At 38.9% G+C, this 72,089-nt stretch overlaps 3 protein-coding genes across 3 annotated transcripts in view; 2 read left to right on the forward strand and 1 right to left on the reverse strand.

Annotated features, from left to right (window-relative positions):
* Window positions 1-12,559: 12,559 nt before the first annotated feature.
* Window positions 12,560-46,634, reverse strand: slc9a1a (solute carrier family 9 member A1a; the record flags this gene model as incomplete). The annotated part of the gene is made up of 13 exons (XM_083888757.1): window positions 12,560-12,858; window positions 14,696-14,752; window positions 15,000-15,081; window positions 15,825-15,926; window positions 16,194-16,320; window positions 17,748-17,924; window positions 18,807-18,877; window positions 21,863-21,952; window positions 25,364-25,566; window positions 28,103-28,320; window positions 30,326-30,576; window positions 32,415-32,887; window positions 46,352-46,634. 13 exons carry the CDS (start codon window positions 46,632-46,634, stop codon window positions 12,560-12,562), a joined length of 2,433 nt encoding a protein of 810 aa, XP_083744883.1.
* A 9,058-nt stretch (window positions 46,635-55,692) lies between these two features.
* Window positions 55,693-61,711, forward strand: m6pr (mannose-6-phosphate receptor (cation dependent)). The gene is made up of 7 exons (XM_083888792.1): window positions 55,693-56,024; window positions 56,795-56,967; window positions 57,109-57,278; window positions 59,292-59,401; window positions 59,893-60,023; window positions 60,110-60,236; window positions 60,329-61,711. The coding sequence occupies exons 1-7, from the start codon at window positions 56,019-56,021 to the stop codon at window positions 60,449-60,451; spliced, it is 840 nt and encodes a 279-aa protein (XP_083744918.1). The 5' UTR covers window positions 55,693-56,018; the 3' UTR covers window positions 60,452-61,711.
* Window positions 61,712-63,098: 1,387 nt separating this feature from the next.
* phc1 (polyhomeotic homolog 1) overlaps window positions 63,099-72,089 on the forward strand; it is a 10,710-nt gene continuing 1,719 nt past the window's right edge. The window contains exons 1-12 of the mRNA XM_083888745.1: window positions 63,099-63,209; window positions 65,304-65,431; window positions 65,544-65,654; window positions 65,750-65,815; window positions 65,915-66,058; window positions 66,143-66,301; window positions 68,082-68,828; window positions 70,327-70,462; window positions 70,558-70,736; window positions 70,856-70,919; window positions 71,014-71,101; window positions 71,928-72,089. The exon at window positions 71,928-72,089 is cut by the window's right edge and continues 10 nt beyond it. Coding sequence (XP_083744871.1) covers window positions 65,309-65,431; window positions 65,544-65,654; window positions 65,750-65,815; window positions 65,915-66,058; window positions 66,143-66,301; window positions 68,082-68,828; window positions 70,327-70,462; window positions 70,558-70,736; window positions 70,856-70,919; window positions 71,014-71,101; window positions 71,928-72,089 — 1,979 coding nt within the window. The 5' untranslated portion in view covers window positions 63,099-63,209; window positions 65,304-65,308. The remainder of the gene's footprint in view (window positions 63,210-65,303; window positions 65,432-65,543; window positions 65,655-65,749; window positions 65,816-65,914; window positions 66,059-66,142; window positions 66,302-68,081; window positions 68,829-70,326; window positions 70,463-70,557; window positions 70,737-70,855; window positions 70,920-71,013; window positions 71,102-71,927) is intronic.

The following is a 72,089-nucleotide window of genomic DNA, read 5'->3' on the forward strand; positions in this document are numbered from 1 at the left end:
GAAATGTCATTTGTGGTGTTTGCTGACTTTTCATAATGTAGTATCACCACACACACACACACACACACACACACACACACACACACACACACACACACACACACACACACACACACACACACACACACACACACACACACACACACACACACACACACGCGCGCGCGCGCGAGTAGCATCCTCGCCATTTTAGTCTTTAAAGGTGCATTATGTAATAAATGATAAAATCCTCCTAATATGTCACAGAGACTCAGGAATAATGTTCATATAACAAACTGAACTCACCAACAACAACAGTACAGACAAAATATTTGCATTAAAAAATATATTTTGCAGACTGCAAATCATGTTTATGTTTTGAAATCATGTTTTGACATCATGTGGCGCCACCTACCGCCGTCTACCAATCATTGCAGTCAGTAGAGTCTCAGCTGCCGAGCAACCACGGGTTGCCAGTTAGGTCAAAAAACAAAACCTAAAAGACCTCTGTATTTTGAATTTGAATGTAGTAACAGTTTTTGGCCACATTCTTACACATGGCACCTTTAACACACTGGTGTTCTTTCCATTCATGTATAAAGTGTATTTAGTAGATCTGCTTCATGTGAAACCATGTGGATGTGATTAATCAGGACACAACTCTCAGTCGGGCTTTGTTGTTATCAGAGTCACAGTTTAGAAGATGGTGAATGATTTCACAAACAGAATGCAACATAGAATAGAAGCAATGATCTGGTGCTTTGGTTTATCTTATTGTCGTTGATAATGATGAGGGGACAAATGTACTGTAAGAAAGTCACTCGCTCTCAAAGACACTGGCGTTTTAGGTTTGTCGTACAGTGACAGCAACCGTTCATTTTCTCTGAAGCGTGGAGTTGGAGATGCAGATAACAGTCTTTAGAAACATTTCCTCCTGCAGATGCTCACTGACTCTAATATACCCCGTGATCCATAACCCTCCTACTCCTGTATTCAAAGATTCAGTTCTGTCTCAACCTGCGCTGATGTTTTATTCATCAAACGAGATGCCGATGAGGAAAAAGTCCATCTCTGTGTTCTGCTCATTCCAATACATCAAACATTCAGCAGAGATGAATTGGCTCATGTCAACGTGTCCACATTCATAATGTCACCGTGCCTGTGTGTTGTTTCTTGAAGCGCTGCAGCAAAGCATTCCTTGACATTGGGAATCACAGGTGAGCTGCAGGATGTTGGGATGACGGGGTCGTAAATATCAGAATATACTGTAGCTTCATGTCACTCTGACCTCAGAACACGGTGTTAGAGTGACATGAACACAGACTCTTCTTGATGAAACATATTGTAAACATGGAGCTCACTGTCACTGTACATGTGTCACTTGACAGGATGTGACACCGGCACCTGAACAGAGATGAGTATTCTCATTTAAAATGGCTGCTGTATATGTTTTTGACAACACTACAATGTAAAAAAAAAGAAGGAATTACGGTGGCCTTCACACACCAAAAACTATGTTGTGTTTTTTGTGCCACTTCAAAATGTAGAAAACACACAGTGACTGGTTTGTGTGTTCAGGTTTGCTGTGGAATGGCAGCTTCTCTAAATCACTGTTTCCAAACCCTGGTCCTCAGGGAACGCAGCCATGCCATGTTTTAGATGTTACCCCCTGCTCCAAAAAAACACCTGATTGAGATGAAACATTCATTTTTATTTATTTTTTTTTATTTACAAAAGCTGAAACATTACGGAGCCCCTGAAGTGACATGAGAAAAAAAATGACGAAAAAAAAATGATTTAAAAAATTAAACTTCTCTTAAATCTCTCGAGGTTCCAAAGAATTATAAAAAAAAATGTCGTCAATTTTTATCATCAATTTTTTTTTTATCTCGACTTTGAAACTCGAGATTTCAAAAATAATGACAATTTTTTTTCCCGTAATTTTGTGGAAAATCGAGATTGAGATTTCGATTTTGAAACGTTTTTTTTCTCGTCATTTTTTGTCTTTTTCTTTTTTCTCATGTCACTTAGTAAAACAAAAAAAAAATATTTTCAATTTATTTATTTTTAAAGATAAAAATTGAAACATTATTATTATTATTATTATTATTTTTAAATTAATGAAATGAAAGTTGAGATATACATTTTTTTTTTAAATGACAAAACTTGATGAGCTGACGATTTATTTGAATCAGGTGTTTTTTGGAGCAGGGCAACATGTAAAACATGGCAGGGCAGAGTTCCCTAAAGACCAGGTTTGGAATACAGTCTAAATCAAGTATAAAACAAAAGGCTCATTCTATTCCAGCAAAATGATTTTAGTTTTTACTTTAAAGTGATTATACGTTGATACAAACATACCGATGGGTAATATATTCAATTTCTACCACTAAGCCCTCAGAACACAATGGAACGTCCTGAATTAAAACGGTGAATTAATTATGTGCTCGTTTTGCAGAATGACCTTTGTGTACATTTATTTTATTGCTGAATGCTAATAATGTTAGAGCAGATGATTTAATCGTATCACTGTAACTGTGTGCAACTGCAAAAACCTTCCCTGTAATAAATGCAGCAGAGAAGAAACATTTGTCTGTAAAATGGAGTGTAAACATGTGTAAACATGTGTAAACATGTGTAAACAAGTGTAAACATGTGCAACTGGACAAAGAGAATTGTACTTTCAGCATGAAAAACAAATGCACTCACACTTGGTCACATTGCAGAGCTGCTCCTTTGAAAAACTCTGCATCTTAACTGACTCAGTGCATCTATCATCTCTCTGTTCAATATAAACAGAACGGAGCTCAGATATTCACAGAGCAAATAGTAACAGTGGAACAAGACGCATTATTGCTGTGTGTGTGTGTGTGTGTGTGTGTGTAACACAATATTTCCAAAGTACAAGATGATGCTGAGAAATCAGTGTTGCAGTGGTGCAGAGTTTCTATTGCTTAAACACAACAATTACACATACATTAGAGACGAGTATATGGAGCATGTAAATGAGAGCGAATGCAACAGCAAACACATCATTAAACTGATGGAACGGAGAAAATCTGACTCTGTTCCTCAATACAGCAATTAAGAGTGTCAGTGTGTTTTCATTGTGCTAACAGATCATACTGTTACATTAAAGGTAGAAGGTTGTTCATGACAGGGCTTGTAAATGTGTGACGACACAGTGCCACCCATTGGCTACTTTGCGTATCACAAGCAGAAACCTGAATTTGAATACCTTTCATCCTGCTGCAATCATTAAAAAACGATTGTATTATATAAGATTCACCCTGAAGATGTTCTGCACTGTGCAACGCTAAAAAGCTAGAGCCTGTCACAGGCAGAGGCCATTCTAGAGTCTGTAGGGGCCCTGAGCAAAAATTCCCAGGGGGCCCTTCCTTCTGACCAGTGTTCATAATTAATATGTTATAAATAATCTGACACCAACAAAAAATGTATGAAGTCAAAAGTTCTTTTTTTATTCCAAATGAATTAAATAACATGGAAAAACCTTGTGATTTTGAAAATAAAGTATGTGAAGAATAAAATACTGTAAATATCTTAGCTAGTAAAGAAACAACACATAACACTGTAAAGATCAACTATTGTTGTTTAAGGGAGACGGGGATGCAGCTGCTCACTGCACATTTTTCATACATTTCAGTAAAAACAGCCCCCCCCCCCCATCGGCTTGGGGCCCCAAGCAGTTGCCCCTGCCTTGCCTGTTCACAAGCTGCGCCTCTGGTAACAAGAGATTGGCAAATAATAACCAAAACACTCTCTCTGTACCGTCATTTATCCAGAGGTGACAGAGGGTCAAGGAGAAGCTGCTTCACTATTCAAAGCTGCATCATTATGAGTAAAGAGCAAATATTCTGAACAATAATGATGAAGAATCCAGAGGGAAAATAAACAGAGACGTTTTTCCTCATGCAAACACAACCAGTTCATCCCATACCTGGTAAATCTGCAGCACAATGAAAGGTTAATAAATCATCTGCTTTTACTCCACAACAAAACCAATTCAAGCTGAGATAACAGAATACAACACAACATCAGCTCAGATTCAAAACATGGATTATTCAAGTCTTTCCTCATACACATCTATGTATGTGTTGAATGGACTGATATCAAAGACAGGAAACGGGTAAAACTTCAGATTTCTGACAACTTTTTAATTATTTCAACATCTCTCTGATCTTTTCATGCCCATAACAGTTTCCATGGTTAAAGGTGCATTATGTAATAAATCTAAAGCAACTGGACATAAAATCCTCCTAATACAGTGTTTCCAAACCCTGGTCCTCAGGGAACGCGGCCATGCCATGTTTTAGATGTTGCCCTGCTCCATAAAAACACCTGATTGGGATGAAACATTCATTTTATTTATTTATTTACAAAAACTGAAAAAATGATTTAAAAAAAATGAAAACTTCTCTTAAATCTCTTGAGGTTCCAAAGTATTATATATATATATATATATATATATATGTATAAAAAATCGTCTTTTTTTCCCCCCGTAATTTTGTGGAAAATCAAGATCTCGAAACTCAATATTTCAAGTTTTTTTTCTCCTCATTTTTTTTTCTTATGTCACTTTGGGGGCTCAGTAAAACATAAATTTTTTGAAAAAGATATAAATATTTATTTTCCCTGAGTTCCCTGAGGACCAGGGTTAGGAAAACTCTGCCCAAATAATGTTCATATAACAAACTGAACTCACCAACAACAACAGTACAGACAAAATATTTGCATTAAAAAAATATATTTTGCAGACTGCAAATCATGTTTATGTTTTGAAATCATGTTTTGGCATGTGGCGCCACCTACTGCCGTCTACCAATCATTGCAGTCAGTAGAGTCTCAGCTGCCGAGAAACCACGGGTTGCCAGTTACGTCAGAAAACGAAACCTAAAAGACCTCGGTATTTTGAATTTGAATGTAGTAACTGTTTTTGGCCACATTCTTACATATGGCACCTTTAACTTGATTCACAAGAAAGCAAATACTTTTTTTCTTCTCTCTGCTGAGCTGAACACCTCAAAGCTGTAAACTGGAGAGAGAGAGAGAGAGAGAGAGAGAGAGAGAGAGAGAGAGAGAGAGAGAGAGAGAGAGAGAGAGAGAGAGAGAGAGAGAGATCACTGGACTGTGTCACGACACAATGTGCAGCTTGAAAATACAATAACATCAGATCCTGTCAGTTAAACACAGGAATGTCTGTTTCACAGACTGTGTGATGTCACATTTGTATGAATGGGAGAAACTAAGCTGTTTGTCAGTGATGTGAGGTTTTTACTCTTCATTTCCCTTCATTCCTCTACATTAGTATCAACCACTAATACAAACATAAAGAGGATTTTCCAGGCGACAACCATTTCAGTAAGTTGACTCTCAAATGAGAAGTCAGTGAAGCTCACAGCAGATCTGCTGGAAAATGATGCAATTCAACAACAGCAAACAATTAAAAATATGTGAATTGTTTAAAGCGAGAGAATAATCATTGTGTGTACTGTTACTGAGTGAATGCAGCTTTCAGGACAAGCTGCTTAATTGTCATTTCCCATTAAAACAGAAAGAGAAGTGGAATAAATAAATGATCTCAGCTAAAGTGGCTGCAGCGTTCTCTCTCTCTCTGGGAATCTCACGTCCTACATGCAAACCTCTGCACTTTCAAGCTGAATAACATCATTACACGTTAACAAGGCCGACAGGTCACACTGACTTTATTACACTCCATTACCAAGTATGCAATTATTAAACAAATCCTCCTCTATGAAGAATACTTTAGGAATCACACTGCACTGTTTATTTTCTGAATAAACACTCTGGTGCATTATGTAATAAATGATAAAATCCTCCTAATATGTCACAGAGACTCAGGAATAATGTTCATATAACAAACTGAACTCACCAACAACAACAGTACAGACAAAATATTTGCATTAAAAAATATATTTTGCAGACTGCAAATCATGTTTATGTTTTGAAATCATGTTTTTGCATGTGGCGCCACCTACCGCCGTCTACCAGTCATTGCAGCCAGTAGAGTCTCAGCTGCCGAGCAACCACGGGTTGCCAGTTAGGTCACCTAACTGGCAACCCGTATTTTGAATTTGAATGTAGTAACTGTTTTTGAAGTTTCACAAGTCAATTCTACTGTTTCAAAAACCTAAAAACCCTTCAGCTGCTTGTCCCCGCCCGCCCCTGTGCTGCTGCTGTATACACAAAAACGCTCCCTCAGTCAGGTCTGATAGTCAGATGGACAAAGTATACAAATAATAATAATAATACAAAACAAACAAACCAATTAGAGACAGAATTCACAACACTTGTTTATTTCTGTGTTTTTTTTTCCAAATAAAACTCTGTAATTAGTGACAACACATGGAAACACCTGCATCGTAAAGTAAAACTTTAATTTTCATACACAGTTTCTGACTTTTGCAGTTTCACCTCGTGTTGTTAGTTTTCACTAGTCGTTACAGGAATGGAATGTTTACAGCAAAAGTTAGCGAGAGAGAGAGTGTGCACACATCGTACATCCTTATAATAAATGTCTAACATAGCTTTTTTCTTAATTTATATATTTATGTATGTATAGTATAGATATATAGATATTTCCATAGTCATGTGTATAGAAAATAAAACAATCTCATTATTGCAAAATTGAAACTGCAAACAAGTAAATCCAACAAACGCGTGAAGATCATCAAAACTAAAACGGGAGAAAAAGAGAAACTATGGTCGTTTGCGTCTGTTTTAGAAATAAAGACAGAAGAAAACATCCACTTTTTTTAATAATATAAAATAATAAGGCTCATCATGAAGTACATTCTCTTCCCCTGTGATGTGTGTGTACGTTACATTAAAGCCACTTATTGCTCTCTCTAACATCAGCGTGATGAGTTAAAGGTACTTTGTTAAAGTGCTCACTCACTCATGTGTGTGTGTGTGGGTTCTTGTACTTGCAGCATACTGAGGACCAGTGAGGGTTTTTAACCAACAAAGTGAGGTCATTTTTATGAAGTGAGGACATTTTGGCTGGTCCTCACTTTGTTTTTTCGTTGAAATCACTTCCTTAGGTTGATATAACATGTTATACTTAACAGAGATACTCAATTTGGTACAAAAGCCCGTTTTCCAGCCCTGGTGTTTGACATACTTTTGCTCTGGGGCTCCACCTGCAGACATTTTATGGAACTGCACCCAGTAGTTCTTTATAGATGTCATTCGTGAAGTAGATATTTGTAATTGTGTTGATTTATAAAGTGGAAATGCTGGTGCTAATCACATCATCATTGGTCTGATTGTGGTGTATATTGGTGTAGGTCTTCATTGTGCTGAATTTTTATTTTTACTCACGTAAACGATTTATAAAGTAACTAAGTACAATACTTGAGTCAATACGTACTCAAGTAAAATACAAAATCCTGATTTTAAATTGTACTTGAAGGTGTCATATGTAAGAATGTGGCCAAAAACAGTTACTACATTCAAATTCAAAATAGGTTTTTAGGTTTTGTTTTCTGACGTAACTGGCAACCCGTGGTTGCTCGGCAGCTGAGACTGACTGGTAGATGGTGGTAGGTGGCGCCACATGCCAAAACATGATTTCAAAACATAAACATGATTTGCATTTGATTTATAAAGTGGAAATGCTGGTCCTCACTTTGTCAGCAATCCGGTCCTCAGTATGCAGCAAGTACAATAGTGTGTGTGTGTGTGTGTGTGTGTGTGTGTGTGTGTGTGTGTGTGTGTCTGTGTGTGTGTGTGTACAGAGGAACACAACAGGAGCTGGAATAGAGATTGATGAGGTAAACAAGGGAGGAAAACAGTCTTTAGGTTGGTGGAGTAATGACAACACACTCATTACTGTATGCTGATGGAGTTTGTGTTTGAAAAAAAAAAAAAAAAAAAGTATACATCAACCAGCAAAATGAGTGCTCAACACTTTTCAAAGCAAACTGCAGTTCTCAATCATTTCTAGCTTTAACGCAGCCATTAGAAGGTGTTTATGTTGCTGCTGCACGACACTGCAGTTTGTCAGCTGATGACATGAATATGCATCACACGACAAAGACGTACCTGACTTAACCTGATGTTCATGGTGATGAATCTGAAGCAAAAGTCTCTGTAATACATTAGTCTTTCTCTGCATTTACACACATCGTCTACCAGAAACCTTCCTAGAATTAGGAGCATCAACCCTCTGGTTACAAGTCAAGTTCCCTTTCCTGTTATCCACAGGCTGACATTATGAAGACTCTGCTGCTATGTCCATGAACATGAAGGTAAATGAATGACTGCTTAACACAAATGTAAAAACATGAAAGTACACCAGAAAGGTCTTATTTAAGAGTTTGTTACCAGCTTGTTTCATTGATTGTAGTCGATGCCTTCATTTTTAAAGCGCTAAAGCTGCTGATTAGTTTGTCGTTTCACGCTCAGTGAGTTTTGGTTACAGGTAAACATGAAAAAATCAAAACAGAACAAATAAAAAAACAACAGAAAGTGTTTGCAGTTCACACAAATCCTGATAAAGTACTTGACAATAACAAAAGAGACTCAGACGTCCCTGGAAAACAAAAACATTTTGTGTTTCTTTTTAAAGCACTTGAAAGAGTCAAAGCACAGAGAATAAAATCATAAAGCTGAAGTGAATGAACAGTTTTAACGCTGAGATTCAGTCCAACACATTCAATGAAAACATCTGACACGACTTAACATATTTCACCAGTGACGGAAGAAAATATTCATTTGAATAATAAAAAAAGACACAAATGGTTAAAGCTAAACGATGTGTATGACATTCAGATGTTTGCCCCAAAAAAGAAGCGTTTGGTTTGAAGGAGAAAAACATGTAAACGATGATTCCCCTTTTTCTTTGGACTAAATTAAAGGATATGTGTCTCATTTCCATCTCATCTCAATCACAGCCCAAAACCATGTTATCCCTGTTTTGTTTGCACGGGAAAATACTGCTTTGTTTTCAGACATTTTATGTACAAGTGTTTACAAAGTTAATAAGCGACCGTGACCTGAAACCTGACGAAATGTCTCAGACTCAGTTACTGCGGCGCGAGGACGAGGAGTTGAATTGCGGCCAAATCATTAAGTCTGTGGCGAGACGACGACGACGACGGTGTAAAACATCCACACACAGATGGAGAGAAGCTTCTCTCAGACTCACTGTTTTAGAACCTCATAAAAGTAATGTTGCACATAAATGTCCTCGTGCTTTTTCACAACAATAAAAGACGCATGTGAGGATGAGGGAGGAGGAAGATTCTGTCTGTCCTTGAGTCCTTCAAGGGTTTTTTTAACAACCACGTCTGTCTTTTTGACCTTTTGGACATATTCACCTCAAACTGAGAATTGAGCTTCAATACTTTTGTGGTATCAAATATCAAAAAAAAAAAAAAAGCGTTGTCATTTGATATCAAAATACAATGATTTGAGAGTTAATCTCATCAGTGAGTCAATAACCATGAGAGCAGGACAGAGACAGACAGTGTGTGTGTGTGTGTCAGAGGTGGAAAAAGTACTAAAATATTGTACTCAAGTAAAAGTACCAATACTTTGATGAAATATTACTCAAGTAGAAGTAAAAAGTAGTTCATTTGAAATGTACTTTAAGTAAAAGTTACTTAGTTACTTTTGGGGTGTGAGGGTAGTAGAAATATGACAAGGGTCAGAAATCCAAAACTATTTTGGAGCTCACACAGGATATTACATCACTTTTGGTGTAGCGCCCTCTACGTTCACGCGCCAGTGCTGGTGATAATCACATCATCATTGTCTGGTTCTGGTGTATATTTTCCCCCTGTAGGTCTTCATTGTGCTGAATGTTTATTTTTACTCAGTAACGGATAGGATTTATAAAGTAACTAAGTACAATACTTGAGTCAATACGTACTCAAGTAAAATACAAAATCCTGATTTTAAATTGTACTTAAAGGTGCCATATGTAAGAATGTGGCCAAAAACAGTTACTTCATTCAAATTCAAAATACCGAGGTCTTTTAGGTTTAATTTTCTGACCTAACTGGCAACCCGTGGTTGCTCGGCAGCTGAGACTCTACTGACTGCAATGATTGGTAGATGGCGGTAGGTGGCGCCACATGCCAAAACATGATTTCAAAACATAAACAAGATTTGCAGTCTGCAAAAAATCTATTTTTTATGCAAATATTTTGTCTGTACTGCTGTTGTTGGTGAGTTCAGTTTGTTATATGAACATTATTCCTGAGTCTCTGTGACATATTAGGAGGATTTTATCATTTATTACATAATGCACCTTTAAAAAATACACCAAAAAAGTATTCAATACAGTAACTTGAGTAAATGTATTTTGTTACTTTCCACCTCTGGTGTGTGTATGTGTGTGTGTGTGTGTGTGTGTTGAGAGGCTGCTGCTTGTTTAATGAATGAAGCTATGTTGAGAAGATCTAATGTGACACGACAAAGGTTAATGTATGTAGTGATGTATAAAGGGATGTAATGTCTTTTTTGTTGTTGTGAAAAAACGGATTTGATAAAATTAGTATCGGGCAAAGTATCGTGGAGGAATTGGTATATAATCTATACCGTATCAATCAAAAATCAATACCCAGCCTTATTTTCAGCCCCGTCTCTCGTCTCATACATATGTAGAGGCTCCTCAGAAGGAAGTGAACATGACTCACACGGGAAACGAGATGCAAACACTATCATCACTCAGCTGCTATTCTCCTTTTAGAAAGTGGGACGAAGGAACGCTTTCCTGTCCGGGGTAAGAAAGGGACATAAACCCTCTTGACTAAGGATTTTTAATCCAAGCACAAACAAAATACCTCATTAATAATCTTGCTACATTAACCATAGAAAGGCTTTTTTCTCTGATTTCCCTAAGCTGTAATGTGAGTCATCTGGGTGTAAGAGGATGAGGAAGGATCAAATGATCTTCAACACCTCGAAAACAGCTGGAAAAGTAGAACACTGACTCACTGAAGCTTCTTCAGTCAAAAAACCATATTCTTCCTTTTCCTCACAGTGGGTACAACGGAACGTACCATCTAACTGTGATTGGCACTTGCATGGACAGTATGAGACATGAAAAACATGTGTGTTACATTGTGATTCACTGGGCAGTTGTGTTAAAAAACATGATGTGTTGTATTTTACGCTGACTATCAGATGTGCAAACATAGTTGTAAACTCTTTTAGTTTCAATGATTGCATTTTAATGCCCATATTTGACTTTAGCATTTTATCGTTTCTGTCAGTGTTTTTGCATGATTATACGTTTACAACACTTTAGTTTTAAAGGGTTTTCATAAATATAAGATACTATGGCATTTTTTTTCTTTTTACATATTTTACACACCTATACTGCATAGAGTTACATTTTTGTTTTGCAATGTCATGCCTGATGTGTGATATCTCTAAATGGTGAGGGGGGGGGGGCGTGGATGGATTCCTGTGCAAACCTTAACTTGTTGCAGTTATGCACAACACAAATGCTTCTTTAAAAAAAGAAAAGAATGGAAAAAGGCGTGTACTAACATGTTATATACTAAAGCATATTTTGTTGCATAAAAGCTTAAAAGAAGAGTGTTTAGTAGATACGCGTTTGTTCCAGGTGACAAAACTACTCTAACAACGCCAACGGCTGAGGTGTAAATTGCTATAAAATATTAAAATGTCGATGCAGAGAAATGTGGTTGTGGAGTTAAACAGCAGGTGGCGTTAGCCTTAATGCAGAAATGTGATGCGATGACTACAGAAGACGGTGGAATCAAGCATGAGACTGACATCAAAAACATCTGTGCTGCATCACTGTCTGTCAAACAGCGTCGCTGCACATCTGTCCTTCAAAAGTACTTAATACAATATTAAGGGATTTAGTATTTAAGTCCACATTAACTCCCTCTATAACCTCTGGACAAGGCCATGACCATAAAGAACAGCGGTTCTTTTGCACAGTGACTAGAACATTCAGCTCAAACAACTAGATGTACTGTAAGTACCCATAAACTTACATATATATATATATGTAAGTATATATATATATATATATATGTGTGTAGATATATATATATCTACACACACATATATATACAGTATATGGTAAAACTAGCTTCAACTGGCAAAATCCAGCAACATAATAAAAGAAAGAATGTAAAAACTGCATGTATGAGAGAATGTCGGTGTAAAGGTAAAACAAATATGTTAGAGTCATGGACAAAAATAAGATGGACGATGACATCGAGAAAGATAAAGTAAAAACAACATTGTCTGACAGTAAAACAGTCCTTTGGTAATGCATAGTTCTTTGCTGAATGTCTCAGACTATCGATCATAAACTCCACAGTCGCTCCGTTTATCAGCGACATCTGTTCACATCCCCGTCTAAAAAAATAAAGAGCAATGATAATAACAAACTAATGGCTCTCTTTGTTATTTTCAGTCTCTTTTCCGATTCTAATTTCTGTTTGTACAGCATTAGCAGTTTTGGCTTCTTTTGGTTTCTGAACCAAAGTGATAGACTTAGAGCAGTGAAGCAGCCTCCTGTCGCCCGACCCCTCTGCGTCTGCTCGTGTTAAGGCAGAAAGGGTTCGTCCTCGTCTTCGTCGTCTTCTGCACTTGGACCTGGGTCACTGAGACACCTCATCAGCTTCTGCTGATCTTTCCCTGTTTCCTCCTCCTCCTCGTTCTTCTTGTCATGTCCACCTGGTCTATGGCGAGGCCTCATGACCAGACCCTGGTCGTCCTCGTCCCTGTTGGCCCGTTTGAACTCGTCGATTACGTTGACGGACTCTGGAGACTGAGGAGAGGCCAGGTCCACCTGGATGCTTGGTACGTTCCCAGACGCTGGCTTCATGCTGTAGGCTTGAGGGTCTATTGACAGAACAGACGATGAATTTCGCTTAAATAAATAAACTATTGACATTCAGTCATTCCATCAGCGTGCAGGAGCGTATAATGTAAAAGGAAGATGTGACAACACAGACTAGACAAGAGCAGGGTTTGAGCTCTTTGTGAATATTTACAGAGCCCCAGACATGACATGGGGAAAAAAAAACCTGAAAACCAGCCTCACAACAAAAGAGTCACCTGATTAAATCTCTGCTGAAGTCTTAATCTTAAGAATGTGTTTGCTGTGAAAAAGCCTTTTCCACCTGGAAACTTCAGTTTGTCCACAGCCTACTTTCCCCACATCAAAGTCCATAAGGAAAATCAGCATTTTTAGCTGATAGTCACCAGGGAGCTGCTGGTCTACTTCTGCCTCATTTGGCAAGTTTTTTTCAATATGGAAAATCTGAATGAAGGATTTTTAACATCACAACACACGTTTGATCTTACTGATGGAGGAAGGAGGGAATCAACAACTCCTATGTGCCATGATGACGTAAAACTGTCTGTGTAGATTCTCATTCATCCAGGTCAGAGTTTTCCAAATGTTACTGAATCAATAGCAACTGGAGTCGAGGAGTTCAGCTGCTATTGATTCAATGACTTTAGGATCCCTGCATTTTCTCGATGGACTTTGGTTAGAGGAGGGAGCTGTTTAGGATGTGACACAACGTTTGCTTGAGCTATTCTCAAGATTCCTAAACAGTTGGTGATTTGAGACGAGTCTGTTTTGTTTCAGGCTGGTTTGTTTCAGGCGATAGCAGCATCTTGGCGGCATGCACAAAGTCAGCTTTGACACTTGACAATGACGCATTATGGGTGAATTCCAATTCCTTGTTAACCCTCAATCTTAATCCTCAATCTCAAAAATGCTCTCCCTCTAGTGCAAGTTCTGTCCTGATTCTCAGAAAAATTAAGTTGAGGGTCAAGTTTAAGGGCTGTATCGCCCTCAATACTGAGATTTTTTCAAGACCACCCTTGGAAGCAAGGGCTACCCAGAATGCATTGCGTGTTTTGATATGACAAAGATGGCGCTGAAAGCAGCGAAACGAGTACGCTACAAATGAAGTATTTTCTTTGTTAATAGATATAAAAAATATCTTAGTTTAGGCCCAGATTATGGATTACTGACGTCATTGTTGCGAAACATTAATTTTTTTAATTTTACGATCTTTTGTCAATAGTCGGCCGGTGTGGTTTACTTTTCAATAAGTCGTGGTGTGTGGTAACTGTCAGCTGAATATTTGTATGAGTATCATCTTATAACTAACTGACAACCTAATAACTTGACTGACAAACGGATCAGAATAAATAATCCTGACGTAAATGTGTTCTTCTTCTTCTTCTTTTTTGGAGTTGACAGACTGGACGCAGCTTTGGCGTTATTCTGCCCCCTACAGTCTGAAGACGTATCTGCATTTAAGGGGTGTCCCATTACTAAGTGACAAAATAACCCTCAACACTTGGTTTTGAGGGTCAGTTAAGATTAAGGGTTGAGCTTGAGGGTTAAGATAGGAATTGGAATTGGTCCTACCTCTTGAAAAAAACCCTCAACTATCGCTTAATGCAAAAAACTGAAACAAAAAACAACAATAAAACTGAGACTTTCCACGTGTAACATGCTTAACTATAATCTTTGTTTCTTGGCTGTAATTAATCCTTTGAAATGTGGCCTCTTCAATCATGTCATGACATCCCCTCATTATGAAACAAACAAACAAATATGAATGTTAATAAGGAGGAGGACTGGAGCATGCATGTTAGACTTGCTACTGCGTTATAACAACTTAAAAATAGATTTTTCTCTACACTCGCTACATACCTTCACAGACTCTGTTTCCTTTCTGCTGCTGAGCAGGTTTGAAATCAGTATCTCTCCCTAAAATGAAACCACACACTGGTTTACATGCCGGCTCACATGAGCAAACATATACCCATCAGTGGGGAAACAGCTGCGTAGAACAGCAGCGCCTCCTACAGCAGCGTTCACTGTGTGCCTCGCAAAATATACAGACCGATCCCTGCGGGTTCAATCAAGTTCTCCATTCACGTGATACCTGACAGTAATAATATGGTGGTGGAAATAGAGCGTTTTTCAGCATTTTGGCTGAGACAGATGCGTTTACCTGAGGCCAGTCTGGCTCTGCACATTGTCGGGGAATCGGGAGGAGCAGCAGGCACTGTCAGGTAGTTATTCATCTCCTTTATCTGAGAAAACACAAGGATATCGATCGTTTATGGCACAACTTAGCCTTCTGTGTGTGATCGAAATGCAACTGCCGTGCAAAAAAAACAAAAAAAAAACTTCTTTAGACATTTTTACAATCAATATATACAGAGCTCAGATGAAAGAAAAATGAGAAGAAATAAATGTTCTGTCTTATTCTCTCCTTTGGGAAGCAGAGCAGCAGCCAAACTTTAAACAGAACAGCAAAAACCCCATTAATCAATATCTGGAGACGCTTCATTAAAATGATGTGTTGCTTTTCTTGGTCTCTGTAGAAATCCTCTTCAGTCTGCAGAGGCCTGCAGCACATTCCATTAAAGCAAAATAAAAAGATTCTATTTGCATTATGTAATTACAGCCTGATTAACTCAAAGTTTGTGGGACGTCCAAATAAATCAGCACTTGTTTGTGTCGAGAAAATTAATTTAGGTGACTGACGGTGGACTCTAATTAGAACACACATCATCTTTGGAGCTGAATGACTTTGCCGCTGGTGACTCGTCAGGAAATTAGAAAAGTTGCTCTTTATCTCTTTAAGTATTTTTGACAACGTCTGTCATAAACCAAACTGCAAGACACTGTTTATGGCCCACTGCTAATGCATTATCCTGATATGAATTATTCTGTAACCTCTTTTAATCTGAACAATCAAGATATGTTTGATCATGCTGTGACCAAGCAGCTGGTAATTCATGATTTAAGTTAGACGAATATATAATCGTACCTTCTTCTCCAGATCGATCATCTTTTGTTTCTTTATAAGTAGGTCATTGAATCCATCCTCGTATGGATCGACCACCAGAGTGTGTCTGTTGTAGGAGCGCAGCTGAGACAGAAGAAGAAAAGACACGTGAAAGTTAAATGACATGAATATATCTAATCATTCTGCTTTGTTGCAAAACTTAAATAAAATGTTCTGTCCCTTGAAATTAAGTTCAGTGCAACTGATTTAATAATGAAAAAAAGAAGAATCAATACAATATAAAGTAATGTGGCAGCGGTACTTCATCATTGTAAACTGTTTTATACTCTAAGTTAATCATAATACAAGAGGATACATCTTTAGCTAATGATGCAGTGATCTCAGCTCTACCCTCTGTCGTGTCCTCTGAAGGTTGCTGCGCAGGATCTTCCTGATCTCCTCCTCGCGGCCTTTAGGCAGCTGTGGCAGAACTCTCTCTGCAGACTTAGCAATGGGAGGCTTCTTTGGCTGGATGTTCCTGAGAAACATGCGGGAAAAATATCACCGACTAATCTGAGTTTTTAAATCTTGGAGACGACAACAACAACTCAAGGCTGTCATGTTTAGTTCTGGGAAAGCATATGCATCTTTTATGAGAATCAGATGTTTAACAGTTTCATTTTATTAAGTTTTTATTATCTAGGTGGGGCGGGATTCGCCAGAGACAATACGATATTATCACGATAATTGCAGAACACTGACTATTTCCGAAATCATATATTGATGCGATATACTCACACAACAGCTCCAGTGAGAGTGAGCGTTTGGCATCATCTAGTGCAGTGTTTCACAACCCTGGTCCACAGGGAACACAGTCGTGCAATGTTTTACATGTTGCCCTGCTCCAAAAACACCTGATTCGAATAAATCGTCAGCTCATCATCAAGATCAACTTTCAACTTTTGTCAACTTACCCTTTTCAAATGTGATATTTCAACTTTTGTCATTCATTTTTCCCAAAAATTTTGTTAACTTTTGTCAATTTTTTTTCCAAAAAATTAGATTTATCAAATTTTGTCTTTAAAAAAGGAAAATAAATAAAATTAAAAAATACATTTTATTTATTTTTTTCAAAAATGTAATGTTTCAACTTTTGTTAAAAAAAGAAACATCAAAATGAATGTTTAATCTGAATCAGGTGTTTTTGGAGCAGGGCAACATCTAAAACATGGCATGGCCACGTCCAGGACCAGGGTTGGGAAAAACACTGAAAAGTTTTTTCAAAAGTTTTTTTAATGCTAATCCATAAACTGTCCGTTAAAAAATGATATGGTAAAAAAAATATCGCAATATTTCACTGTGTCGATCAAATGTCTCAGAGCGAGTTGCTCATATTGTGGCTTTAAGAGGGAGATTTGTTTGTTGATATGAAATGGTCGACAGACTGTGGAAAGTTAAAACAGACAAACACGTTGTGTTGCTGTGACACAAACTCACACAAATAGGGGCAGACTACACATATATTATGGATAAACTACACATGGCCTGAGTAAAAAGTTTTAATCAGAACAAAAGGAGAAGCGTTTTTAGTTTAGTTTTTTAGTAAGTAGGCGAATTACTTTAATTCAACTTATGAAATTAATTTAGACTTTTATTTTATTCCCTAAAAGTAAGCACTGTATATGCAAATTTTAAATGAGAAATAAATGGATTAATTTCTGTTTTAATCTTTCTGTACAAATATTTAAATTAGGCCTAGTAGTAAATTGATTAAAATATTAAATTGCAATTAATCGCATGATTGTCCTTCATTAACTTTATCAATTCTAAATGTGCCTTGAAGGGATATTTGTTATGTTTTTAGTACTCTTCTTAACTTACATAACTAATATTATGGAGTGGACAAATTGGTCTATTAAGATTCCAGCTGCACTGAATAGGGAGAAGCATCTATTCAATACTCACTGCATGGAAACGGTGGAAGGAATGGCAGACGGCAGCTTGACTCCGCCTCCACTCGTCACCAGCTCAATGGCCTGTTTCATCTCCATCTTGTGATAGAAGGCGATGAGCTGCGGCTCCTTGGAGCGCTCGCCTGCAATCAGACACTTCTTCACGTACTTCTTGTTGAAGCGGTTCAGTCTGAGAGCAGCAGAGCAGTGACAGATGAAAAACACGAGGCATTAGGGTTAAGAGCAGGACACAGAGTGAGAGAGAGATTGGACAAAGTGCACATGTACAAGACAATTTGGCTAAATTGGCTAATTAATCACTGAGAGCAATAACGGCACATTTATAATCACGCAGGGTTAGAATCATGAGCACATTCGGCCTGAAAATGTTTCTATAATGAATGAGTTTCTAGAGAACAATCTAAGCTAATTACTAAGTAGAAGTAAAATAATAATAATAATACAATCAATTTTCTTCCTCAAAGTTTCACTGAGTGTGAGTCTGCATGTTTAACCTCTTCTTCACTAACCCTCTTTTTGGAGTCCCTGCTCTAAAATGACATGCCCAAACTAAACAGAGTAAATCTCTGCAGTTACAAGCTCTATGTGGATTATCTTGGTATCAAACTACAGATAACACTTGTGAGATTCCACCAGAGGTGTAAGTTTCACTGTAGATGCCACTGTGTCAGAGTAAATGCACATGGAACACAAGGATTTTTTTCTCTCGCCTAAAAAAATATTGCATTTTGGGTTAGGGTTATCTGTGTTTTTACTGTGTTCCGTCAACATAAGAATGGTTTATAATAGCTTTTAGCTGAGTTTCTGACCTTTCTGTGGGTATGCAGCATGTCTGTGTTTGTTAAAGTTAGACATGGTTTTATGATGCTTTTGTCGCTGCGTCTGACGCTACTGGGGGCAACCATGAAGAGGTTAATCACGTTAAGCATTTATCAATATATTAGATGTTTTATAGCTGAAACAATTAATCAGTAATGAAAACACTGCAGCTTGGAAATTCTCTAGTGGATCGTCCGCAAGCTGTAAACGTCAATTCACTGAAAACCCGTACTTGTCCTTCCAGTGGTGGTGTCCGTAGTGTCCACAGATGTCCTCAATCCCAGTCAGTAGGTGGTCAAGGAACTGGGGATTTAAAAGATGACAGAAAATCACAATTAAATGCTGTTCAACTCACAGCATCAGGAGGAGGAAGAATCTAGAATCTAAGATCTGATATACAAGGCTGATGGGAGTCCATGTTATACCTGCTGCAATGTTATGTGACTAAAATACAAGCAATTTAGATCATTTATGTTGATGCCACACACTCACACGCTAACAGCAGGCGACTAGTTATGAAAATGGAGAGAAAAGCAGCAGCAGCAGCATCAGCAGCATCAGCAGCAGCAGCAGCAGCATCAGCAGCAGCAGCATCAGCAGCAGACCTCCGGTGATTGATTGGATGGTGTTTATTAACAGTGACAGCACAGCAACAAAGTACCAGATAAATGCAGGAGTGCATTTGTTGTTCATACTGCTGCTCGCCCTGCAGGTCGCCCTGGTGTTTTGACTAAGACTGCAGATGACAGCCTGACAAACAGTGTTGCTATGGGAACAGGTCATTAAGCAGGGCCACAGAATCTACCTCTGCTTAGTCAGAAGAGGCTGATTAATACAAAGGTTCTCCTTCACTGCACGGATTAGCGAGTGTACTATATTTACAATATAGTATATATATAATAGTATATATTATGTACTGGTCAAAAGTGTGGAGCTTCTCCATTCTTTGGTTTGACATTTCCATTTAAAAACAGGTAGTGCTTAAAAAAGGATGCTTATTCATATTGTTTTATCTCATTCTTCCACAAAATTACTTTTACTACTAATTATACAGGACGGGCATATGATTTAAAGGTGCATTATGTAATAAATGATAAAATCCTCCTAATATGTCACAGAGACTCAGGAATAATGTTCATATAACAAACTGAACTCACCAACAACAACAGTACAGACAAAATATTTGCATTAAAAAATATATTTTGCAGACTGCAAATCATGTTTATGTTTTGAAATCATGTTTTGGCATGTGGCGCCACCTACCGCCGTCTACCAATCATTGCAGTCAGTAGAGTCTCAGCTGCCGAGCAACCACGGGTTGCCAGTTACGAAGTCAGAAAACAAAACCTAAAAGACCTCGGTATTTTGAATTTGAATGTAGTAACTGTTTTTGGCCACATTCTTACATATGGCACCTTTTAAGCTTTTACAATAATGTTGTGCATGTAGCTTTCATTGGCTGTATGGTGACACCACACTCACTATGAGTACTAATTATATTACAGTATGATATAGTATAATATACTATATCATACTGTAATATAATTAGTCCTATGTATTATGTATGTTATATTATATATGACCATACAGTATTAACTATACTGTAGTCCATGTCCTTTATCAGTTGTCTTCCCAGCTACAAATCAAATCTTTGGAAGATGCTTGAACAGAAACACTGGGACGCCAAAAGTAAATAAATATATAATGCATTAATTCACAGCCTGCGTAACAGTTGGATTGTGTATTCAGCTCTAATCACTGGTGTTTTACAGTGAAGGAGAAGCTTTTTGAACATTGTGCTTCTCTAGCCTCAAGCACTGGTGAGTCACAAAGCCTGTGTGTGTGTGTGTGTGTGTGTGTGTGTGTGTGTGTGTGTGTGTGTGTGTGTGTGTGTGTCCCTATCTAAGCTGTATTAATAGCTTCAAACACTCAGGGATTGTTGACCACTGTGGTCACTCATTAAACTGTCTAACAAATTAGCAGAAGCTCTGTATTGTCATAAATGTTCATATGCTCTGGGTTTTCATATACAATACACTCATATATATGACAACTTAGCCGTTTAAAGGGCTGTATCATATACAAGCGGGAGCAGGAAGATAGTTGTGAATTGTTTTATGATGAAAACGAATACACTTGTCAAACTAAATGTCAGAACTTTTTGTTTGACACGAGATTTGCAAACTTACAGAAAAATCTTTCAATTAATATTTGGCAAACTCAGCAACTCCCCCTACTGGCGACACAGAGAATCAATACATAAAACCAAACGGTTTATAAATAAAATATTAAGATATTAAGGTCTGAAAATCTAAAAATGTGCACAATCTTCAAAATACACTCCTGTAATACAAATATTTGACTTTTAGAAAAAAACACAGCATTAAATAAAATAAACAAATACTTAAATAATAACGTAAATCAACAGATGCACCCAGAACAAGGTAATAAAAATGGTTTATAAATAAAATATAAAGGTAAATAATCACATCTGACAACTATGTAAAAACCGTGAAAAAGCTTTGGTAAAAATGGTGAGAAAAATTCTAAATAAACTACAGCAATCCAAACTTTTCTCTTGCTTGGGCCGGTCCTGTCTATTGTCATTCATGATGCTGAACCAGAGATGTAGTGCCACCATACAGCCAGTAGGTGGAAGCAGCAATTAAAATGTGATAAACTCAGTACTGGGGGTGGATGGATGATATAGAAATAACATCCCTTTCCCTCTATTTTCTACCACTTTATCCCCCAAATGATGGTTGTGTGGGGGGAGCTGGAGCCGGCTGATATTGGGTGACACTCACACCTTTGCTCAATTTAGAGTGTCCAATTAACCTGATCCCCAATCTGTATGTGTTAGAGCGGGAGGATGCTGAAGTACCTGGAACCCCCCCCCCCCCACACACACACACACACATAAAGAGAACACAAACACTCCACACAGAAAGGTCAGACATGTAACACCAGGACAAACATTAGTAATCATTTGTTTCTTGCTCGAGAATGATGATATTCTTTGTGACATTTGTAGTATTTCTGAAGCCACCGCTGGAAGTGAGAATGTCTTGCGTAGCAGGGGGTTAACTAACATTAGCCTGATAAAAGAAGGAAGATGATAAATCTATCAATCGAACCTGTTTCATATTCATCGATGTGGAAAACACTGTGTTTCAAAACACGTTTGAAGCCTTGTGACATTGTACGTATCAATGTCACGTCTTAAGCGGCAAGAAATCATGCACTTGTGGTGGTGAAGGCTGTGGGCGGCTGTGGGGATAATTTTACCTGAGTGTGGATTTCCTCATTAATGGTGCGCTTGGCCTCCTGTTTCTTCTTCACTGCCAGCAGCTCCACCAGCGGTTTAATGGTCATGCCCTGCAAAGGGAGTGAGGAGAACAAAACAATATTCACTATCCTGACATGAACTGAAGACAGAAATAGGCTTTTATCCTATTGGGAGAGTTAAATAATAATAACTTGGACCCGTGATGTTCTTATGACCTTTCTAGGTGTCAGATTCATGTACCAAAAAATAGAGCAGCTCTCTCTGGTCTCCATGTACTCTGATAATGATTCTAGATGATCAGCACATCAGATCCTGAGTCACAAAGCAGAAAAGGCCATCGTGCGTTCATTCACCGACATCAAGTGTAAGCCGATCACAATTCAACAGCTGACACGTTTTCCAAATCTCTCAACAGCTGATGAACAAACTCAGCAGATTTGCACACAGTCTGCTGTCTTTGCTGTCAATCTCTCATCAGAGGGTGAGACGTTTTTTTAAAGTTGTCACATCTGCATTCAGTTTCTAGTGAGATGAACATAGTACACAACTATAATATTACTGCGTGTGCACTGTTCCGTGGACATACAGTACATTATTTTACAAAAACAATTGGCACAAAGTGTGACTGACCTACTGTATTATAATTTAAATTTGACATTTGTCTGTAAAAAATCTTATCAGAACCTTTGTCAAATAATTGCAGTGTCTTTGGTTTTTGTTTATTGCGATTTCAGTTGTTTTGTGATTAATTATACGGCCTTAGTCCTGAATCACTAAAACTATGTCTGTATGATGGAGAGTAAAGCACATTATTATTTTGATACACGAGATAACCTGGCTAAAAAGTAGCTTACATGGTGGCAATTATATTCTCAAGAAAAACTATGATTATATCCATCAAAAGAGCATGCAAGCATTTCAGTAACCAACGAACCAGCCCCCTTCTCAGAGGAAGACGTCAGGAGACAACTGAGATGGTGCAAGATGGGATTCCATCTGCTGTATCTTCTCCACTTCAACACCTGGACTCCCCTGGCACTTCCGTCAGGATCTTGTTTTGCGGATTTTCAGTTCTACTTTCAACACGATCCAGAAACTGCGCCATCTCCACGCCCCTCTGCCTGATGCATCTGTTCCATGACTTCCTCTCCAACAGACAGCAGACGACCATCCGTGTAGGCACAACAACCACACCTGCTCTCCTCACCAACACCAGAGCCCTGCAGTGTTGTGTCCTGAGCCCTTTTCTATACACACTGTGCACAAATGACAGCACCAGCCCCTCACCCACCACCATATTACTCAAATATGCGGATGACACAGCCATTCTTGGCCTCCTCACAGGCACGCGCTCAATTCAGAAATGTCACAACACAGTTTCTCATTTCATCCAATGCTGTGAGCAGAACCTCAATGTCAACAAAACAAAAGAAATAGTCTTTGGAAACCCACAACCCCGTCTCCCCCTCATCATCAGGAATGACACAGTAGAGACAGTAGACCATTTCAGGTACCTTGGACTCACAATTGATACATAACTCACTTTTTATCACCACACAACAGGAAACGGCAATCAATCACCTACTTCTATTACTGTATACAAGCATTGTACAACCCATGTTGCTATATTGCTCCATCTGTTTACTTTAAAAACCCACAACAAACTGTTTCAGATAACCAACACTGACAAAAAAATAATTGGTCTACAAACTCCAAGAAAAAGGGTTAGGCAGCATCCTACATGTAACATCACAGGACAACACACACCCACTCAACCATCATTTCAAACTAGATTCAAAAGTATGAAATGCAATAACACATTCAGCCATCTGCACCTTATACAAAACAAAGCATAACAAAGTATGTAATGTATGTTATATGCCTGATCTTTTTACTGTATGTCCTATATGTTTTTTCTGCTGTGACTTCACAGTGAGACAGTGAGATATTCAAATGTACAGAAACTATGAACATTAAGGGGGACAACAAACACACTTCTCTAATTTTGGAACCCTAGGAAGAAACAAGTACATTTTAAAGTAAATATTACAAAATAGGGCATTTTAATGTAAATTTTGAAACGAGGTCAGTGTTTCACAACCCTGGTCCTCAGGGAACTCAGCCGTGCCGTGTTTTACATGTTGCCCTGCTCCAAAAAACACCTGATTCAAATAAAAACAAGCTTGGATTTCAACTTGTGTCATATTTTTCAACTTTTTGTCTGTAATGTTTCAATTAAAATAATAATAATAATAATAATAATAATGTTTCAAATTTATTAATTTTTTTACATATTTTTTTGGAAACACAAGAGATTTAAGATAAGTTTAAGTTTTTTTAAATAATTTTTTTCTGTCATTTTTTTTCTCATGTCACTTAGGGGGCTCTGTAATGTTTCAACTTTTGTAAATAAATAAATAAATAAATAAATAATAAATTTTTGGAGCAGGGGGCAACATCTAAAACATGGCATGGCCGCGTTCCCTGAGGACCAGGGAAACACTAAACCAGGTATACAGTGTCTATGAGCAGGTCAAATTTGGTGCAGATTCAAATATTATTGATAGTTTCTTGAGAACTTTCTAGTTTATCAATAGGACTGAAAAAAAATACAAAATCAAAGTATGATTATAACCAGTGTGCGTGTATCTGCATCATTCTGCTATTTAAAGACATGTGAAATAGCCTGAAGTGGATGGCAATCAAAGGAACCTGCATACTTCCTGTTTATTCTAAAGAAAGCACACAAAGCACATCTTTCTCTGCGTGTGATGATGATTATCTCACATAATTCATAAATCATCCTATTAAATACAGTTACAATAACCACTCGAGACAAGTCGAGAAATCCAGAATCTTAACTGGACACACATTTTAGCTGCATCACTTTTAGCGTCAGACTGCCAATGCTGAACTGAGTGGCATGAATAAAACATGCTTCTAATCCAGCCTGTGGCGAGAAGGCATATACGTCTCCCAGGTTTTATTTTCATCGATGCCGCTCACGATCAAATTCAGGTCCCAGAAATCTCTTCCACGTTTTTATTTATCGGGAGACTAGTTTATCTGAAAGCACCGAGGGGATGCAGCGCACAGTGGAAATAAAAAATAAAACCTGCTGCATGAATTCACTCACCTACCCACCATCATACTTTTTAACAAGAAGCACTCGGAGAGCGCAGACCTCCACAAAATAGCGATGAAAATAGTGATAGCGTCTACGGATCACACCCAAAATGTAATCACTTTCATCGAAATCCTCCAAACTCTGTGACTTTTTGAGTTATGTTGCTAACAGGCAGACAAACTTCTGGCGAAAACATATACCTCCTGGCAGAGGTCAATAAACCAGCTGGGGCTTTTGCACACCAGCATAGACAGATGCAAATGACAGAACGATGCAAGCAAAACCATACTTGATGTTTCTAGAACAACATATATACATATCTGCACAGTTCATACCTGGACAACCTAATAAATATACAGCGATGTTCTCATACCTGAACAAAGACGGTGAAGAAGATGACAGTGATGATGGCAGTGAGGAACATCTCTCTCATCGGAAAATGTTGCGGATTCAGCAAGAAGCCGAGGGAGAAGGCGATGGCACCTCGCAGGCCACCGTAGGCTATAATGAACTGGTCCTTGGTGGTCAGCTTCACAATACGGAACTTGTTGATGATGAAGGTCAGGCCGACCACACCTAAGAGAGATTACACAATTAGGGAGTTGATTTAACATATCAGAGTGAAATAGCATTCAAGAAGGCATGAGAGTGATTAAAATCACTACATCGGAAAAAGAACAAAGGAGAAGAATGTGCATATCTGCCATGCTGCATTGATTTATTTAAGCTATGTGGACTTTCATTTAACCCATTGACGCCGGTGAAGCGGATACGTCAATTTTCGGGGGGTATGAGGGTTCCTCGCGACATTTGTTTTGAAATTACTTTGCGCAAACATGGAGGACTTTGACAGCGAAGAGATTTCTGAAGGCAGTGATTTTGAGGAGTTTCGTCTTCGATGACGTCATCGCTGATAACTTTAGACGCGCTGAACAAACCAGGATTTATTGTTAAGACATAATTATGTTTGAAGACGACAAGGTCGGCAATAAATACCACGGAGTGTTTACAACCGCGCACCAGGGCTGACAGTGGATTTACCTGCAGATGCCACAGCGCTGTGAGCTCTATCACTGTCACATGTGAAGCAGACTGTTACAGTCATTACATGATGTTCTTGTTCTTCACACTCCATCAGGACTTAATCAAGTTGATATTACTTTATTTTCTTACTGTTTTCTAATTGAAAATAGTTATTCACCTTAATTTTACATTTTTGTATTTAAATAAACTCACTGTCCCAATCATTGCAGTCAGTAGAGTCTCAGCTGCCGAGCAACCACAGGTTGCCAGTTACGTCAGAAAATGAAACCTAAAAGACCTCTGTATTTTGAATTTGAATGAAGAAAATGTTGTAAAAAGATTGTATTGGACTGTCTTTGGTATCAGTAGATACTGAGGGTACATAGGACACTCTAAATTGACTGTAGGTGTGAGAGTGGATGGTTGAATGGTTGTTTGTCTCTATATGTGTTCCTGTGATGGACTGGTCAATTGTCCAGGGTGTACCCCGCCTATAACCCTATGTCAGCTGAGATTAGCACAGCACCCCCCCACTGCCCTCCTGTGGAGGATAAAGCAGTAGATAATGAATGGATGGATGGTTTGTGTGAAAATACATTTTTTTCTTTCTTGCTAAAACAATTTGCTCCATATTTGGACACTGTTGACTCTTTAAAAAAATCAATCTGCACTCGCAGACTTGATGCATTTTTAATGAGCTATCTATGGGTTTCACATCACAGCAATATAAATGGAAACAAGCGCCTGCCTGGAGAGTGGAAATGCTGTTTAAAAGGCTACAGTACGCAGGATTTGTTTTGACATAACTGATCAATAACTGTGTGCATCTCCACCTTCCACGACCTCACAACTAAATCTGTAGTGTCAGTGTAGTGTTTAACAATTACATGGCAGTTCAGAGAGAGTGTGTGTTCCACAACACCTACTCTGCACATAGGCTTATTCAGTGGAATCATTGCTATTCAAGCTCCTCCAAAAACTTCCTTCGCTGCAAACAAACCTTTAAAACAGTGTTTCCCAACCCTGGTCCTCAGGGAACACAGTCGTGCCATGTCTTACATGTTGCCCTGCTCCAAAAACACCTGATTCAAATAAATCGTCAGCTCATCATCAAGATCAACTTTCAACTTTTGCCATTCTTTTTTCCAAAAAATTTTAACTTTTGTCTATTTTTTTTTTTTCAAAAAATTTGATTTTTCAATTTTGTCTTTAAAAAGTAAAATAAAAAAATATATATTTTTTTTTTTCAAAAATGTAATGTTTCAACTTTTGTTAAAAAAAGAAAAATCAAAATGAATGTTCTGAATCTGAATCAGGTGTTTTTTTTTGGAGCAGGGCAACATCTAAAACATGGCATGGCCACATTCCCTGAGGACCAGGGTTGGGAAACACTGCTTTAAAAAGTGTCAGACAAAGGAAACTCTCACCAACAGGAAATAGAATTAAAAAGATGAATTAAATAGGATGATCTAAAAATCAGATATATAAATACATTAATAAATGGAAAATAGTTTGATACTATAATTAAAGGTGCCATATGTAAGAATGTGGCAAATATAAAATTCAATTAAAAAGGTAGGTTCTGGCTGAAGGAAGCTTGATCAACGCTCAGCTCCTGAGGCTGAGTACGTCAGTTAAAGACGACTTAACGCAGCTCATCATTCTTTCAATTTCAGCCTCTCTCTTCAGTCTGTCTGCTTCTCTCTCTCTCACTTTACAAATCACCAGCAGGATGACTTGTGACAAACTCAAATCAGCATGGAAGTCATCATCAGCTGTGTGTGTGTGCGTGATGAAACATAATGAATTTATGGTTCCTATTTTCAAACGACACATTCTAAGTCACTACAAAGTGTCATTTAATGCATGAATCTATCTTTATGTTAAATACCAAACAACTTGTGTGATTTTTTGATTGAAAGTAAACCCCTATTAATTACTTCAAGTAGAAATCTGTATCTGAATTAATCACCAAAATCCATGCATTTACAACAATCACTCTTTTCAATGTTCCCCTTCATTTGACCTGACATTCGCGCATGGAAGCATTGCCATTACTCATTGTGAGAGATTATGCAACAGCACTGACCCATAACGCGAGCCACCAGACACAGGATGACGGTGACTGTGACGAAGGTCCAGTTCCATGAGTGAGGTCCATCCACGGTGGCGACACCCAGAAATATGAAGATCAGCGTCTCGCTGACGCTGCTCCACATTTTCAGGAAGTACTTGATGGTGGTGTGGGACTTGTGGGATATATTGGCCTCGACGTACGGACGCATTACTGCTCCACATGCTATTAACCTGAAAGTAAAGGGAAACAGTTCCATATGATGAGATATCACCCAAAATGTAATATACAATTATTTTTTATATCTTAAAAGAGAAATGTGCTGGTGTGAATTGAGCCATCAGCAACAGTAAAGTCAACAGTTATATAACACAATGAGTGCTCCTGGCAGTTAGCCTGATTATAGGAGCATGTGACTTCGACAAAGATGTTGCCATCACTGTCTAGTGACCACTTCTCTATTCAACTCTTGTGACATGCAGTGGAAGCTAAAAAAAAAGAAAAAAAAGACGGCATTCTTGTTTGATAAGCTGGAACAGCTGATCAACATTCACTGCATTCTCTGTCCATGTGAATATTGGTTTGGCCCTGAGGGTTTTGGAGGGATTATAAAAGTGTCCAAAACCAGTAGGTTCACTTTTTCCTTCATATTCAAAGTGTTTCTTGTGAGCTGCAATGCAACAACCACATAGAGCAGAAGAGACTTCAGTGGCCTTGACACACGAGGGTAGACTGTCAGTTTATTATCACCTTCTGTCTCCAACGTCTATAACTCAAAGCACCTTAAACAGAGAAGTGATTGATATGATACTAGAGGAGGTGATGAGATATGGCACTTCAGAGAATGTGGAGAGGACAGTAAATTTAAGCTCGGTTTAGATGGCATTAGATGAGATTAATTCATTTCAACCCTGGTTCTACTCAGTGTAATATGCGGCTGACTTACTGTCACAGAGGAGAAGCCTAAATGGATTTTTCCTGTGGTGGCAAGGCTGTATATATACATGACATCTTATCACTTACAGCACTTGCAGTTATACACCTCACAGTCATACACCTCGTTTTTCTTCAGGGGTTAAAATACCATTTACTACAAGTCCAGTGCCTCCAGCTAACCCCTGAAGAACCTTCACACACCTTTGCCAGCAGGCAAGTTGTCGTTTCTGTTTGGGTCTTTCCAGACTCGTACAGTATGCACAGTATGTAGTGGAGACTTAAAGAAACATATTAAGGCAGTGTTTCCCAACCCTGATCCTCAGGGAACACAGCAGTGACATGTTTTCAAATGTTATATTTCAACATTTGTCATTCTTTTTTCCAAAAAAATGTTGTTAACTTTTGTCTTCTTTTTTTTTTCAAAAACATTAGATTTTTCTAATTTTGTCTTTAAAAAAGGAAAATAAAATTAAAAAATGTAATGTAATGTTTCAACTTTTGTTAAAAAAAGAAAAATCTAAATGAATGTTTAATCTGAATCAGGTGTTTTTTTTGGAGCAGGCGCAGGGCAACATCTAAAACATGGCATGGCCACGTTCCCTGAGGACCAGGGTTGGGAAACACTGTATTAAGGTACAGATATACTGTATAAACACAATTGCTCTCATTCATTAACCTGTCATCATGTACGTGCACGATAGCGTGGTATAAAGGCAGGTTTAAACATGCTTTTAACAGCAGCGTGTTGACGCTTATACAGGATCAATCATAGGAGTCCTTTCCTTTATATCGAAGGTGTCGGCTCAATGATGGATAAAGGGAGGAATGCTCATTTAGAGCATGTCACAGGACGTATTTTTCTGCTTGAACTGAAGTAAACACAATGCAATTACTAAGCTGTACGCTGCCCAGAGTTCTTGTTGTTACCGTGTCCCCAGTGAGCAGCTGTTTCCATGGTTACTGCTTGATACATGCACTGTAAATGACAGTCAATACACAGATAGATGTGAAATAAAAACTTCAAATATTTCTGAACTGGGCCCAGCACCCATCAGGTTTTGTTTAGGCTGCGATAGGAGTATACACACTCTTAACATTCCTATTTTTATAGTAGACTGTAGTTTTGTGAATCTCTGTTATTTTTCTATTCTTAGTTGGAGTAGCTGTAACAAAACCCAAATTCCCCTAGAGATTCATAAAGTATTTCGGATCTGATTACCACCGGCCACAAGATATGGCTAGAGGGGCTGTAGCGTGTTGACTGATTACACAGTCATCATCTGTGGCCTTTCTTTAACTTACGCCATGATGCCGGAGAGGTGGAACATCTCAGCTGACAGGTAAGCCATGTAGCTGTACACAAAGACAAAAAGTGGCTCGATGACCCTCGTGTGGGAGGTGAAGCGTGAGGTGAAGGCTGCCAGGATGCCATAGATCGCTCCGACTAGAACGCCACCCACAGCGACTACTAGGAACGAGATGATTCCAAGGACGCAGTCCAGCACTGTTACTGTGCCAACACCTGAATATTCCTCAAAAAGGTGGTACAGCACCTGAAAGAGAGAGGAACAGAAGAGGGAATTCACTATGCACATGATTAAGATGTTCTCAAGACTAAAAATATGCACTAATGATTACCTGGCTAAGAGGAATGTAAACTAAAACAGCCACACAGTGATGTCACACGGTGGATCATAAATCTACAGTAGATGTTTCAGGACTGGGTAACATGGTCAGGGACATCCAGGTGGGGAGTGGTGCCTGGCTTGAGCATAGAGGAGACCTGTCCGTTCTCTTGTTTTGGATTATCCAGAGCTGTTCATGCTGTGTTTTCACACAAAATTCCCAGAGGGACGTTAACAGAAATGTGTTTTGTCACATAGAGCAGAGCGCCCAAGGACTATTCCAGGGAAATGTCTGTACTTCTGTGCATGTGTGAAAGAAGCTGAAGAAGCCAAGTGACATTTGTATTGCATTGCTTAGTGTTGCTGTGAAATACTTATTTTAAATATAGGATTCAAAGTAAAGGCTATTAAAGTTAACCTATTGAACCGGCACATTTTGCCGGTGCCAAATTGATAATACAGCAACACACCTGTGAGTTCTGTGCCATGCAATTAAATAAGTATTTTACTATTGAATTTATTACGCCAACTCGTAATGCCAGACAAGCGCTCCTAAGCTTGATGAGCTATGGCTTTGAGCAGAGGCTGCAGTTTAAACTGCCAGTGATGAGTGGCATCCAGCCTGTGTAAGAATACACTGAAGTTAAACTTGTAGCTGAACATATGACCTGGAAACAATGAGCATGAAGAGGATATACTGGGAATGATTTATGGCACACGTCCCCCACTTACAAATGTTTTTGTGCCACTGTCAAAAACACAACTCATTAAAAGTTAAAAGGGACATTGGTGACAGCTACAATGACAGCATTGTCAGTAACTGCTTTATAGATGTGGCTGTAATGGAACAAGTCAACAGCTGCTGGTGCAGTGAGCTGAGGGGCTTACTGTGAGGTGACTAACCCGTCACCTCACAGTAAGCGTTGGATCACATACTGTACGTTTGCAGCATACTGTAAAGGCCACATTATACTTCTCCGACTGCGTAACCACGGAGACGCCTCGAGCCTTCTTACTTCTGCGTCGTGGTGACGGATACGCACTGCAATTTCCCGCCCGATCAGTAGGGGTCGCTACGCAAGGTTGTTGTGCTTCTGGCTACAGTGAGCAATGGCGTTCGAGAGAGAGAAAGACTGTTGTTGTTGAAACAGTGGCCGTTTCTCACTTTTCTGTGTCACGGAACGCAGTTTTAAGATAATTTGAGGCGAGAAATTTGTCCATTTAGAGTCTAAACATGTGCTGTGTGTGTTAAGATATGACGTATCTATAGTTTGGCAGCGACGTTGTCGGCGGTGATCAGCTCCGCCCTCTGTGGACGCTTGGTGCGCTCTGTGGCCGGCACAGAGCAGTGTTATCTCGGCCTGTCCTGAGGACCAATCGCAGCTCTTGCCATCTCCGTTGTCCCTTGACGGAGTGACGGACACGGAGACGATGCAGAGGCTCTGCGACAGGCTAACCGTCCACGCAGAGGGCTCTGCGTAACCTACGTAGAGCACTTTACGCAGGAGTTAAATTTGGCTCAAGTCTAAGCCCCATTGCCATACTGTGGCAAGCTGAACAACACTGAACTGATTAGTAGAAACTATAAGGTAAAGAATCAGAACTCAATTCAGAAGAACCTGATCTGAAGAAAATACCCAGTAGATGTTCTGGTTTAATGAGATGATGATGCTTTAAATAGGCACCTAACTAGACTGCAACAATGACGAAGGAACTTCTGAGGTCAAGCAACCACAAAAGGTCCTGCTTTTGTTCTAGTCACTCACCACAGTGACGGCATCGTTTAGCAGCGATTCGCCAAACACCAGGATGTGCAACAGTTCATTGATATGGATCTCCTCAAACACTGCTAGCACGGCAACAGGATCCACAGCTGAGATGATGGAGGCAAAGAGCAGGCAAGGCAGGAGCTCCAGCTGGTGGAGGTTGGAGGGGTTGTCCGGCTGTATCTGACATACGGCGTACAGCAGGCCCCCGATGAAGAAGGCGTTCCACAAAGTTCCAACAACAGCAAACATCAGGATCGTGCCCAAGTTCTCCATGAAAGGGCGGATGGGCAGGAAGTAGCCAGCATCCAGGATGATGGGGGGCAGTAGGCACTGGAAGAACAATCTTGAGTCCAGCACTGGTGGGACATCCTCTCCAGCCAGTTTGATGAGACCCCCGACCAGCAGACCCACAACAATCAACAGGCAGCTTTCTGGCACGATGCCGGACAGACGAGGAATCAGGTGGAACCCTGGCAAAAGAGATAGAAAAGAAACTTCACATACAATGGCAATGAATGAATGAATGAAGTCATAGTAGAATGTACTGCTCAGATCTGAACAGTTATTGTAGGTATTCATGTGTCTGACTAAGTGTGTGTGTGTCAGATAACACACATTTCTCCCATCTGTTTTCTCACTGTGATATCACAACACAGTGAAAGCAACATGCAGCTCAGAACAGTACAGGAGTAATGAGCTGTGATATACTACAGTTCACTGAGTGTTAGCACCACCCAGTTCCACCAATTTAGATGCTACACAGCCTCACAGATATACACAGCAGTGTTAAATGAATGAAATGAAAAGGTTTAAAGCTGTAAAGCTGTAGAAAGCAGAGTTTAAAAGGGTGTTTTTAGTACTGTAAGTTAGAACAAAGAGCATTTAGGCTGCTTTTGTCCATTACGATGTTAAAACATATACAGACGCGATAAGAATGTAGATTCTCTCTAAATAAGAAATTTTTTAATCAAATTGAATTTGTGAAATTTGGAAATACTATATGTATATATATATATATATATATATATAGTCAAATTAATATTTGACTCAACAACACATAAGAAGATGATCAAATTTATTTTTTAAACCCTGAAGATATGACCTATAAACACACACCCCAGGATGTCCATATAAGGAGTTGTGTATTATTTCCACTGCAATTTCCCAAGGGTGCACCTGCGGCACTGATCTGTGTGAGTCAAGGTCTTTGGAAACCCAAAGTGAAAATACATTAAGTGTGTACTACACTGTGTATTATCTGTTTTTCTTTTATCTCATATATCGTATCATTATAGCAATATTCAACATTGTCATGTGTTATCTTCATATCATATCTAATCTCCAGGGTTTAGCTCTCTGTGAGCCTCTCCCACCAGATAAGCAAAGGCTGATGGACACACTGCATAGGGAACTGAAGACCTGAGGCAATCTCTCCATCTCTAAGAGGGATCCACCCATATTGACACAGGTTTGATGGCACTTATTTATTGTCCGACCTTTCCACCCAGGGGACACGTACGAGCAGTTACTTAGCATAAGACAGATTGGAGCACCCTCTCTCATCAAACTACCCTCTGATTGGTTATACTGAGAAGATTTGTGGAAATGTTGATAAATATTACCAAAAATCTATTATAATCTAGTCAGAATTATGGTAAATAGAGATTTGTGATGTTTGTATTGTGTGTAAACAACACCTTCTTTAACAACCACACAAAAACATCATGTGTCTTTGTTGAACCTGGACCAAGTTCCTTCTGTCCTGAAGCTATAAGCCAGGGAAAGACTGAGACAAGCAGTCTTAACTGTATGTTAATATTATGGCTTTACTGCTGATAGGCCTCACCTGACAATAGAACAAATAAAAAGCTGCACTTCAAATACACCATCGTGAGCGCACATTGAGCAAGTGAGTGAAGCTGAAAGCAATATGGAAATCTGTCAGCTTCCATGTGTCTCCTCGTTTATGAAATAATTCAATTTCAGAGCAGTTCCACGTAATTGAAACAACCCTTTTCAATTATCTGCCATAACCAGAGGCTGCACAGGTCACACATCGCACAACTCAAGCAGCTCTTTCGAGGGACTGCTAATGACAATGCCTATACAAGCTCAGACATCTACTGTCTGACAAATGATGTTTTGAAAGCCTGTTGGTTTTTTTTGGCTACAAAAGGCCTGGATCACACAGATGAAAGAGGACAGTGAAACACCATCAACTTGTGCTGCTGCTTAGTGTCACATGAAATCACAAACTAAAGGCTGCATTATATTTCTCAGACTGCGTAACCACGGAGACCCCTCAAGCCTTCATACTTCTCCGTCGTGGTGACGGATACGCACTGCAGTTTACCGCCCCCGATCAGTAGGGGTCGCTACGCAAGGTCGTTGTGCTTTTGGCTACAGTGAGCAATGGCGTCTGAGAGAGAAAGACTGTTGTTGTTGCAGCAGAATAAGAGTGGCCGTTTCTCACTTTTCTGTGTCACTGAACGCAGTTTTAAGATAATTTGAGGCGAGAAATTGACCATTTAGAGTCTACACATGTGCTGTGTGTGTTAAGATATGATGTATTTATAGTTTGGCAGCAACGTCGTCGGTAGTGATCAGCTCCGCCTCTGTGGACACTCGGTGCTCACTGTGAGCCGGCACAGAGCAGCGTTAGCTCGGCCTGTCCTGAGGACCAATCACAGCCCTTGCCGTCTCCGTTATCCCTTGACGGAGTGACGGAAAAAATATTTTGTGCAGCCGGAGACGACGCAGAGGCTCTGCGTAACCTACGTAGAGCACTTTACGCAGGAGTATAAATTGGGCTTAAGTCGTCGTACACACTGAGGTGATGGACAAGACAACTGCAGCCTTGGCTTAAATTGTTAACAAAGAGGAGTGAAGACATCAAAGTCATCCTCTGGTTATATTTACTAGACACACATGCTGCACAGTGGCATGTTATTTCCCAGCTGGCACAGACTGACACACAAACACAAAAGAAATATGAGCCAGGTAAGGCTATATGCTCACATGCAGGCTAAACAATCTAACGGGGGGTAGATAACAGAAAATTGTATATCATGGTGAAATACAAGCTGGGAGCACTGTGAATAATAATGCCACTGGAATAACCATCTGTGATAGAAGTAGCTCCTGCTAACAGTGACGGACTATATTTTATAGGGCTGAACTATTACAACTACTTTTTCAAAAGTACCTTATTTCTCAGATACTTTTGAATATCAACACATTATGACTTGTGATTTGGTATTAAAATTCAACACCTTATAAATAGGGATGTGAATCTTTGGGTGGCTCAGGATTCGTTTCGATTACGATTCTTAGGGTCACGATTCGATTCAAAATAGATTCTCGATTCAACCAATTCAATTCATACGATTCTCGATTCAAAAATGTATACAATGCATAGTGTGTTAAGGCAAATTATGGCATCAAAACAATACAGTTTGTATATGATAATGTGATAATGTGATCACACAAAGGCAAACTTAAGACAAAAGTTAATATTTATGCATTCAAAACAAATAAAAACATATTTACTGTACAAAAAATAACTTGCATAAATGAAAGCTTAGGCTAGCTGCCATTTTCTTCCAGACGTTACAAAATAAACTGTACACAAACAACACAAACTGGTTTTAAAAAAAACAAAACCCTACTAATAAGGAAAACCCAGTGTCTGTTTACAAGGTTCAGATTATTATTCTGAATAGCACATGATTTCAATAATGATTTGACAAGAATATTTCATTCATACTCCTGTGTACATGTCACAGAACTTAGTTTGATTATGGCTCACACCCACATCATGTCTACTGTTGCAAAAAAAAACATTATTTGATTAATGTGTACATGTCTACATCATGTGACTAGAATCAGCATACGCCACATCTTAATCCTATTATTCCTAAAGGTCAGGCCAGACTATTGTCTTTGGTTAATAATAGATCATTGCACTCAGTGTGAACACAATGAGTGAACCAGTCAGCACACTTGTACTAATACCTAACAATGCTGTTGATTGGCTACGTAACAATGTAACAAAACATTGTTATTGTCATGCAGGATTGAGTAAAAAAGGCATTCCATTTGTCTTGGAGATCAAATGTGCAGCCTCATTCTATCAGGATCAGTGCCAAAAAAACCTACAAAAAGCATTACTGTTGAGACCAGCCACAGCACATATTTGATGGAACACTAAAAAAGGGCTTTGGACAAGTTTAGTAGAAAGCTATTTCAAGTTCACTGCAACAAGAGTGGGCCATAGCTGCCTTCCTCTCACCATTCATCCATCAATGTTACATTCAGGGCCTCTGTGAAAAGGTCTGCTACTGAATCTCTCCTCACACAAATAGTATAAATACTGTGAGTGGAAAAATAACGAGGTGCTCCGATAAATTAAAGGACAAGAAATAGTTCCATTGTGACTAAAAATGTATTGTCTGATGTCAAATGGATCATCATGGCATCAATAGAAGTTGTCAAGGAACAGATTTAAAAGGTCACGCATTAAAGAATTAGCGATAATTAGAGACGAGAGATTGTAAACATGCATGATCGATTGCAACAACCTGAGGGCATCGGGGAACTATGGTGGCCTTCACATACAAGTCTGTTGTCTAGTTAGATACCAATGTTTTTGTTTAAAGTATAAATGATTCCATTTGTAAAACATCAGGTCATACATTGTCAAGTAAGAAAACATGTATTATTGTGTAGTAAGTTTTAAAGCTTGGTTTGTCCATTCAGGCAAAGCATGCCCCAAGCCTTAGTACATCTAAAATAATTATTCCAAGGCTACAAAAACTAAAATGAAAACTTTATTCTAAAGTGATTATAAACAAACATATTAATGGGTAATACATTCAATTTCTGCAAATAAACCCTAATTATATTGTAACATATTGGGCCTGAAAAAGTCTGTTTTTTATTATTAAATGTTTGGATAATACACCGGACTGCATTTCATAGTTTCCTGTTTTATAGAAACTACGGGAATTTACATATTTAATAAGAAACAAGAACAAGTTTGACACAACGTGATGCCTATATTTTAGACTGATTGAAATGTTTGCAGGATTTGAATTCTGCTTACTGTAAAAACATCCACAGCAGTCCATGTTTAAATACCTGCACAAACTGCACAGCTATAATGATCAAGCTCTTTTGGACAACACCGGGCAGTTCAGTGACACCATTTAGCACAATAGCCACAAAGTGTGCTCCCCCAGGGGCAAAGAGGGGAGGGACAGGCAGGTAAACAGCTTTGGTTTGCTCTGCTTTGCTTACATTTGCACAATCAGCAGTGGAACAGCTAATTAACATTCTCTCATCAGCTCAAAGCACCGTCTCTTGTGCAATGACCAGACCTTTACAATCACTCTGTCAGTAATAAACAAAAAGTACAGATAAAGAGATTATCAATGCGTACAAGCCGTGGGCCCCATGTTTACAGTTTATCATTACACCGTTACACGTCTGTGTTAGAGTTTCTCTTTAGTAAAAGCTGAGACATCTGAGTGAGGCGGAACATGCATTTGTACTCAGGCAGTATGAAGACAACACTGTTCCTGTTCATGTTTCAGCAAACAAGCTCAACAAGTGGGTGGAGGTGAATTATGGAGCTCTACGGAAAGAGATTTAGAAAGCTTTTATTCTAAACGATCCCAAAGAGGCCGGACATCCCCACATCTAGAGTGCTCTTTTCTTTCCAGAGATATTTATTAGAAACCACACACCACTCGCATCTCTACAGAGATTAAAATAACCAGCTGGGTTAACAAAGACATTTTGTGAAAGTTTAAAGTAAGCAAAACCTCATGTGTCCCCACAGTGAGCTTGTAGCAAGCAGGATGTGAATTCCAGTTTGTTCTTCAATTATCCAAAGCACACTCTTTCTTCACAGTAAAGAACCAAGCCTACAGTCTGCAGGCTTCCAAATTCATCTCAACAGAGCGCCTGCAGTAGATACTAATTGTTTGCACACAGTAGATTACACTGAGGGACTGGGTGAGAACTTCACAATAATTACCATGATCATTTTCTTATTAACAATATAGAGTTCAATACATATCGGTACAATTTTTAATTTTTTTGTTTGGCCTGTTACAACAGGGAAAAAACAAAGAGTAGAAATGACAACGTGTTGTGGATTCCAAAGAAATTAGGTCTGCTAATACAGAGCATCCGTTTCTGCAGGTCAGACATCAGGGAACCTGTGACATTGCTGAGCTTTTCTGTGTGATAAAGAATGTATGTATATGTTTGGATTACTAAATTGTGTATGTGGGAAAATGTTCTCTGTTGTAGATATTATTCTGCCTCTGTTTGGTCTTTGTAAACAGAACATTTGACTGACTGAAGGAGCATTTGTGTGTATAGCAGCAGCGCAGGAGTGGGAGTGGAGCAGTAGAATTCACTTCTGAAACGTTTCATGTGCACTTTTTCACGTTTTATGTCATACTTCAACCTGTTTGCAGCCATCTTTCTTTACTAGCCTAATGTTGCTGTTGCCACAGTCTGTCCTGTCCTGTGTGCAGCAAGGGAATGTCACTGGGTGACACAAGATTCTAACACCTCTGAACTGAACTGCAAAGCACAGAGTGAGCCGTATGGAATTGATCGGCTTAACTAGTGTGGTGTGAACCAGTTTGACAATGGTATGATTCTAACAGACATTTGTTTATATTTAAATGTTAAGGCCACATTATACTTCTCAGACTGCGTGATGCATTAGCCGACTGTGTAACCATGGAGACTCCTCGAGCCTTCATACTTCCGTCGTGGTGACGGATACGCACTGCAATTTCCCACCCAATCAGTAGGGGTCGCTACGCAATGTTGTTGTGCTTTTGGCTACAGTGAGCAATGGCGACCGAGAGAGAGAAAGCCTGTGGAAGCAGAATAACATTGAAACAGTGGCCCAATGAACGTATTACTGCTCTGGTGCCTCAAGCCACGGTGCATTCACCACTGAATCTAGAAATAACTCTCTTAATGACTGTTTTTATTCATGGGAGATCAGAACGGACAAGTGACCACTGTGCAAACTGTTTAAACCGAAGCCACTTCAGCTTCAATACTGACCATTTGAAATGTAAAAGCTCTCAGCATGTTTGGGACCACAGTCAATCCTGGGGTGTCCAAACCTAAGTGGTGACATTCTCAAGTCTCCTTTTCATGGCTTCTTTTATGGACTTCTGTGTTTCTCAAGTACAAAGTCTCACTACAAGAGATTAGTAAAAAACAGCCAGATCTTTGAAGAACCACTCAAGACATGCCTCATGTTGTCAAGACATATGGAGATATACAAGATAAATGTGAAGTGTACTCTTGCGACAAGCCATGCAATATACATCTTGGCTGCTTGTCAGTAATGACAGGTGCTACAATATGTCACTGCCTCACACCCTGCTGACAGCCTTTGTGCAGCAAGGTCCTTGAAAACCAGTTAAGGGGAAGGGCTCTTTGACTTGTGAGCATGTTTACATGGTGGCAGTGCAGCCTGGTACTGGCTGCATTAGCATTTCCAAAGCCAGGAACTACAACCTGTTGCCAGGTGACTAATTGTGCATTTGTCACCTGGCCATGAAAAAATATTTACACAAAAGCTTTTAGCCAAAAAAAAAGGTGACTCATAATACAATTATGTCATTGTTTTCCTAGAAACCTGCTGTACATATGTCCAACACTGGTGACACGTTAGTTTTTACAGGAGGGTTAAAATATCTATTTAGAGCAATGAAAAAGATGTTTGTGAAAGTCAGTGTTTGATTGTTCGATGCTGACCATTGTGCGCCTCAAGTTGCCTGTGCAGCACCAGTGTTGGTTTGAATTATTAATGATGGCATACAGCTGGTATATGGTATTTCAGTATGATCCCCAATGTCACCTGCTGGTTTACACAGGCTATAGCACACAAGGGTAAAACTCCAAGCCGTGGCAATGGTTGCGATGTTGCTAGAAATCTACTTTAAATGGAGTAAAATTCAATGATGGTATTGAATTTCTGTTATTAGCAGCACTATACACGCACCATGTATAGTGCTGCTAATAACAGAAATGTCTCAGTCTCAGTGTCTGATATTTCAAAGTGGGAATAAAACACAAGGATTGCTGCAGGAAACTGGAATTTAGAAACTGTAAAACACAATAGATGCTTCTGTTGTATGCGCCAGTGTATGCACTGATAAAATATAACCTTTACCGGTGTGATAAGACAAGGCACTGGCATACCAAAAAGTTCCCCTATTAAATCAAACATAAGAATGACTATAACCACTAGAATCAGGTTAATTATTAACATGCCCAAAGCCCATAGTGCCTGAAATGATGATTACGGCTTCAAATGCTGATTCATGCACAGAATGTCAGAACTGTTGGACCACTTAATTTTCACGACTGCTAATGGCTACTGATGCAAATGCCTTATGCACTGACTGGATGTGTAATTAGCTTGTTCAATGCTAAGCAACGCGTTCCAAGATAAAGGCCATGTGACATTTTTTTCTGTCATAAAGCTTCAGTGTTGAAGATAAGGTGAGATAGATTTGCTTTGACTTAAACTTTGCTTTAGGTGTGGTTTCTCATAAACTACCTGGAATCTGTCCCATAGTCATGATAGACGAGGTAAACATGACTCCAGAAACAACTCATGTCTTCAACAAATGCACTCCGTCATCATAGTCATGTAGAGAGTCTTAAAAAGCTGGGGCTGCAATGTAAAAAAAAAATGGGACACTTACTAAACATATTCATCACCAGTTCTTTACTACATAAGAAGCCTTTTATGGTCTGGACAGGTCTCATTGGGAACCATTCATTTGGTGATTCAAGTTCAGTACTGTGCAAACGCAAAGGCCAGCTTTGTTGTTTTTTACGTCTGTCAAAGTCTGTGATCATTGTCACTGTGATTGAAATAATGTGACGTGTGTATAACGCTCTTGAATAAACCTGGTGTAACATTTTTCACAGCAGCTATTAGCCAGCTAGTAGGACAAACACCAGTTTTACCAGAAAATGTTCCAGTCCAGGTTTCAGAGAGCCAGGGTCGTGCTATTGTTCAAGTGTAAGCAAAGGTCAAACATACAAAAACTGCATATATGCTCCCAAATTTTCTGAATGCTTTCCAATATAGTGATTGAGAAATAATTATAGTGTATCGTCATTATAGCAAGACTTTTTCACAGTAGTGTAAGTGCCCCCATTTTTTGTCTTCATCATGATGTTTTAGTCTTTAGAAAATGACATATTTGTGGAGTAATCAATCACACTACTATGACAACAAAACTAAAATTGTAGAATCATTTTAAGGGCCAACGTGAACAAAACAGTCCAAAAGCTTTATCATGCATCAGTTGTAAGAATGAGAAAAACAACTAATAACTGGTTTTTCACTGTATCAGGGTAAAACCACATGACACTAATGTTGACCATTGATGAATGACCACTCTATGAGCTACTTCTTACTAAATCTATCTATGAATGTCCACCATCTTATGCAGCATTTCATATATTCATAGTCTTTTACGCAAGCCCATATCATATATCATTACAAATTGAATAACCAACAAAACAATAAGTAATTTTACTTTAAAGCCCAATTTATACTCCTGCGTAAAGTGCTCTACGTAGGTTACCCAGAGCCCTCTGCGTCGACGGTTAGCCTGTGGGAGAGCCTCTGCGTCGTCTCCGACTGCACTAAATATATTTAGTATATATATATATTTAAGTGTCCGTCACTCTGTCAAGGGACAATGGAGACATCAAGGGCTGCAATTGGTCCTCGGCTGATCACCGCCGACAACGTCGCTGCCAAACTATAAATACGTCATATCTTAACACACACAGCACATGTTTAGACTCTAAATGGCTAATTTCTTGTCTCAAATTATCTTAAAACTGCGTTCCGTGACACAGAATAGTGAGAAACGGCCACTGTTTCAACAACAACAGTCTTTCTCTCTCGGACGCCATTGCTCACTGTAGCCAAAAGCACAACAACCTTGCGTAGCGACCCCTACTGATCAAGCAGGAAATTGCAGTGCGTATCCGTCACCACGACAGAGAAGTATGAAGGCTCGAGGCGTCTCCGTGGTTACGCAGTCGGAGAAGTATAATGTGGCCTTAAGTCTGTTTATCTTCACTCCCTTTCTACACTGCTACTCATAAGAATCAAGGTTGAGGTTAAAGTCCAACTCCCACTTTAACAACAAAGTACACAGTTTAATCATAACACCAACTCTGAGTAATGCACCTACACGCACCTTCTCTTTAAAACTGTTTGACTAGTTACGGATTCTAAATAGCAGGTTAGACTAACTAGACTTGTTAGACACGTAGCATGAAAAGATGTGACCGCTGCAACAAGCAACAATTAACAAAAGGGCGTGTCCCACTGTCCACTCATTCATGACTAGCGGATATATTTACCCTACATCGCATATAAAAAAAAAGTTAAAAGTTCAATGTGACATTCTTTGAAGATGATAGTAGTTTGATAATATGATGAATGGTTGTAAGCCACACTCACTGGGAACTCATCATTGTTTGTAACTACGGGTAAAGGAGATTGTATTAGGCAGACAAACGCAGGAGAATCTCTGGAGGATCCAGGTGAAGGGGATGGAGGGAGCAGGACACTCACACATTCATTCACTGTGGATTCTCCAGTTTCTCCTGCTTTATTTTCCCTCAGAAATGAATCAGAGATTATACTCAAAAGCCGGCGGGACAATCTCTGAGGCAACTTCTGCAGACATATGCAGCCTCACCGCACAATCTCCAGTCTTCAGTGCATAACTGAAAGCAGCTTAAGCTTCGCATGGCAACGGCAGCATTTCAGCCATAAGTTGAAGAAGTTATTTCTGTGTAACACTTGTCTGCAGACTAATCACAGGAGTGAAAATAGAGGGTGCTACACGACGTTAGCAATTACTGCACACTGACTCATGTCAGGGCAGAATAAAAATCACACACCCTGTCTTTTGAATTATATGAAAAGCTTTTACACTTGGTATAATTCATTCAATAAAAAACAGAGAAAAGGGTACGAGGGAAGGTGCTTTAGAGGTAAATGGACTGTGGATATGATGTAGAGCCTGTGTGACCTCTCTAATGATAAAATCAAGAGAAATAGTCATGGTTGAACAGTGCAGCAGTCACATCAAATTACCCACAGTTCATTTCAGCAGTTCTGAGATAATCTGAGGCTTAAGGTCACCACTGTCCAACGCTGCTGTCGGCTCACAAAACCATGTGGTTTCTTTTCTTTTCTGCCACCCCTCTACTTCATACACATTCATAATCCTTCAAGTTATCTCCTCATCTATCATTTTCACTTCATGTCCTAATGTTGTGTCCTTACAGCAATGTTTCCCAACCCTGGTCCTAAGGGAACTCTGCCCTGCCATGTTTTACATGTTGCCCTGCTCCAAAAAACACATGATTCAAATAAATCGTCAGCTCATCGTCAAGAACTTTCAACTTTTGTCATTTTAAAAAAAATATATATTTTATATTATATATTATATTTGTTATATATATACATTTCTTCCAAAATATTGAATGTTTCCCCCCAACAATGTAATGCTTCAATTAAAAAAATAAATAATAACAATAATGTTTCAACTTTTATCTTTAAAAATTAATAAATTAAAAATTAATGTTTTACTGAGCCCTCGAAGTGACATGAGGAAAAAAATGACAAGAAAAAAAACTTGAAATATTGAGTCGAGATCTCGATTTTCCACAAAATTATGGAAAAAAAGTCATTATTTTTGAAATCTCGATTTTCAAAGTCGAGATTTTTTTTACAAATTTGAAATGTATTTTATTTTTTCATAGTTTTTGGAAACTCAAGAGATTTAAGAGGAGTTACATTTTTTTAATCATTTTTTTCCGTCATTTATTTTTCTCATGTCACTTCAGGGGCTCCGTAATGTTTCAACTTTTGTAAATAGATAAATAAAAATTAAAAAAAGAATGTTTCATCCCAATTAGGTGTTTTTTGGAGCAGGGGGCAACATCTAAAACATGGCATGGCCGCGTTCCCTGAGGACCAGGGCTTGGAAACACTGCCTTACAGTGACCCATCCAAACCAGGTGGTCCCTCTCTGCCAAATAACAACAATATCCTCTTCCTTGGCTTCTTACTGGTGTTCAATCAGTCCACTGATGTCACAGGCAACTGACAAGCTGCTGGCTCTCAGAAAAAAACAAGACGAAGAGGACAATGCAGTGCTGGAAATTAGAACACAGTGAATGATTGACAACAGGGGCAGAGAGGAGAGAAAAGAATAAAGGGAGTGGAGAGAGGACGAAACAGGAGACAGAGAAGCACTAGAGAAAAATAAAAAGCCAGACAGACGTCTTTCAATGTTCATCAGAGCTGGGAAAACACCGCCAGTCAAGTCGGAAAAAAAAGTGGTAACTTGTGAGACAACCACGTCACAACAAAGCTCTGACACAGCAGGCATACAACAACAGAGCAGGAGGTTCCTCTATGTTGAAAACGTGCCAGAGAGTCACTTCCCAACATCAACACTGCTGCACCAAGTTGCTTCATCATCATCATCTGATGAGTAATGATCTGTGTGACCAGCATTAAGGATCTACACGGACAAAGCTTTGAGCTGTCCAGGTTGAAGTGATGTCAGCATACTGGTGGCATCTTTACTTGATATGCATAATACAAGGAGGGCATAAGGTGATTCAACAATTTCAAATTTATATCAGAATCTGAATTAACAGAAGATCTGGGGTTATCTATCAAGAGAAACTCAATGCAATATTTAAAGTTACATTTTCATTCATTTATCCTCACTAGAAAAAACTGTTGTCTTTTTATTACCTAATAATTAGCCCTGTATATTACATAATAATATGTCAATAAATCTTACACACAGGTCCATAAATATGTCTCCTATGGTTATGCTCCATCACGTTTTGTTGCAGACTGAATACTGAAGTGAAGCCGACTTCAAACAATTATATTACAAATCAAAATGTAGCACCTGTAAAAACAACAACAACTAAACGTTCATCCCAGAGGTGTCAAAGTGACAGCCTGCAGCCCCCAAATGGACAACTTAATATCATGGTAGATTATAGATAACTGTGTGGCTATTATGTGGCTGAGGGACAGCGAGGTGGCAGAATATCCACAGAATATAATACTGAATAGATTTGCTAGCTTTATTTTTATAATGGCAATAATAAGGCATCCTGGTGTAATTGTCACATTATTAAATGTATTGCATTCAACATTAAATATATATATAAGCTATATATAATTATTTGCTTCATTACAATAATAGATTTATTTTTAACCCTTTGTTTTATTGTGAAGTAAATATCATTCCAGATCCAAACACGTTACAGTGTAATTGGAAAACAAGTTTTTTTCCTAAAGATTTTTGTCATTTCAGTTTTACATACAGTATATGATCTACACATACACTTTGCATGCTTTCTTATCCCTCAAAACCAGACAACATGTAAATTATTTTATTTGTAATTATGTATTTTTAATGTTTTAATGAATTGCTTTCCAAATGGCGCTGTGGAAAAGGCCCACACAAGCCCACATCTGACAGGGAATAATGCAGGGTGGCACCAGGGTGGTGGAATAGTATTGCACAACAATGAATGAGTACTTCTGATTTCTACAATCTCTGATCTGCAGTTTGATCAATAGACATACAGTAGTAACACAAAGTGTTGTCTTCAAAGTGCAGACTGTTTGTTTATCTGTGCATCTGAGCAACAGGCTGCAAACACACTCACCTGCAACAAAAACACACACCTGCAGTATATCACAGGCCACTAAACTCAAGTCTACAGTGAAATGCATTTCCTGAAAGGACTGAACTGAACTGGCGACAGACATCATTAAAAACAACAGACATGACATCCATGATACTCACCTAATTTCATTAAAGAAGCCAACAGAACCCATAATGAGATTTCAAAGGGCGTCTGTATGTGAGTGTAGTCGAGGCTGAGCACAGGAAAAGCCTTTTTAGTGATGTTATGTCCCGCGTTCGCCTCTCCGTGCTTGTTTGCCTTTTCCTGGTGTTTGACATCCGGAGAGCTGGCAGCTCCGTGGGGGAAGAAGCAGCCTCCCAGCACCAGCAGCACCACCAGCAGCAGCAGCCCCCGCTCCGGGAAACTCCTGCCGAAGCCGGCCGAGCCTGTCCTCAGAGGCATGTCGTTGAGCAATAAAAGGCGACGAAAGAACAATAATAATAATAATAAAAAAACTAGTTCAATGAAGTTGTGTTTACACTGAGTTAAGTTACAACTGCGTAACGTTTGCGTAATTAACGAATACTTTCACCACCAAAGTGACTTTTAATGTTTGACTCGTTCTACCTTAGCCCGAACACAACATGTTAGCTAGCTTCACTCCGCAGGTGAACAGTCACTCAGGCCGATGGAAGATGTTCACTTTTACAACCTCACAGACAATAACGCCGTAAACCCGGAGCTTATCATGTTGTGGTATTTTTTACAGCCCTGTTTCACAAGTTTTCCCTCCGTGTCAGTGACCACAAGCGACGTCCTCAACGTCGGCGAAATGTGTCATTGGTGATGATGGACGCGAGGAAGACACTGCAGCGGCGGCGGCGGCAGCAGCGGCATCATCATCTCGTCCCTCCCGAGCTCCTTCTTCTTCCTCCACGACAGCCGGACAAATGTGACGGTGCTCCGATACTGACCTTGAAGACAATCCACGCAGCTGCCACATTGTATTTTACCGAGCACCTCAACTTTTTAGTGTCCGTGTATGCGGCTTTTCCCCCTCCTCCTTCTCTCTATCTCGTCTTCGGGAGGACAGGACCTTGATCGGGGGCCCCAGGTCGTTGAGGGTTAGGGATGTTTCTGGTTCCCCGGCTTCAGCTCAACGGTTTGACCCCAGTGGAGAAACCGAGTGACGAGTGCGCTTCTCTCTCTGCAGTTTATGTTTTGGATTCGCTCAACCTTCAAAACGCACACCCTTTCGCGGAGGTTTGGATGATGGGAGGAGGAGAAGGAGGAGTAGAATGGAAGAGGAGGGGAGGGGAGGGGAGGGGTATCTGCGACTATAGTGACACCTACAGGAATGGAGGGAGAACACCTTACACCTGAGACACCAGGATCAATCAGAACCACAGTCTGACATTAAAGGAGCTCACGTTGGGATTTTGGTGCAAACTTTGTAACAAGAAAAGGCAAAAGACTGAATAAAATTAAAGGTTCCGTCCAAATCCTGCCCTTGATCTGCACTATAAGAATATGTTACTGCCTTTGATCTGCCCTCCCAATTCAATCCAAATGGAAATCTGAATATTAAAAAAAAAAAAAAAAGTAAGACTAAGAGTAAAACTGAAGATGAGAAAAAGCAAGTAAGAAATACAATCAGAGGCGATTCTAGAGTCTGTAGGGGCCCTGAGCAAAACTTCCCAGGGGGCCCTTCCTTCCAACCAGTGTTCATCACCATTATGTTATAAATAATCTGACACCAACGAAAAATGTATGAATTCAAATTTTTTTTTTTTTCGAAATGAATGAAATAACATGAAAAAACCTTGTAATTAAAAAGTATGTAAAACTATAAATGTAAAGCACAATAAAATACTGTAAATATCTTTTAAAAAATCATTTTTGAAAAAAAAATCATTCATTTTTGGGGGAAAATTGACAAAAGTTGAAACCTTCAAATTTTATTTTTTTTACAAAAGTTGAAACATTAATTTAAAAAATTGACAAAAGTGGAAACATAAATTTAAAAAAAAAATTAAAATTGAAAATTGAATTTTGTGGAAAAAAACTGACAAAAGTTGAAACATTACATATTTTTTATATATTTTTTTTTACAAAAGTTGAAACATTAATTTAAAAAACTGACAAAAGTTGAAACATTACATATTTTTTTTTTTTTTTTTACAAAAGTTGAAACATTAATTTAAAAAACTGACAAATGTTGAAACATTAATTTAAAAAAAAATTAAAATTGAATTTTTTTGAAAAAACTGACAAAAGTTGAAACATTAAATTTTTGAAAAAATGTTTTGAACAAAAGTTAAAATATTACATTTTTTGAAAAAAAAATTGACAAAAGTTGAAACCTTCAAAAATTTTTTTTCAAAAGTTGAAACATTAATTAAAAAAAATTACAAAAAAAAAAAATTGAAAATTGAATTTTGTGGAAAAAAACGGACAAAAGTTGAAACATTACATATTTTTATTTTTTATTTTTTTTGCAAAAGTTGAAACATTAATTTAAAAAACTGACAAAAGTTGAAACATTAATTTAAAAAAAGGATATAAACTTAGTAAAAAAAAAACTGAGATGTCATTGTTGTTTAAGGGGGACGGGGAGGCGGCTGCTCACTGCACATTTCAGTAAAAACAGCCCTCAGGCTCCGAGTGTCAGGGGCCCCCTATCGGCTCGGGGCCCGTTCACAAACTGCGCCTCTGACTTCAGGGTTAAAACAAATACTGATACAGAAAGAATGAATTTGCAAAGTGGGCTAAATGATATATTTAAGAACCTGTATTTACATCACCATCTTTATTATAGCCATATTTATAAGAGCATGTGTAAACAATTCATACTTCATTAAAACTAATCCATCATGCAGGCGTGTATATAAGTGTTTACACCGTGTGTCTGCAGCATATATACTGCATACATGAGTTATAAATGAATATAAACCTGTTTATGAACATTTAGCTTAGTCTGTTGTAAAAATGCATTTTATTATGATTAAACATATTATTATTATAATATTAATTGATTATTAAGTACTCTACAATAATAAATAGGTGAAAGTACCTCAATCTAAAGATACACAAAGTGTTTGGAAGCTGTAATATCAAAGTGAGCATCATGGTGTGGTAACTCCAAGAAGAGAGTATACAGTACATAGAACCTGAAGACAGCTGTTCCCTCCATGATCTGAATTCTTATTAAGCATGATGTGAGCCAGTATTCTGAGCAGTGATATTCACAATGGCAGACTGAGAGCTGGTGGGAAAGAAGTAGACTATTCATTTCCTTTAATGACGCAACGTTTGTTAAGATGTCAAGGGTCAGTTTCAGCTTCCAGCAGAGCACAGGGACACTATTGAGCCCAGATATGCTCAAAGATCATCACAAAGGCCTCTATCTTATGTGCTGTTTGCTTTTGTCCATTGAGCGTGTAGAAAAGGGAGTGGCCATACTTTGGCATTGCAAGTTCACATTTTATGAATCAACATACTGGTGAATTTTGGAGCTGCACCATTCAATGTATAACCCACATATAGTCACCACATAAAGTGGGTTCGCTGTTACAGGAAGCAGAGTTGTAACACATATATTATTAACCCTAGAACACCATTGCCAGGTGGTTTTTCACCCGAGCAAATACATTTATGTGATTTTCATGAAAACCAAGTTTTCATCTTCATTTTTATAATTATTTTGTTGACATTTTTTGTTCCCAAATTCCTAATTTTCCAGTAATTTTGCAGCATTTTTAAATGGTCCCCTCATGATGCTTTTCTTTCATTTTGTTAGACATGACACAGTTTAAGATAAAAGAACACTACTCAAATTTGTCATGTTTTGATATATTTTGATGACAAGTACTTTTTATTGGGTGTATTTATTATCTCGGGTAAAAATCACCCAGCGTTAGTGATGGTGTTTTGAATTTGAGTGATAGTGTCAAGTCAGTCATTTATGTTATTTATGTAACTGTTTTGATGATCTATAACAGTGTTTCCCAATCCTGGTCCTCAGGGAACACAGCCCTGCCGTGGTTTAGATGTTACCCTGCTCCAAAAACACCTGATTCAGATGAAACATTACATTTTTGAAAAAAAAGAAAATCATTCATTTTTGGGGGAAAATTGACAAAAGTTGAAACCTTCAAATTTTAATTTTTTTTTCAAAAGTTGAAACATTAATTTAAAAAATTGACAAAAGTGGAAACATAAATAAAAAAAAAAATTGAAAATTGAAAATTGAATTTTGTGGAAAAAACTGACAAATGTTGAAACATTACATATTTTTATATATATTTTTTTTTACAAAAGTTGAAACATTAATTTAAAAAACTGAAAAATGTTGAAACATTAATTTAAAAAAAATTTAAAATTGAAATTTTTTGAAAAAACTGACAAAAGTTGAAACATTACATTTTTGAAAAAATGTTTTGAACAAAAGTGAAAATATTAAATTTTTTGAAAAAAAAATTGACAAAAGTTGAAACCTTCAAATCTTTTTTTTTTTCAAAAGTTGAAACATTAATTTAAAAAATTGACAAAAGTTGAAACATTACATATTTTTTTTTTTTTTTTTTACAAAAGTTGAAACATTAATTTAAAAAACTGACAAAAGTTGAAACATTACATTTTTTTAAAAATGTTTTGAACAAATGTGTATCAAGACAATGCTTGTGTGAAAACACTGCACTCACTCCTGCCACAAAACGTGCACAAGTGTTGCGGTGAATGTAGATTTGCTGAGCTACAGTTTGTCTGCAGCTTCAGTCTGTGCTAAACGACCTATTATTCCAAACAATTAGGCCACTACAACAAGAAATGAAGCAAGACACTCGATGATTACAGCCGTGTGCTGCTTTCTTGTCTTTCAGACAAGAAATTAACTTTTGGGAGAAGAGACTCAATACATGAATTGCTCAGAGGCCAAAACCCCCTAAACAACAATGGATTAGACAATGTCTAGTCAGTGGCCATTAATTAGGTATGGTCAGCGCTGATAACAGTTTACTGCACGACGCACACACACATGCACTTCAACATTCTCACACACTTAAGGAGACAAAGAGTCTCTGCTGTTAGTCATTTCTGAGCCTCCCTATGTGACTGTGATCTGTGTTAGAGGTTTAACAATGAGGAGAAAACGAGTAGAAATCCACAAAAATCCTCTGTTGTTGTCACTTTTACCCCAAGTTTACTTCCTATTTTTGCGTGTTTTGGAAATTTGTTTTATATCACCCAACGTTGTAAGATCTTATTACTTGTTTTTTAACCTTCAGCCCTCCATGACCTGGCTCCAGATTATATTTTCCACCTTTTAATCACTTACACGCCAGCACATATTTTCTCATAATCGGACACTGACCACGGCTCTATCTCAGAGTCCAGAAGACAGAGACTTTGCTATCAGAGCCCCAAGAATCTGGAGGCACCTGAGAATAAGGCAGTCTGAGCCAGTCACGTCATTTAAAGGTCCAGTGTGTACAATTTAAAGGTGCATTATGTAATAAATGATAAAATCCTCCTAATATGTCACAGAGACTCAGGAATAATGTTCATATAACAAACTGAACTCACCAACAACAACAGTACAGACAAAATATTTGCATTAAAAAAAATATTTTGCAGACTGCAAATCATGTTTATGTTTTGAAATCATATTTTGGCATGTGGCGCCACCTACCGCCGTCTACCAGTCATTGCAGTCAGTAGAGTCTCAGCTGCCGAGCAACCACGGGTTGCCAGTTATGTCAAAAAACAAAACCTAAAAGACCTCTGTATTTTGAATTTGAATGTAGTAACTGTTTTTGGCCACATTCTTACATATGGCACCTTTAACCTTTGGCAGAAATTGAAGATAAGATAAACTTAGCTTTGCAAAGGCCGCCATTTTGGACCACCATGATTGTACACACTGTACAGGCCCAGTGTATAACATTGGCAGAAATGAAATGCACTACCCTGTGGAAGCATATCTGCATAACTATATTATCATTTTATCATATTATCATTATCAATTTATGTGTACTGTCTTGTTTCTAACCAACCAGAGCATGTGTTTCATATTTTTAAGGCATAAAAACATAGGACAACACAAACAAAGAGGATCAGCTAATGCCCACATAAACCCGATGTATAAACCAATGAAGAAGAAGAAGAAGACGGTAAGCGAGAGTGGATAGAGTTGTGAAAGAGTATTTACATCCTTTCTGGTTTGTGAAGTCCACTGCAGTTTGTTTTCAATTTGACTTTGATAAGCTTGTCTTTTTATTTTTATTATTATTATTATTATGCTGGTATCACTTCTTGGAGTTTCTCTTTCTTGAATCTCTGATGTAGATGCAGGACTGCTTTGTTTACTCATGGGATGGTATAATTATCACGTATGATTGGCTAAGTTGTGCTCCCTGTTCACATGAAACCATAACCTGCCTCTATCCCCTTGGCTTTGTTGGGATATATTTATGATGCCAAGAGCTTTGCAGCATGAACCCGGATTTCTACAGCATGAATCCAAACATCATCAAACCCTTGATGGAAATAAATCCTAAGCATAGTGCTGTGGTCAGAGGATATGAGGGAAATAACTCAAGAGGACGGAGCTCAGCACAGGCCTGGCCAATCAAAGACTACCTATAGCAGATGGACTAAAAACTTGGTGGCTTCAAAGCTGCGCTCTTGTAACTTAACACCAGAAATACAGATTTGATAAAAGCTAAATTGTGCCCTTCAAAAATACATCCACAGAGTGAGGAAAATGTGGAAAACTTCACTAAAGATCAGGCAAAAAAAGAGTGAGTCATCTCAAGTGAACAACAAAGCTGCAGTCAAAACATGTTTTCTTCTGATTTTGGGAGGATTTACATCATCATCCAGATGCCAAAGAAAGCGCAGTTCCAGTCGGTTATCACCAAAATATTGTTCTGTGCATTGACAGCAAATGACATCAGATGCTACTAATTACTGTGTGAATATTTACAGTTATTACTGTGTCCCAGATAATGCACTTTTACAGTAGATTACACTATCATTTCATAATAAATGGCTGTATATTGAGAGCTGTTTATTGTAACTTCACTTATGTCGTAATATTGTGTTATAGCAGCATGTTCCTTTATAAATATTGTATTTAACTGGCTTTTGTGAGATGATTATGATGTAATGTATGGTCACGGCAACGATTTACAAGTGTACCAAATCACAAGATATACAGAACACACACAAAATAAGCTGAAGTGGCCATAAATAAATCATGATATGCAAACTTGAGTAAAGGTCAGATTAATTTGCCTTCTCTTTGAGTGGATCACTGTCTTCACTAATCCTGTGATGGCTTCCTGGCTGAGCTGCATCACTGTGGCTACAACCACAAGATCCACCGCTGTCACCTCTCAGATTTATGACGATGAGCCAGCAGGATTCTGGGACGATATTTGGAAAAAACAAATGGTGTCATGGCGCCGCTGTGGATAAGCTCTTACACGATGACAAGCTCTGACAGCACGGGACAGAGGCAACAATATTTTGATGTTTTTAAGATCGCTGTGTTGGTCAGAGGTTGTCATTTGAGGATTCTCTGGGCTTTGCAGTCACGTCTGACAAGAAGCAGAAATATCTGGGAAATGTCCACCTCTCTCTCTTCATCTGTCTACTTCATTGTATTGTATTGATTGAGTCTGTTGCTGAAACGTCTTTCACTCCCGTCTCCTTTCAGCCATTTCAGTATCACTGATGACTGACGTCATGCTTAATAAGAGCACAGTGGCTCATGCAGAGCACTGGTGTCCTCAGGGTATCATTTCCATTATCTGAGATTAAGGCAAAGGAGTGTTTTCATAATTATGGCCATGTGGTGGTCATTGACCTCTAAGGGTCAGACAGTGTTACACATACTGTCATTTCTTGCTGGATGCTGACTGTGGATGACGAACCACTGTTACCAATTATCATTAAATAACCAAGAGCTATCATAATGTCACAATGGAGAAATGTCACATGCAGCAGGAGGTCTGTTCATGACTTGAAATATGTATGTGCACTGTGTCGAGTCGTGCTCTCCTGGACGTAAGAGAGGCAGCAGGTGGGTTTTCATAGTCTTCAAATCAGGTTTCTCTTTACTTTAACCAACATGTATCCCTTAGTTTGCTGGCATTTGATATCTTTTTTCTTTTTCATTTTTAATATTACAAATATAAAGATAAATTGACATTCTGTAGTTCATTTGTTGATACTTACTTACTTTAAACTGAGCTTGTATGACCTTGAGGGATGTCAATTACAGTCATTCTAAATGACTACAAAGTTGCTTTGCTTAAGCCCTTAAAGCAGGGGTGTCAAACTCATTTTCACTGAGGGCCACATGAGCGTCATGCTTACACTCAAAGGGCCAGATGTAACTTCAAGACAGAATAAATGTAACTAAATAAGGTAAAATAAAGGTAACTAATTCTTCTATTACTAACATATTGATAAATGATCTGGATTTATTACTTATTCAATTTCACTCGTTGCATGATGCATATACAATTCAAGATCCAAGAAGTGTTTATTGTCATATGCACAGTAAAGAAACACGTTTCCCTGTACAATGAAATTCTTACTTTGCTGTCCACTCAAAAATACCAGCATAAAGTAGAAAGAAATGTTTTAAAAAGTATACTATACATAAGAAAAAATAGTAAATAAATATTTTCAAAAAACTAAAATAACATATATGCATGAAATAAGTATAAACATGTGCATGAGTAAGACACTCCGATCTAGTGACGGTGCCGTCACTTTGCGAGTAACGCAATCGCCATGCATTGTGGGAAATGTAGTTTATGGTCAATGCACGCCTTAAAGGTGCCATATGTAAGAATGTGGCCAAAAACAGTTACTACATTCAAATTCAAAATACCGAGGTCTTTTAGGTTTCGTTTTCTGACGTAACTGGCAACCCGTGGTTGCTCGGCAGCTGAGACTCTACTGACTGCAATGATTGGTAGACGGCGGTAGGTGGCGCCACATGCCAAAACATGATTTCAAAACATAAACATGATTTGCAGTCTGCAAAATATATTTTTTAATGCAAATATTTTGTCTGTACTGTTGTTGTTGGTGAGTTCAGTTTGTTATATGAACATTATTCCTGAGTCTCTGTGACATATTAGGAGGATTTTATCATTTATTACATAATGCACCTTTAAGATACACCATACAATAAAGGAAATACAGTACTAAAAACGACGATAATAGATATATATAACTTTCAGGACATTGACAAAATTAACAGACTTTTTCCATCGATTTAACATCTTTGTCACAGTCACGTAATAAGTGGAACAAATCTCTTGTTCACTCAGCAGAGCTCTCATGTCTGTCAGCTGATCATGATGCGGAAGTACAGACTGTTGTTTTCTGGCTTCTTCCTGCATTGAACAGTCACGTGACACTCGGTGTGTACGTGTGTGGGTGCGTGCATGGATCCACGCGGGCGCGCGGCGCGCGCGCGGTCATGTGTGTTTAGTTTCACTTCCGCATTAGCCCGTAGCCCCGTTAGCTTCTTGGCTAACCAATTGTCACACGGGAAAAGTCCACGTTTATTATCCAGGACAGACAAACACGAGGCTAATGACGCGTGCGTGCAAACATTGTGACCACGTTCAGGTTTATTTAACGATGTCTCCATGACAACAGCGGACTCTTGTTGCGGATAAAGTCAAACAGGAAGCGGCGACTCCAGCGCGAGGAGACTCTGCATCAGCCGCTGTCTTCATCCTCAACTTGTGTCATCTGTCAGCTCGTCCGTGTAAAAACAACTAGTTTCTCCCACTCGTCCACAAAACAGAAGTAGAAGTGATGAAGGTAGGCACTGACTGACTGAGAGAAGACATTTTGCATGTACACATGCTCGATATCTAGTTTCACAACTTTAGCCATTTCAGTTACTTAGCTAGTTTATATTGCCCCTGATTTAAGCTAACGTTAGCTTTACTAACTGTACAATGTAAGTGTTTGCTTCCTTGTTTTATTCAGGAAACACTTAAACCATCCTTGAGTGCATCATTCCTCCATTGTGACGTATTGTTTTTACAGTGTTCGCCAGTATTTGAATTTTGTTGATGACCAAGTAGTAGTATTTGTAATTAATAAATAGAACAAATACTTCAAATGTCAAACAAGGAATAAATACGTTGGTAATAAAACACAAACACAATCACAATCATCAATAAAAAATAGGATTAAGAATCACAGGGCTAAAAGCAAATAGTCCCAAAGAGTTGTCGTGTATAAATGAATAAATAAATAAATAAATAAGTAGAGAAAACATTCAGGAAGTGCAAACGTTTCCCCACAGGTTCCATACGGTGAAGTGCTGATCCAGATACTGAAACTACAAGCTTCTGCCTTGAACCTTAACATACATCCCCAGGAAGTTCATGATTTTTTGAGTTATGCTACTGAAAGACAAACATTGTCAAAAACTATGATGATTCAGTCCTAAACCCTTAAAAAGCTCACTTTTGTGTCCACCTCGGGAAACTGCAGCAAAGACGATTTGCAATAAACATGTCAAAGCATTTCTTTCCAAACAAGGTGGTGTGATAACCTTCTTTTCTTTCATCATGCTCCAGGTGTTGGTCTGTCCCAGTAGAAGGCCCTTCCTGGTCTGGACCCTGACTCTTCAGCTGGTCCTGTATGGTTGTGTGGTGTTTGCCGCTGAGGGCATCAACAACTGCAAATTGCTCTATGACTCTAAGTCCGACTCGAAAATCCTCAAACAACTGGAGCCACTCATCAATAAGAGGTAAGAGCTGACTGAGTCGGTCAAAAACGAGCAACAATTCATTATGTCATTTAGAATTAACAGCATCATTCTGAATGATGGTCCTCTGCCATTTAGTGTTGACTGTGTCTTGTATGTGATTTTTCTCATGTATGTTGACAGCTTCACAGTGGAGAACACAACTAAAGGAGAGAGCTACACGTATGTGTTTCAGCTGTGTGGGGATGCAGGAGGTGTTCCAGGTGCTGGGGTTATTCAAGTGGACAGCAAGGGGAGTGAAAAGAAAACAACTGTGATTGGACTGTACAATTCAACAGAAGCCATTGGAGGAGGTTAGTCTGTGCAGGATATTTAACATTTGTCCTCCACATTTACAATGACTTTGTTTCGGGAGAAGATGTGAGACAGTGGTGGTTCCTGGTCTTTTATACATAAGTTACGTAAGTCTTACATCCGCTCTAAAATCAAAATCATGAGACAAATTCCAATTCCTTGCTTAATCCTCAATCTTAACCCTCAACCTCAAAGTTGCGCTCTCCCTCTAGTCCAAGTGCTGTCCTGATTCTCAGAAAAATTAAGTTGAGGGACAAGTTTAAGGGCTGTATCGCCCTCAATATAGAGATTTTCCGAGACCATCCTTGGGAGCAAGGGCTACCCAGAATGCATTGCGTGTTTTCACACAACAAAGATGGCCGGTGCGGACAAGCGATGGTTTGCTATGGTAACTGTCAGCTGAATATTTGTATGAGTATCATCTTATAACTAACTGACAACCTAATAACTTGACTGACAAACGGATCAGAATAAATAATCTTGACGTGAATGTGTTCTTCTTCTTCTTCTTCTTTTTTGGAGTTGACAGACTGGACGCAGCTTTGGCGTTATTCTGCCCCCTACAGTCTGAAGACGTATCTGCATTTAAGGGGTGTCCCATTTCTAAGTGACAAAATAACCCTCAACACTTGGTTTTGAGGGCCAGTTAAGATTAAGGGTTGAGATTGAGGGTTAAGATAGGAATTGGAATTAGCCCAAGGTGTGGAAAATGCAACAAAAAAAGTTTGTCCTCGGAGTATAATATAAAGAACAAGAATACTGTACATGAGGGCAGTAATCAAATGTAATGGATGCCAACTGCAGTCAAACACCACTAACGACATACAAGCACTCGTTGCACACAGTTGATCTATCTCTGCTGTCCTCGTGTAAGGAAACCACAGTTTATATATATACATATATATATATATATATATATATATATATATAAGTTGCAGTTTATTGCTGTAGGACATTTAAAACAACCCTGATCAAAGTGGTTTTCAAACATTATAAATTCAGAGGTACACAACAGTGATATTTCCTGTGTCCTGTTCTCGATTTTCCATGTTTACAAAAGCTTAGATGATGGATACTGTTGTCATGACAGTGCTGGCTGTTCATGCCTACCATAGTCATTGTAGTGTAATGAGACATTTTCCATTAGGTTTATTATTGCCATTAAAACACAGACAGGAAGGGTGATCTTACACAGCAGACCTGTGTTTTAATGCAGTTTTATTGTTATTTGTTGATGTAGATTGTAGGCAAACATGCCAGCTTTCCCTGTTCTGTTGGTAGCGGCGTGTTGCTTTGTTCCACCTGTGTGTGGGTCTGTGTAATATCACGCTTAGTGCCTGTGTGTTAATGGCAAATAATCTTGTGTTTAAACTGCCATTACAATTAAGTGAGAACTGTGCACCCTCCTCCTACCTGTGTGAGCAATTAACAGCACCAGGGCCTGTTTCAGAAAGCAGGTTCAACAAACTCTGAGGTAGAATCTTAACTCTAGGTTGACCAACTCTGAGCTGTGAAACTCAAAAAACGGACTCAGGGTGAGTTGAAGAAAACCTGTCAGTGAGCAGGTTAGCTTCATGGAGTATGTTGCCAGGGTAACTGACTCAGAGTTAAGCCGAGAAAGCAGAGTTTCCCTCATCTCCGGGTTAACTAACTCAGAGTTTTCACTAAACCTGCTTTCTGAAACGGGCCACAGGTGTCCCAATAATATTACTAAATATTTGTAAACAACATGTTACATGCCAATGGCTCCTACACTCATGCTGTCACATAAGAAAGAATATAAAAGAATAAAAAGAATAATAATAATAATAATAATAGAAACCTCCTTCATCTTTCTTCACCATTTTAGAAAGACCGTCAGATCAGATGACATTTGCAGGGTTTAATGGAATGCTAATTTGTGATTTTCAGCATAAAAAGCCTGTAGCAGACATTAAATATTGAAATATTAAAATGACTCCTGAAATGGGACCAGATGTTTAGTATTATATTTATCTCTTCTTTCTTCCCAGGTGACTGGGTGATGTTGATCTACAGAAATGGTGAGGCGTATAATGCTCACTGCTCCAAGGAGAAGAGGAAAGCATTCATTATGATCTCCTGCAACAGGAAGGCAGACATGGTAAAAGGATCCAAATAATAATGCACTTTGTGTATAAAACACCTTTCAAAACACAGTTACAAAGTGAGAGAAATAGAGAAAAACAAGCTATAAAGACACAAAAAAACAAGCAAGTAACAAGAAAAACCACCTTAAAGAAGTTCAGTTAAATAACCCAAAGGCTGTAAAAGTCAGCAACAATCGTGAAGGGCAGCCAGAATAGCAGTCATATGGTCCTATTTCTCAGTCTACGGCAATATTCTGGATAGGTTTTAGCTGATTGAGGGATTGTTGTTTGCTGAAACCAGTCCAGTAAATTACAGTAATCAAATGTGGAGTTCAGGAATGCATGAATAATGCTTTCTAGGTTGTGTTTGGAGATATTTCTGAGCGGGTGGAAACAGGGCGATGAGTTTTTGATTACAAAACAACTGCATGCCACATATTTCATGTTTCCTTGCCTCTCCGTTTCCTTCTTTAACTGTGTTGGCTTTCTTTTATCCTCCTGCCAGGGCCATCTGGAAGTGCTTCTGGAGGAGAGGGAGAGGTTACAAGACTGTTTTTACCTCTTTAAAGTGGAGTCGAGTGCCGTGTGCCCAGCTCTCCCGTCCAACCTCAGCACAGGCTCCATAATACTCATCATGTGTGTAAACGTAGTAAACAGAAAACATCGTTAACGCTGGAATGTAAAATACTAGATCAGTCACCATACTCTCTCTTTTCTCACAGTGGGATTTGTCTTCTGGCTGTTTACCTGATTGGAGGTTTCCTGTATCAGCGGCTGATTGTTGGAGCCAAAGGGATGGAGCAATTCCCTAATATCAACTTCTGGGTGGAAGTGGGCAACCTGTCAGCAGTAAGCCTGAGCCGTCTGAACAACAACAACCTGTCAGTAAACGTTGAGTTTTGTGTGGACTTTCATTTTAAATCTTAAACTCTGCTTCACAGGACGGCTGCGACTTTGTGTGTCGCTCACGGAATCGTGAGGATTCCCCGGCTTACAGAGGAGTTCCCACAGAGGCTTTGGAGGAAGAGCCAGAAGAGAGAGACGACCATTTACTACCAATGTGAACTCAATATGTCAGAAATGGGACAGAATTTTTCACAGTGTGACACAATTTACTCTTTTGCAGGTTAGATGAAATTGCTGCTGTACACGTCTGTTTTGTTTTGTTTTGTTTTGTTGTTGTGCTGGTTCAGGTCAGAGCAACTCCAGTCACATCAGAGGGTTGTTACTCACGGGTCCGACAGACTTGTCTTTACATTTGATATCAGACAAATGAGCAATTCATAGAAGTCTGCAAAGTGACAATAAAGCGTGACTCTTCCTACATGGAAGTCCGTCCCAAATGGGAAATGTTAAGAAGTTGGATTTGTGTGTGATCTAAACCTAATGACATATTGCTCTTTTTTTCTGCTTGGCTAATTATTGTTTTTGTTGACATGTGCGTGCAGGTTTCAGCAGGCTTTTCTTCCATGGGTCTTTAATGTACACTGACAGTCACAGGCTATGAAACACACACACATGCTTTGCCAGTATAATATGGCTTTAATTGAAATGATGAGAATGTAAGAGCTTAAATACTGTGACTGTGCTTTCAGCGTTTGTTACACAAGTAGAAACCACTGGGGAAAAAAACATATAAAAAAATGTAGATTTTAATTTCTATTTTTATAGGGGGAAGCTTAGGCTGATATCTAATAACTGCTTACTGTCACTTTCTGAAATGTGCGTTGTGTGAAGGTTATGAATGAACTCCCTTTAATTTCTTTCAGAGAGATGAACAATGTTCTGGACGTCCTGTGTCCTCCACGTTTAATACACTCAGTCCAGTGAAGGACAATTAGAGGTCATTCGCCCTGCAATTCATAATTTAAGATTCTATGAAGGCAGTATATGTACTTGTATTTTTATCATCTAATATTGAAAAATACCAATGACAAAAGTACATAATAATGTAGTGTGTAAACTGAGCTGATGTGCTTACCTAATGAGAGGTACACAAACATAGTCTGAAGACACCTAAAAGTCTTCTGGTGTCAATATATTATGTTTTATTGACATAATAATAAGGAATTGATATTTATATACGCAAATCTGATGTAATTATTGGCGTAAAGCAGACCTTTTCCTTTTTTTTAAGCTTTGAGCACTTTGCGTTTATCCGTTTGCTTTTTTAAATTGTTTTTCTTTTAATGTTGATGTTTTCTTTGCTTATTTTAGTGAAATATTCTGAGTTACAATCTGGTGGGAACGCTCACAGCTGCGGTTCTTGTGAACTGAACAGCCTTTAGATTCCTATAATAGCTTGTTTGGTTCAAGGATGACTTCTACACACACACACACACGTTTGTTTTGGATTGCATTAAAAAAACACGGTAAGAAACCGGCCTCTGATTTATTATGTCCATTGTCGTAATGAAGTCAGAACACAAATTTTATTGAATTATTATTATCATTATTATATATGTTGCACCTTTCATATATAAAACGCAGCACAACATGCTTAATAGGACAACATTTAAGACATTAAATTACATAAGAAAGGAAGGTGTGGATAAATAGATTGGAATATTGTAAGGAGGTTCTCAGGATCAGTCAAATACTGTATCACCGAGATCTAAAGTATGAAATACTGTTTATTAATTCAATGTTTGCCAGTCGGGAGAAAAATATAACATAAATGTGGGCACGGGCAGATTCAAGAATCCTGAGGAATCAAAGAGACAAAATATTTGTAATGGAATCCAACAAGAAGGGAAATGTAGACCTGACTTTCAAGGTCAAATGAGAAAATCCTGGCGTGTGAACGGATGATGTAATGCAGCAGTGGTGGACAGTGAGGAAAACGGAAGACATTTGCATACATTCAAATCAAAGTGGGGGAGGGCAGAAAAAGGGGAGACAGCTGGCAATTTGAATAGTATACTTTAAAACATCCCATAATCACTATAACGAGACAGTAGAACATGCTCTGTGTGAATAGAAAACAGTATGAAGAAGAGAGAGTAGAGGATTCAAACAGAGACAGGGATGAAAGGTGTGATCTAGAAGGATAAGCATGTGTATGTTTACATTTTCTAACCCTAACCCTAACCTAAGACTGTAATGGATGAGTTAATCCAGAGGGGGGCAGTAGTGCAACAGGATAAATGGCAACTGCTGTAAAATACCAAAAAAGTAGAAGAGGAAAAACCTAATAAAAGTGTAACCGTGTAGTTTGTTATGTGTTTATTATTACTATTTTAAGTATGGAATTTATGTTGTCACCATTAATATATATATATTTTTTAATTATATTACATGTTATTGTTTTATTATGTGTTTAAGTTGTATTGTTCATTTTATTAATTATGTTATTTAGTCTATAATGTTTTATTATCACTTTAGTCTTTTGTTTTCTTAGTGTAACGTAATGTTGGTTCCGCGTCCTCTTGTTGTGGTGGGGAACCAGGTAAAGGAACGGACCGGAAAGAGAGAGTCCCGCAAAACCCACGCTCCTGGCGCTACCTGTCAAGAAGTCGGGATTACAAAAGTAATTGAAGAATTGATTCCAATTGGAAGTTTATCATTTTAGTGTCCAGTTGAATATTATATTTTATTGTTCGGGGGTTTAGATAACTCTGGTCAATACTCCAACATACTAGGGGGCGGTAATGAGCCTTAACGCAGGGTGTTGTTGTTGTTGAAGGAAAGGACGAAACAGAAGAGAAGAGGCGGAGTTATGTTGGAGGCAAAAGATTGAGACACTTTCGTCGTTTGCAGCAAACAAAGACCAAACCGTTAATTAAATTACATTTGGTTGTTGATAGAGACAGTTACATCAAGGTAAGGAGATTACTTTCACCTTACTCGTCAATAATTTGTGATTTCTTGTCGGGCTGGGAGCCACGTAGCTGCTACCTTTTTTGTGTACTAGCACTGCTAGTTTGTTAGCCCATCTAACTAACATTGTATTTTCCAACCAATAAACGCCAGTAATAGCAACGTTTTAAATGCTCTCCACTTTTTCTTTCAGACATTATTTAGCACTTTTTTGTGCAAACAAGTGTTGCGTTTTAGGCTTGTGTTCAATTATAGATAAGTAGTCAACGTGTGTTGTAGTTAGCCTCAGCAGTTTAGCTTCTGTCTTACTTGGTGTTTTTGAGCGTTGCTCCGTGTTCTTTCTCTGATATTCATCCATCACGTTGACAGCTGGTCGGTTAAAGAAAACACCACAGCGCTTCTCTTTGCTACGATCAAACTGTGACGGTGGTAACATCTGCGAAGCTCATCTCTGTGCAGGGATGGAGCTGACTGTGATTTATGGGCCCCTCAATACTAATACCTGTCATCTCTGTTTATAAATAAGTAATCATCGTTTTAGAAACGTTGAAGGGAGTACAGCAACAGTGGGGCCTTTGAGGTTTCTATTTAGTGCCAAAGACGCAAACATAAAAACTTTAACATCTCTGAGTCTGTATTTGCATTTTATTTTTTATTTTTTAATTATCTTAGATCAAAGCTATTCAACTTAAGGCCCAGGGGCCAGATTAGGCCCTTCAAGCAATTTGGACCGGCCCGCGGCCCATTAACCCATATATAATGAATGTATTATTAAAAAGCAAATAAAACCATAGCTTCACCTATTTCTGGCACTTTATGACACTTCGTGTCCCTTTTTGGCAAATACTAGTACAGCTATAATTGTAGGCAGTCTATGTATGTACCAGAATATTTTGCACTATGAGCCACCTGTAGCAGTTGTACCTGAATATTATTGGTACTGTTACTTATATTTCTACAAAAATAGCCTATTGTGACCATTGCACCTTAATGCTGTTTATATTGTTACCTCTAATTTTGTAAGAGCCAGATGTGACTGTTATACCCAAATGTTGTTGGTACTGTAACTGTAACCTTTTTGCACTATACGCAAATTGTATTGTACTTGAATGTTGGTTGTTTTGTTACTTAACTTTTTAGCGCAAAACTAGCAGCTATTTCAATAAATAAGTGCTTAATATTTGAACATTTTTATATCTATTTGTATTGGTTGACTGTACATGCAACACAAAGTAGTAGTACAGGGGTTGACCGGCCCACTGGCTGGACAGCCTTCCGAAAAGCTGGCCCTCCGGAAATTTTAGTTGAATAGCCCTGTATTAGATGTTTAGTATATGGGCCCAGTGAGGGTTACATGTTACCAAACTAAAAGTCATGCTGAGATACTACAAGATAGAAGATTGTTCACCAGATATAAATTGCAAGCTTAAAGGTGCCATATGTAAGAATCTGGCCAAAAACAGACTTAACTGGCAACCCTTGGTTGCTCGGCAGCTGAGACTCTACTGACTGCAATGATTGGTAGACGGTGGTAGGTGGCGCCACATGCCAAAACATGATTTCAAAACATAAACATGATTTGCAGTCTGCAAAATATTTTTTTTTAATGCAAATATTTTGTCTGTACTGTTGTTGTTGGTGAGTTCAGTTTGTTATATGAACATTATTCCTGAGTCTGAGACATATTAAGAGGATTTTATGATTTATTACATAATGCACCTTTAAGTGATCATGGTGAAAGTGCCATCCAGAGTAGCCTAGGCAGACACTGTATGTAATGCATCATTTCCATATTCAACAACATAATGTTATAGTGTTAAGAAAGTAAAAACTGAACATCTTAATGCCCTCTCAAAACATTTTCTCTAACTATAAACACAAATAACACTGACTGCCTGGATGATTAAAATAAATAATCAAACATTTGCTATGCGACCCTCCGGTGGGGGATAAAGCGGTAGATAATGGATGGATGGATCACAATGACGCTTAACTTTTAATATATTGTGCAGCTGTTGTACACAGACATATTTATTAGACATTATTTATGTTTAGAGCACAAGTGTTTATCTCACAATTGCTTTTGGTTTTGTGCAGCAAACATGGACGGAGGTGAAGACCAAAACATAAGCACCACCACCACCAATGGAAATCCGCAGACGAGTGGGAACTCCCGCACACCCCAGATAGCCCACATGTCACTGTATGAGCGACAGGCTGTACAGGTGAGAGTTTAAATATTACATACATGTGAAAACTATTGTATTACGTGTTTAATTTACAATACCAATTTTCTCTGCTGGATCCATATTAAAACTCCAATGTGTCTATTTTCAGGCTCTTCAAGCGCTACAAAGACAGCCAAATGCTGCTCAGTACTTCCAGCAACTCATGCTGCAGCAGCAGATTAATAGCGCCCAACTTCATAACTTGGCCGCAGTACAGCAGGTAACTATAGCAAAACCAGAAAAACACAGGCATTAAAGTACATACGGTCAGCAGAAGCATTACACTCATCCATTTAATTTCTCTATTAAAACCAGGCCACCCTGGCAGCGAGCCGCCAGTCCAATACCCCAAACAACAACATGTCCCAGGCGACTACCACTGTAAGTTTTCATTTCTGTTACGTTATTAATGACTGGTTTATAAATGTTATATGCATTTTTGATTAAAAAAAAACATAATCAATTTCCTTTTACTCACAGGTCAATCTTAGCACTACGTCTGCAGTTGGGACAGTAACTAATACCCGTCCCCATGGCCCTGTCACCTCTGCAACAACTCCAGCGCTCAATCAGTCAGTGTTGCTTGGTGGAAACTCAGCAGGACAGGGACAGATGTATCTTAGGGTGAGTTCAAAATTATGAAAAAACAAATGGTCCTATTACTAATTTCTGTGTCCCTGATGAATTAACTTTTATTTCCTTACATAGGTCAACCGCTCTCTCAGGGCTCCCCTTGCTTCTCAGCTCATCTTTATGCCTGGTGGTACAGCAACAGCTACTGTAACGACTGTGGCCCAGACACAACCTCAGCAGCAACAGCAACAGCATGATGTTGCTCCGACCAATGCCCAGTCTGACAATGACCAGGTTTGAACACATCACATATCTGTAATATAAAATATAAGGTATTTAAAGTCATCATAGTTGAACATGTCAGAACAAAGCGGGAGCGATCATTACAGCTATTCCCATTAAGCGATCATGCCCATTCTATCCAGTCACCAATGAAAACTGACAAATAACAAAATATATGCATCATTTAACTTACCAGGTAGGGGAGCAAGGGCTAGTTCTTAGTCATTTTGGAGCCCTTTTGTTGCTAGAGCTCTTCAACACAGAGATGCCAGAACAATATGACCCTTGCTCTGGTTCTTTCCATGTCTGAAGTATTTTTAGACAAAGAATGAGCTTTCTTTGGAAGTAAATTGAAAATTCAAACTACTACTTTTTTTTTTCTATTAATTGCTTTCAAGCAGTTCATTACTCACTCTGTCATGAAGTGGAACTTGGGAACACCAATGTCGTTTTGGCAGGAAGCCACATTGTTCAAATCCATAGACATACATAACCGGTACACCAGGCGATATGTAAGGTCACTGGCTCTTCACTGGCTCTATTCATAACAAATAAAGATGGTGCATTGTTGTTGTGCCCCAGGACAACAAAAGACAATATCAGGCGGAGCATTTTACTGCAACACCAAAGAACCCAAGAGATTGGAAAGGTGGATAACCTTTGGTTGATGCCATACAGTGCACTCAAGCAAACTTGGAGGAACAGATCACTGGGATTCCTCAAGCTATGGGTTCCGCTTTTTTAGTGATCACTACATATCGGGTACTTAATTCAGTGCTAATTATCTTGTTGGCTGGGACTTAACATTGTGCTCGCTTCAGCGCAATCAAAGCTTCAAGGGAGACTACTGCAGAGACGATTGTCATGAGGTTCTGTGTTTTAGTCTTAGAATTCTCATGGCCATTTTAATGTTGTTTTGAAGGCTGAAACTGCACTCTGTGGTGTCGAGGTCGGAGATGATGCCCAAATGCTTTGAGGGGAATAATTTTTTTGATGTATGTGGTTTTCTCCACAATTTACTCTGGGGAGAATGATTGCACCTCTAAGTGTGTGACTGTGATGTCTCACAACTTGCCGCTGTTGTGCCAAGGTAATTATCCACCGGCACGGTCACATTTAGTTGTACAGGATCACGGCTTCCGGCGCCACTGTTTACAAGTGGTTACTGACGGTGTTGTGTGTGAATTATTCAAGGTACGGTGGGTACGGTAGATCAACCTCTGTGTTCAATCTGTCGACATAACAGACAGCCTTCAGATATTTCCGTCGTGGTAGAAAAATATCTGTCAGTTGACGTGACCCCTGGTCTTGATCACCATGGATCTAAAGTGAGCAGTGAAGTCTGATGGCTTGAAACTGGCACATAGTGTTGTTGGGTTGTGCAGAATCTTTTCCTGGCACCATGGCCGTGTAAATAAACCGAATGACATGGCATCTGGAGCTCCATGAGGTCATCCTGACTTCTACGCTTTCAGAAAACTTTATTTTTTTAATATGAGGGAGTGCTTAAATGGGCTGAACATGACAAACGTTCCCATTTGAAAGCAACAAGGTCTTGGTTTACTGTTGTCTTTAAATGCAACAACACACATATCAGGGTCACTCTCTGCTCAAGACATCAGCACTGATCTATATATTCACATAATATTTGTCACGCTTAGTGTTGCATATTAGACCTCTTACAGTTTTTTCTCTTTTTCTGTGTAAAAATATGACTGGATAATTGAAATAGTCATTGCACTAGTCATTTGTCCTGTTATCTTTCTTAAATACGTATTTCTTTATGTTCCAGGTGCAGAATCTGGCTCTACACTGTGCTTCCACTCCCAGAGCAGTTGCTGTCAAATCCGAGCACCCAGAGCGGAAAGATGGTTCCAGTTTTCCTCTTGGTCAGCAGCAGCAAAATTTCTCCCAGACGGCTCAGCAGCAGCAAGTACAACCACAACAGCAACAACAAATGGTCAAACCCAGTTTTACTCAGCAGTCCTCCACCAACACTTTAACTGTTAAAACTGGAAACCAGGCCATGACTGTCACCCCTGCTGCTTCTGTAGCTCCCTCCTCCACCTCCTCTGCAGCACTCCCTCTCTCCCAGCTACTCCTGTCCTCCTCTGCTGCCCCTGTGATCTTGGTGCCAACTTCAAATGTTCCTACCTCCACTCAGGGCTACCCCATTGGCTCAGTGACCCAAAAAGCCAACATGAACACACAGACTCTGGTGGTGCAGCCTCTTCAACAGGCCAGCACTACTGCAGACAAAGGGCCCGTGCCTATCCAGCCCAAGATGGCTCATGGCCACCGTTTACCCGTGCAGTTACCGCCTAGACACCCACCCCCCATTCTCCCAGCACCACCTAGCAACAACCAGGCTACCATTGGAGGACACAACCCTCCTCACATCCCCGTGCAGCTTGTGGGAGCCAGGCAGGGCTTAGCTGGAAATGTTCAGGCTGTGGCCCTGGCACAGGCTCGGGGCACCATGACTCAGGAAAGCTCAGCTGCTGGGATTGTTATCACAGCGTCTAACAACAATGTCATGGTAAGATGCCTTGACAGTAACGCAGTATTGGTTTAGCCATGTTCATGCTACGACTGGGTCGATTTGCTTTTGTCTTAATTTGATTTGAATTTTGCTGTCCCTCCTTATAACAAAATAAATGCAAATCGGGCCCAGAAAAAGTAGGGTTTATTAGTAAGGTAGGGTTTATTTAACCTCTTCTTCGCGGTTGCCCCCGGACCCGGGGGTACCTAAGAAATCTCAAATGGCACAGATGGTGCCAAACTGTGCCAAAAGAGAGAACGCCCAGACATCTCTTTACTAAAACCTTTGTAATTTCACTCTGCTTCATTTCAGCAGCATCAGACTTTGCACAGCTCATGTCCACCTGTTGTTACATGACCTCCATGTGTTTTTAAGCTCCTACTGCATATTTTAAAGGCGATATTTGCTTTACAATGCAATATTTTTTTAGGCGAGAGAAAAAACATCCTTCAGTTATGCTGTGTTCCAAGTGCATTTACTCTGACACAGTGGCATCTACAGTAAAACTTACACCTCTGGTGGAATCTCACAAGTGTTATCTTTATTTTGATTCCAAGATCTTGAAGCGCTTGTAACTGCAGAGATTTACTCTGTTTAGTTTGGGCATGTCATTTTAGAGCAGGGACTCCAAAAAGAGGGTCAGGGAAGAAGAGGTTAAGCTTTGGTTTGTTTAGCTACTCTGTGTTCACTGATCTAGAGCAGTAAGAATATGAAAACGCTTGATTGCTGAACCAAAATGAAAAATGCCTCTCAAAACAAATCTGAGCCCTTGAAATAACATGCTTCAAATGAAACACAAAAATGTCTTGTCAAAACCTTGGGTTGTGGATAACACTGATAAACAAAATGTCTCTACTTTTTTGAGATAAATTGGAATTTGATACTTTAAGCTGTAAATGAGCAGGAAACCCTATGATCACCCTAATACAGAAGTCACAGAAGTCACAGCTAATTGTAGTGTATTGGCTTGTGATCAGCAGTTGCTAAGTGTGAAATATTCAAAGACACAATCCGCAGAAAGTTGCCGAAGCCTGCTGAATGTCACAGACCCATGTCATCATTTCTAGCATGCTGGAGATTTGATCGGAGTTCTGAGATCTGACCAGTCAAGCCACCCCTACCAATTTAGACCAGGACAGGGTGAAGGTGGCTGAAACTGAAAAGGAAAATGACACCGGTTCATACGAGAGAAGAAGAGGGCATTGGATGAAAAATAGAAAATGTCATTTAAAAGTGACATAGCTCACATAAAACACTGTGTCTTTTTCTTTTTTCTGCTTTCACGATGAGACCTGCTAGTATGGGCTCCTAGTAAAAGATTATTAACCATTGCCACTCACTCTTGTGTGTGTGTGTAACTCCCATTGTAACGCACATTACTGTGTGAGATGCACAGTGATCACACGACTCTGCTACCTATGTGGTGATGAGTTGGCTTTGAGTCTTCAATCACATTTCTAATAATTTCTCCTCTCTTCTTCCCACTTACAATCAGACAAAGCCTGTTGTTGGCTCTTTGAAGAGGAAATCTGACTGCGACGTACCAAGTGACATGGTGACAGAATCATCAGAGTCTACAACAGTGAAAGACTCTGCACCTCCGTTATCACCTGCTCCTACAAAGGACTCGGGTACGTCAATTTGTCTCTGGAATTATTCGCGTACATTATTAGTTGTAATTGTTGAATCTTGTCATTATAAACCAGTTCCTTCTCTGTGTCTGTAGCTCCTCCTGTCACCGCTGCATTTTCATCTCCTCCCACCCTGTCCTTACCTGCACCACTGCCAAGAGTCGGGCATGGGGACAAAGACAGAGCTCCTGTTCCTCAGGCAGTCGTCAAACCTCAAGTTCTCACTCACCTCATAGAAGGCTTTGTTATCCAGGAGGGAGCTGAACCTTTCCCTGTAAGGACACCCTGCCATGAAAAAGCACATTTAATCATAGCTTGAATGTCACCAGTTTTCCACTTTCTTATTTTTCTGTGAAAGAAAGTTAATTGTCAGGCTTATATTTGATGTAACAGGTTGTCGGACTCCTCAAAGACCGAGATTTTGCTCTGGTTGGCCGCTCAGAAAACGGACCTCCATGTAAGTGGTGGAATGGATTTAAGAATGACACCATAAAGATGCTTGTGCTTTCCATATTTACTATGAGTAATCATATCCTTTTCTTTTTCTCAAGTGTTAAAGTGTGAATACTGCGGAAGCCTCGCACCAGCCACTCAGTTCAGAGGCTCCAAGAGGTTCTGTTCAAATACATGTGCTAAGAGGTAGGATTTCCACCAACATCCACTAAGAGTCACTAAGTTAGGGTTTGGTGTCCAAATGATATATATATATATATATATATATATATACACACATATATGTGTGTGTGTGTGTGTGAGATAAACATACATATTTACATATATAATGTGATTAATTAAAAATGGCTCTGAGAGTGTCAAAATAAACAAATGATTATGTAACAGCTCAGAAGTGCTTTAATATGTCATTTACAATTAATAGGGTGATGTGTGATGGCAGGTGACTAATACTGATCGCTAATATTTACACTGGCTATTGAAGTTAGCAGGTCAAACAGAGAGAGAGAGAAAAGTTCTGTGTTTATTTCTTTAACATTTCTCCTCGTCTCGTCCCTTAAAGTAAACACAGTAGAGTTTTGTTGATGGAGATGCAGAAGAATTATCTCTTGGGTTTAATTTTCCCATTTTATTAACGGTTTGTGGAAACCAAGGGTCGAGGACTTTTATTGACTTTGTTGACCAGGTGTTGTTGTTTTTCTTTGGGACCAATTTGCTTGATGTGTGGCCTCACATCGTTTTATCATGTTTCCCTCCTCTATAAACTTTATTAAAATTAATAATAAGTCAATAAAAACGTAACAAACTTGTACTCATAGACAGATGTGTCGGGCAGACAACCTTTAAGTGTTAGATTTGTTTTTTTTGTTTTTTTGAGGCCCACAACAAAGGCTATTTTAAGTTACCTGGATATATACATATATTATCTTAGAGCCCTCTTTCACAAAAGAGTGGCTCATTGATACTGATGCATAATGATGCTACCTCTTAAACTCTGCCCCTGGATCTGCAGGTATAATGTGAGCTGCAGCCAACACTTCAAGACGAGCAGGGGGAGAAGCGGTGCAGGAATGACGCCACCTCAGTCGTCTTCTGAGAGCGCCTCAAAGCGCAGAGGGCCCTCGCGCAGGAATAGTTCCAATATCGCCAGCAATAAAATGTCCAGCAGACATCT

The sequence above is a fragment of the Microchirus variegatus genome (genome assembly GCF_963457635.1).
Source record: "Microchirus variegatus genome assembly, chromosome: 1".
NCBI lineage: Eukaryota > Metazoa > Chordata > Actinopteri > Pleuronectiformes > Soleidae > Microchirus > Microchirus variegatus.

Coding starts and splice junctions, on each gene's coding strand:
- m6pr (XM_083888792.1), top strand. Junction 57,279..59,291: donor AACAGAAGCCATTGGAGGAG/GTTAGTCTGTGC, acceptor CTTTCTTCCCAG/GTGACTGGGTGATGTTGATC. Junction 59,402..59,892: donor GCAACAGGAAGGCAGACATG/GTAAAAGGATCC, acceptor TCCTCCTGCCAG/GGCCATCTGGAAGTGCTTCT.